Source organism: Hibiscus syriacus, unplaced genomic scaffold, assembly GCF_006381635.1.
Source record: "Hibiscus syriacus cultivar Baekdansim isolate YM2019G1 unplaced genomic scaffold, ASM638163v2 tig00110461_pilon, whole genome shotgun sequence".
NCBI classification, from domain to species: Eukaryota; Viridiplantae; Streptophyta; class Magnoliopsida; order Malvales; family Malvaceae; genus Hibiscus; species Hibiscus syriacus.
In genome coordinates this window covers 630,134-702,222 of record NW_024062746.1, presented here as the reverse complement: position 1 = coordinate 702,222, position 72,089 = coordinate 630,134, and the positions used below count along the sequence as shown (strand labels likewise).

Here is a 72,089-nt window from a genome sequence, read left to right as displayed (position 1 = left end):
TGTCTTGTAGACCACAGTACAGCAGGAGATTGGCCGAAAGTCTTTGGCATCACTTGGATTTGAAACTTTAGGAACCAGTGCAATAACCGTAGAGTTAAAGGCTGGATTAATGTAATTGTTGTAAAAGAAGTATTTAACAGCATCTATGACATCATCTCCTACTATAGACCATGATTTCTTGAAGAATAAGGGAGTGAATCCTTTGTTGAATTTTTATGCCAATGTTTTAGCTTCTTTTTCAGTGAAAAGTGACGGTGACAAACGATAGCAATAATTAAAGGTGTTGAGGAATGAAACAAAATTCTAAGTGGGTTTAATTTTTGACATCAAATTCTTACCATTTCAGTCCCACCAACATTAATGTACACAAAATTCTAAACCGACCTTTAAAGGACAATGTGGAAGATTGAAGTTGAACAAAGGATGAAGAAGAAGTTACTCAAGAATGTTAATGATGGCTAAAATAATAAGTCTTTGCTTGGTTAGAAAAAGAAAAGGAATGATGGAAAGGAAAGAGTGAAATAATGAAAAGAAAATAAATTTAAACGTTATTGATGGGTAAAAAAGTGAAATCTATCTATACTTGAATTAAAAAGTATCAGAAATTGTTTAGCCAATTGAAATGAATGAATTAGCAGTACATAAAAATCGAATATATAGGCAGAGATTAAAGAATTTTAAGGAGAAAAAGTTAAGAAGAGATTGAAAAAAAATTGAAAATAAAATAAAATAAAATGGGTTAAAAAGGAATCATTTTTTTAAATAATTATAATAAATTTTATAATTTTAGTTTATTTCACCCAAAAAAGATTGTATAAATCTTTGGATTTCTTAGAATAAGTATAAATTGATAGATGTGTAAAGGTAAAGGTTAAATTTATTTTGTTAATTTTATAATTCTTATGTCATTTTATAGGTGATCAAAGAAACAATTTTGATTAATTGAGTGATTCACTTATAATTTTGCATATTTGAGTGATCAAAAATGAAATCTATCTATACTTGAATGATCACACAAGTGTAATTTATCTTTTATTTATTTATTTTCACTTGAATTAAAATAACTATTAACTACTGATATTAAGTGCAAAATAGTATTTCAAAATTATTTCATCCAATATATTTTTCATGGTCTATGTAGTACTTTTTTTAATTTGTAACTTTTTTTTACAATTGAGTTTATGTTAATTTAATTAAAAAAAGGTAAAGTTCATGACAAGGTCAAGTAGCTGCTCCAAATATACTACCATGTCATGATGCCTTTCGAGTTGCGTGCATGTAGAATTTTCTTCTAAAACTATAATCCAATACAATTCAACTGTAAAATTTCCAAAACATGTAAAAAACTCCAATTCGTTCACGATATATCAGTCACATAATCAACATGAACTTATTAAAAAGAATACGAGCTCACAGGATGCCGAAATCCACGGGTCGGATCAATACAATTCCCAATAAACTAGTACCAGCAATCTCTCGGATTGAGTCTGACCATTTCACTATGTCGATACTCACAACCAATTCCCTGATTTAAAGAAAAATCAAACAAAAAGACAAAAAAAAATTAGCCTAGGACCCTCTTTCACTTCTATTCTGATGGATTGAATATATTTCATAAGGAGTACTAAAAGTTTTGATTAATAAGAAATAAAGAAAATTATATGGTTTTGGTTCAAAACTAACACTGAATATCCAGATCATTGACATTCAGTTCGAGAAACATAAAAATTTCAACAAAAAACACACAATGCGAGTTGAAAATGGGAAAGTGCGAAAAAGGAAAAGCTTACTTTTAGATAACCCAAAAGAGAAAATAAATATCTTCTTGCAAGTGAGGGGAAAGGCTAAGAAATAAACGCAATCGGTGTTGCGTTCCAGCAATTCTTCCTCCATTTTTGCTTTGTAAATAAAAAGCTGAAAGACAGAGCATTGCTTTGGTTTACAATTTTACATGGCGGAAAATTGAAGAACAAAAACCAAACGAGAGTGCTTGTGAGCGAAAGAGACTGAGAGGTTTATGTGTTTTTTGAGATTTCATTATATTTGATCATCTGTTTGAAAATCTTTAACAACAAGGATTAAACGAAGTATACAAAATAATTCCAGCTTTGTTGGTGACTTTAAACAATGATATTTAGTTCATCTTAGTAGTATTTGTCAACTATGCATTGCTAACCCCATTTTTTTCTCATAAGCATTTCATCGAACATCTATGCTTCACTTGAGATGACCTATATCTAACATTATACATTGAATCGTTGATGATCCCGATAGTCTTTTGGTCGGGTCTTCTCTCAATGAATCCTTATTCAAGTCAACACCTCCATATAATTCAAAGTTAGATTAGAATTTCCCATGCATCCCCGACTGAAAAGTTACGATGGAAATGAGAAGAGAGAAGTGAAAAAAGAAATTCGAGATCGAAAAAGAATTTGGGGTTTAGAATAAAATTGAAGATTGTGTTGCAAGTTTTAAAAGTTGGGGGACCTAAATGAAAGCACCTGAAAAGTTTAGTGACCATATTGCAATCGTACTAACGGAAGTGTAACGGCGTCAAAAGGCCGGTTATGTCGGGGATCATATTACAAACAGACTAAATGTTGAAGGACTGTATTGCAAGTTTTAAAAGTTGGGAGACCTAAATGAAAGATTTAGAAAAGTTTAGTGATCATTACTATACTTTACCCTAAAAATGAATCTATATGTTAAATAGAATAATATCTATTTAGGACAATTGATGACAGAAATAAAAATTATGTATTCCCCATGTAATTATCACGTCATATTTAAATATATGTTCATTATAAAAATTATAGAAAAATAGATAATCACGTGACAAAAAATGGAATAATAATTAGTAGGACTAAAAATCTGAAACTAGTTTATAAGTGGAATCATTCGTGATTAGTTATGGGATTTCGCAAATCTATTGATATCATTCAACCTCTTCAATGTGAGTTGTGGGCATTCTTTATCGGCTTGCAACTCGCTTGAAAAAATGGAATCCCTAGTTTGTAATTATAATCTGATTGTAAGGAGGCTTTGAAACTCATTCAAGATCCAATAGCATATTTAAGTTCGATATCTTTTATTCATGCTATCGACAATTTATTAAAAAAAAAACCTTGACCAATAAACGTTAAATAGACGCGCAAAGCTAATAAACGAACTAATTTTCTCGCTAAACTTACAAATCCTACAAAGAATGTCACAGTGTCGTGCTTAATGATTCCTTTGCTGGAGAGAAATGTACTTGGACCACCTTATTATAAGCCTAAACTTTAATTAGGATAGTCTCTTTTTTTTCATTAAAAAAAAACTGAAACTAGCACGTAGGCATAAGACTTTGGAAAGAGGCGAACCCAACTAAAGGATCGGCCCACTGTAAAATATTGGGCTATCAGTAGCAGATGGATAAAGGGTTTTTACACAGTGGGCATATGCCCTATCCCTCACTAATGCTCGTCAATTGTCATGCTTTCCGTCCTTTGTAATTAAAAATATTATTATTATTATTCTTAAAATTTTGATTTCGAACACTACATATATATGGATGTACACATGTTTAACATCAAATGATTAAAAATATTTAAATAAATATTATTTTGTATTAAACTCAGACTAATAAAAAAAACTCCAAATCATTTTTATGAATAATCAAGATTGTGGATATTAAATGAATAAATAATTTTTAATAAAAAAGTCCACTTTGATAGCGTGATTAAAAAATCTCACCTGATCCATTGTTGTTATATATTTAATTTTATATATTTTAACTACATCATGCAACACTTTTAAAACTAGCTTTCTAAAAACTTAATTAAGAGAGAATAAATATTTTTTTCATTTATTATTTATGACAGGTAGGATAATTTTACAAAAAAATATCCTTGAGTTCAATTTTCATGCAATTAGCCCAGAGCAGGGCTCAAGTTTGTCCATAAATACGAGCCCCCTGCGCTGCAATTCTTCCCTTTTCTCCTCCCTTCCTCCCCCATTTCATATTTTTAGAAGCTTTTGGTATATTTTCTTTTTTTTTTCTGTCATAGTAATTGGCTGATTGCCAAGTCCTGTTAAAGCCATGCTGTTCGCTCATCCGACAACGTTTTGCTCCCATCCGATGGTCGAAAGTAATCCATTTCCGCCTCTTGAAACCGGATGGGATTGCTCCCAACTTTTTTCCACTACCCAATTAGTAGGACTGCCGGGTCGGGTTCCAGTTCAAGTGAAGCAAACCAAAACCAAACCCAAACCCACTCCAATTTCAATTCGGGCTTGGATGAATCAAACCAAACTGTTTCCATCATCGACGAGCGAAAGCGCAGACGTATGGTATCGAACCGGGAATCAGCCAGGAGGTCACGGATGAGTAAGCAAAGGCACCTAGAAAACCTAAGGAACCAAGCGAACCAGCTTAGAATCGAGAACCAACAACTGTCCAACCGTTTGAGGTTCCTTTTGTACCACAGCCACCGTGTGAGGACCGAAAACGACCGCCTCCGATCCGAATACAGTGTACTCCGACAAAAATTGTCGGACATACATCAAATATTGCTTTTCAAGCAACTGCAGCAGTTTCCATCATCTGCCATGCAATAACGTTACTGTCATGTCCGAACAAACTACACCATTAATCGTCTAAACAGAGATACCTATATTAAACTTTACAGTAACTTCATCAAAATTCCCTCCGGAAAATAAAAGCTAGCTAATCTCTATTCTCTCTTTCTGTAAATTAAAACTGGTGCTAGAGCAAGAAAATTGGTGGGTTTTTCCTCTCTTTTTCTCTTTTCCTTTTTTGAGGATGAAGAAACAATAGTGTTGTACAGTTGTAGTGCATAAAAAAAAAAGTTAGTGTTTTGGTTTTTGTTGCTTTCTTGCTTATTGCTAGCATCGTTATTCTTATTATGAAAATTTGATTTGGCATTTTTGGGACATTAAAGTGTTATCGTGGAACAACGTTTAAAGATTGAATGTAACCCCCTCAGACCGATGCGAGTAGCCCGATCCGATTCGGGAAGTCACATTAGGGCCACCGGAGCGACCCACCGTAAAAATAGTGGAAATTTTAAAACTTTTTATCAGAACATGTAAACTTATAAAATCATTTATCACTATTTAAAAATAAAACAGATTTCCAAACTCGTATATAAATCAAAATACAATTACATGCCCCCTAATCACAAGTACCATACTCTGCAACCACGCCGGAAGAACTCCCTTACTGAAGTCGATAGATGCACTGGTACAATTGTTTTAACCTGAAAAGGTGAGTAATAGAGTGAGCTTTGGAAAGCTCAGTAATACAGAACTACAAGATGATGCTACATGACATGTAGATAAATGGAAAGCCATATAATTTCCTTATTGAATCATATGTATACCAGATTGCAGAATAATTTGGGGTTTCCTTAGAAGTTCATCGAGTAGAAGCCATGAATCTCAGTTCATAAGAAACCTTTCAAAGTATGACATTTTCAGGAGATCGAATAGGATGTCTAGTGTGTTCCAACAGTATAATAAAATCATAATAGGTACAAATCATAGTCCAGTAAATCTCACAATTTCGTAAAAGAGTTTAACTTTTGAAAATCATAGTTTAAACCCTTTTCTGGTACACCATCAGTAGTTCCCAAAAATTATTTTCCATATAGCTTACTTTATGCACATAGCAAAAAGAAAGCCAACTTAAGGATAGGCTATGAAGCTTGTATCCTTAAGCCCAAATCAATAAGTCCATATAGCTTACCCTAAGCACACAGCAAATGAAACATCTTGGGGCCCTCAAGAGTCACATTAGGCCCATTTAGCTTGATCAGAGCTATTCCATCGTAATTCAATTCCAAAATTCAATTTCACCGTGACATAAATTCCATAAATCCAAAAACATGGTAATCATATACCATTTCAAAACAAAAATTAGATAGCAGCCATATTCCATAAATTGTCACATTAAATTGGTGCATCCATAAAACAATAACCAATGAATTCGGTGTACCACATATTAAAACCAATAAAACAGTTCAGTAATAAGTAGGGAACACACTAGAGAATCCAAGTATTTCCAGAGGCCATTGTAGTTATCATTTTGGATAACATGAAACTTATGAAATTTGAACGAATTCCTGGAACAAGGTCCTATTGAGGAGAATCGATTACTAACCGATCTAGCTAGACATTTAATGTTGATACATTAGAATCCCACTATATTTTCGTGTGCTTTAGGAAAACGTTCAGGAACCTTTATACATAATAATTCTAAATTCAGATTTACTGCGAGTGATTCCATTACCCAAACAATCAGGGGTATTCAGGAATATACTTTAAATTCATAGGATTTCAGCCCAATTGAACCAAATGAGATATTCATAATCTTTTCCATCTGCGTTACTTGTTTTTTTTTTTCAAACATGACCGAAGTGATTTTAGATGAAATATAGAATCGAAGATTCAAGTCATTTGCAATCTACGACTATCGATCATATTATCAAACAACTCGAGTTACACAACTCTCAAACTGATGCATGTCAACAAGTCAATTCATTATCCTTCCAGTGTATTCACTCTTTAATACCATAGTGCAGATCCATAGATCATCCCCATAATCATCACTGAATAAATCTTCCAACGGTCTTTATTTCATTTCCACGTTTCAACAATATCAGGAAATACTGACGTACTTGATCCATGGCTCATAACCCATAATAACAATTCATCATGTAAGTTCAACAGTGTTTCCAAACTCATCAAATCACATATTTAATCCTTAGTCATTGATGTTACTTAGTTCGTTTGGTAAGCAAGTCTATCCCGATTACTTTAAAGTTTTCCAGAATAATTTAGACGTTTCTGAATTTCAAATACGCGTTGTACTTCATTTCATTTCAATTTATTCATATAATAAAGTCATTCTGGTATTTGTGGTTGATTTGACTAACGACTACCCACTTATTAGTACTGTATACGCTCTAGAGTTGAGTTGCGCCAAGTACTTCCAGAATTATCATCGATCCAAATTTGAGAAGATGAACAAACATTCAAGTGATACTTATATCATTCAGGTAATGATATAGTACTAACGTTGGTTAATCACTTAAGTTGCGTTCCACAACTTTTACTGGTAGCACAACATCCATGTTTATTTGGATTTCTTAATTAATCCAAGACATTTACTTATTCTAGGTCATAAGGGCATTTTGGTCATTTTGGTGCTTAACATTTTTTTTATTCATTTCAAAGCTTGAGTATATCCATTCATTCTTGAGCTTGGTGACATTCTTGAGTCATTTCCATTCCAGGGGTAATTTGGTCATTTTATAATTCTAGAAAATTTCAATCATTTCCTTCCATCCGGTCTTATTATTTAATTCAATCTTATCATTTACTTCAGTCCTTTCGAACAATTCTGTCAGCAGAATACCTCCGATAAATTACTCTTCAAGTATTTACTCCTTATTCGAATATTTTCGGGTCAAGTGTCTTCTCAGATTTTACAAACGGAATATTATAAATTTTTATGTACAAAGACATGATCTTAACAATTAAATTCGTACTTAATCGAGTTAAGCACAAATCCTCAAAGTACTATCTCATTCAGGGTCAATTCAAACTATTTTATCTCTCAAGGGCATTTTCGTAATTTCTTAACCAGATAATTTCAATATTAGCTCTTAACGAAAATAATTATACTTTAGAGATCCAATGGTTAATTGCTTTCCCGAACATTCTTTGATCTCGAAATGATTTCTTAACAGACTTCTCGTATCTTGCATAAACCTTATTGGGTTAAAACCCGGTTGTAGATGCTCGTTTTTATCCGAGTCTAGGTCGGAGCAGGCCCGAAGCAAACTAATTACAGGCCCCATTCAAGCCCAATGGATGACAGATATATACACAAGAAAAGAGCAGTTTGAGGGTCAGTTTTTAACAGTTTTTGTTTTTAGGAGATAACCACCCATCATCGGTTTTAATGGGATTAAACTAAAGGAAAGGGGGAGATCAGTTTGAGAAGAAAAAAATGACACGATCAGTGAGGGGCGGTTTTTGGGACAGAACAGGGGAATTAGAGAGAAGAGGATCATCCGGCAGAAATCACACAGTGAGGGGGAGCAATTAACCGAGAGCAACAAAACAAAAAGAACCTCCATTGTTTCTTTTTACAGAAGATAGATAGCAAAACAAAAACATTATACTGTATTTTTTTTTCCTTCAATTTGAAAATCAAAGGAACGAGAGAGTTCGCTCGTTTCAATGAATCAAAGCAATACAAATTGGAATTCAATTCCTACAAGTGATCCCAAGCCTTCGTCGGGAGTGGAAACTTGTTAGACGAGCGATAGGGGCCGCAGTGGTTGTTTTCCCTCGGTTGTGGCCTGTGTTGAATGGAGAGGAGGGAACCACGGTTTACTGTCTTGTAATGGGGGTATTCTGAAACAGAAATGAAGGAGAAGGTTTCCAACAATTGCAAAAGGAGGTATTCTAAAACCTACGAAAACAAGGTGTAATAGGGGTCATTCCCTGTTTTTTTTTTCAAAAGCAATAGCAAGTATTGAAGGCAATTTTCCTGCTCATTTTCCTTTTAGTGTGATATAGGGTGTGTTCATGGTTTGAAACAAAAAATAAACAAAGGTATGGATTTCCTTCAACAATTGCATGCAACCATATTTCCTTTTCCATTTATTACTTTCAAATCAAAGTAAAAGAGTAAATAGATTTGGATTTTTCGAGTTACCTTGTCAGTGGGTGTCAATACCGGAGCAAGCTTTGGGGTCTGAGGTTGAGGAGTCTCGTCGGCCGTAGAACTTAGGGGTCGTTGCTTGTAGGTTCCGGGGTCGATTCTTGGGTTGTAAGGGATGAGAGTGAGACGATAGGAATGGAGGAGTATGGGCAGTATGCGAAGAAGATTGAAAAATGGAGCTTGAGCGGCAGAGTGTTCATGCGCATGATTTACTTAGGATTAGATTTAGTTTAGGTTATATATTAATTTGTTTTGGGTAAATTAACTTTTAGCCACCGAATCCTTAGGGTGAAAATGTCGTTTAATCCCTCTAGTTTTTGTGTTTATTTTTATTTTGGTCCCCAAACTGAATGTTTTCCTGTTTCCAATTTTGTCTCTTTATTTTACCTGCATTTAATTTTAGTCTTAAGTGTTGTTGTATTTAATCTTTGTCGTTTCAGACATTGAACTGTTAATTTTCTTTATGTTTCGTTTTTGTCCCTATGTCGTAGTTTTTATGTTTTTAATTATGTTCCTATAGCTTTCGTGCATTTCATTTCGGTCCCCAGTCTTATGTTTTTTAAATTTTGCTATTTTTGACTTTTGACTTTCATTGTTTTGCATGTCACGTTTGAGTCACTAAATCACATTTTCCAAATTTATAATTTTTTCTTCAGGTTTGTAAGTGTTTCTTTCTTGGTCACCTGTTTATGTTTTTTATTATTGTTTACGCATTTGGCACGTAATTTTGGTTAATTGGCATTTTCGTCTTTAAATCTAATCTGTATGTTTTTAATTTGATCTTTGCATTTCATGCGCATTTAATTTTGGTCATAAATGTTGGTTATTTCGTTTTTTTGTGATCTAGACATTAGGGCTCCAAGTTTTACATGTTACGTTTTAGTTCATGTTTAAGTTTCTTATGTGTATGCATATGTGATTAGTTAGAATCCGTTTAGGATGTATACTTATCCTTGGTTTGAACGATGATGATATGTGTGCATATGCTATTACGTGGTTCATAAGCATGGATTTAGATGTAACATATATTTTTATTTAATTAATCTTTGCGTGACATCCTTTTGCATAATTTGCATGTTAGCCTCATGTGCATATCTCGACCATATGACATAATTGGATTAAGGGTAATACCCTTTTAATTTAAATTGTCTTGAATGACCTGTCTTAACTGATTAGAGGGTCGTTTTGACGATTTTAAATTAAAAGTGTATCCCAAAAGTGAAACAAAAAAAATTGATTCGTCACTTTAAAATTTGGGAATGGAAAGAAAAGAAATATTCGACTATTTAAATTTATCGAGAAAAGGTAGTTATAACTGATTTAAGATCTGGTCTCGATATATTTAAATAATCGAATATTCTTTATCTTTCTAATGGTTGGGTAATTTTAATCTAATTTGTTTTGGTGTTTACAAATGATGTAAATATATATATTATTGTTTTGTCGGGGATCATAAATCAAATTAAATTCGAATTTGTAAACTTCATTGCAAAGACGTTAATTAATCGACTAGGTACCGTTTTAGGGCGTTGTGGGGGTGCTAATCCTTCCCTGCACGTAACCGACTCCCGAACTCGGATTTTTGTAACGCAGACCTTAATTTGTTGTTTTAATAAAAATTAATTTTTATTTAAAATAACAAACAATTTTGGGTGCCCAATCACACCCTAATCAAAGATTGGTGGCGACTCTTTGAACTGTATTTTTTTTCTATCGTAAAGGAAATCCAAAATTTTTCGAAACGAGAGGTTTTTAAATCGCATTTGTTTTTAAATTAAAAATCAGTTGAAAGAGGTAAATTAAAAATTAATGTGGTTTTTAAAATCTCACCTTTTCACCTTTAAGAAAAATCGTTTCGACAGCTTGGCGACTCTGCTGGGGACTTTTTTTAGAGAGTCAGGCCGATAGTCGATTAATTAATTGTCTTTCCAATTGAAAATTACAAATTCGTTTTAATTTGGTTTTTGATCCATTGTTTGGGTTTTTAATAAGTTTTGTTTGTATTTTGATTTCTTTAATTTAATTCGATTGACAATTAAATAGTTGTACTAATCTGTTTGCTAATGGTTTCAGAATAATTGTTTGTTTTAGGAATTGATTTTGAGTATTTTTATTGTTTGTTTTTTCGCTTTTCCTCACACACTGCACAGTTGCATTATCATGACATGAGCTAAAACCCCGCTCCGTCATATTTAAGTAGGAGTGAGAGACTATGCCCTCGTGTGGTTTTCACCTCCGTATGGGATAGTGGATCGCTCCTGGAGCTCACGTCTTATGGTCCTCGTGATGGTAATCACCTCCGCACGGACATAAGGAGGTGTGTTCCCTCGAAATTGAACTCGATCCCCTAAAGCCTGTGATGGGCCAGGATTGAGGGTTCGGCAGCCCAAGGGGGCACCGACAAGGACAATTCGAGAACCTATTACTTTAGAACCGAACCCAGCATATAGTGAACATAGAGCCTGAATTTAGGTCGAGTCTAACCCAAACCTTAAGAGTCTCGTGAGGAGGGTACACAAGGAAAAGCTTTTTGAGTCATTTATTTTCACTTTTCGAATAAATACATGCGAACTAGAAATCATGCGGTTAGGTTTATTTGTCAAGCGAGCATGCGAATTAGATATCATGCAGTTAGGGTTTTAATGTTCAAACAAAGCTTGGGGTTAGATATCATGTTGGGTAGGATCTACTAAAACATAATTAGGTTTTATTTAATGATTATGATATTTATTATCTTGTTGTTGATATTATGTGTATTAACTCATTTTTTTTTCTTCTCTATGTCTATTTTATTTTATTTTGATTTTATTGCATTCGCATCTTCATGTCATCACAAGGTGTTAATTCACAAGTGATTGACTAATAAGAAGGCTGGTCATACTGAAACAAGAAATTCTTAACCATGTAGTCAAAATCAGGAGGTTCAAAGATATTCAGATGATCCATGAAGAAGGACATCCGATGAATGAAGAAATCTGAAGCTGATTGAAGACTTCCTTTAAAGGAGTGAAGGCCAAGCTCAGAAGATAGATACAGTTATACCAAGGACAAGAAGACCCTTCACAAAGACATGAAGATCACTTTGTATTGAAAGTAAAAATGGAGACCTCAAGATTCAATTTAAAGACATCTGACGTCATCAAAGATGATAAAGTACGCCGATAACTTTGGGTGCAATATTAGATTCCATGAAGAGTACGGCTCAAGGAAATGAAGAAATGAAGAATCACATTTATATTTTGACTACATGGTGTACTGAATTCTTGTTGTCTAAATGAAGGTTGTTCTATAGTGGTCATTTTTAGGATTAACACCTTGTGCATTTGCATTTGCATTCTTATTAGCATTAATTTATTTATTTTGTTATTGTTGCTTTTTGTCATTTTGTTATCTCATTTGTACTAACTTGTTTCTATATTGTTTTTTTTCTCTTTGTTCGCATTGCATGATCATGACATATTCAAAAGGTGTTGATTTGTGAGTGGTCATCATAGTAAAAGGTTTTCATGACGGACAAAGGGTTTCGTGATCAAGCAGGCTATAACATAGTCAAGAAGTGGCATCCTATGAAAGCTTCGAGAATAGTGGAGGGTTGTGTACATAAAGATCATATGGCGCACAAAGAGCACAATGAGATAAGAGAGATAAAAGAGCAAATGTCCAAGATGATGGATAGAATAGATGTTTTGTCCAAAGGAAGAGAGACTTCTACAAAAGAAAAGAAAGAACTCAATGAAAACAATCTCGAGGTGTCAGATACGCAATGGACTACTTTAGAACCTGTTGATTCTAGTCAGTATCAGAAATCACGCACAATCAATGTTCGTATTAACAAGTTGTTTGGAAATGCCAAGGAAATAGTGGCAACTATAGAAGTTCAGAAGGATGAAAAGAAGCCATGCAGTCAAAACTCGTTGGTGTTTGATAGTTTACTTCCAACATCAAGGGAAATAAAAATGGAAACTCTAATTCAACCCAAGTTGAGAGGTGGCTCTCATTGTGATTCCATCCCAATATCATATAAGGAATTGTATGATGAACTGTTAGAAGCCCGAGAAGTGGCACCGCATTATGTAAAACCTTTGCAACCTCCATATCCAAGTTGGTATGACGTCAACGTTCGTTGTGAATATCATGCTGGAGTTCAAGGACATTCTATTGAGAATTGTTCTACCTTCAAACGTCGAGTCCAACTTCTTCTAGATCATGGAGTATTGGAGTTTGAATTGAAAGGACAACCCAGTTTGAAAACAGATTATCCTGTTGAGTTTGAACCAACAGTGACCAAAGGTAAGGGTATCAGTAAGAAAATCCAGGAAGAAAATTGTTTGCCAAAATACGAAGCTCTGATTCGTCATTTAAGAAGTGAAAATGATAAATTGAGCAGAGAGATGGAAGCCATGCGAGATGATTTTCAAAGGATCAATCAGGCTTTTAAATTTGCTGGTATGGGAAATGTACTAGATGAGTGGATAACAGGAGTCGCTAAACTGAGGAATGACGTTGAACAGTGGATAAGGAATTGTAAGGTACACGAGGGTCGAGCCGAGAAGTTTTCTCATGATTTACATATTACAGAAATAAGACGCAATATAGTTGTTGATAATTTGGGAAAATATCAAGCCGAAATTCAGACGTTGAACAGATCCATTGCCAATATGGAAATCTCATATCAGCGCCATAAGCGGGGAGAATGACGCTGAGCTAGAAGCCGTTAGAGCCAAGAACAAGAAGTTGATGAAGATTGTGGATGATTATAGTGATCTTATGCAAGAGCTTCATAACCACAATGACTTTCTTACAAGGAAGATTCAACAGCAGTGTCTACAGCTCTAAGAGTCAGCACTCAAGATAGAGAAAAGAGACAAAGTCATGAAAGAAGTTATGACCCAAGCAAGCAATGTGGCTCAGAAATGGGTTGATTTAGCTGGCTTTGCAAGAGAATTAAAGCAGATTGACAACTCAACCCCCGAGCATGAGTGGAAATTAAATTGGCTTTTGAAGGAGATAGAAAAGTTCAGAGTGAAAGTTGTCCGTTATATGTAAAGTTTTTTTGATGAACCGAAACCTTTGTGTTCAATGAAAGTTGTTTTAAGATGGTCACTCTGGAATGACACCTTTTTGTATTTGCATCTGGCATTTGCATTACATGTATTTATTTAAGCATTTTACATGCATTAATTATAAAAACACAGAAATAATTTATGGAATGTTATGTGACAGTAATAACAATATCATCCATTCATACTACTTCCTCATCGTCATGAATAAGCAAATGGAAATAATGGAGCAATCTCATAAGGGATCACAAGATCAGTTGCAAGAGCAGTTAGTCGGGTCACAACAAGATACGGGGAATCAAGCATCGGGTTCTTTGCAAGGCGTATCGAATCAAATGATCCAGGTACTGGTACCACAGGCTGCTAGTAAAGAGAAAATAGAGGATAAAGGAAATCAATCTCATCAGACTGGTACATCAAGAGTGATAATTTGTCCTGGAGCGTCTAACTCAGACCTAGGGACGAGCCTCATCAATTTTGAACAATTTGAAGACAAATTCAGGTGGTTGAATGAAGCCATTGAAGATATGAAGATTGTTAATGCCCCTCACAAGGAGTTAGAAGCTAGAGAACTTTGTTTGGTCCCTGATTTGGTCATCCCACATGAATTTAGGGTGCCTAATTTTGAGAAATATGATGGCACTAGTTGTCCCATAATTCATCTAAAGATGTTTTGTAGAAAGATGGAAGGGTACCTAAATAATGACAATATGTTGATTCATTACTTCCATGATAGTCTTGTTGGGCCAGCTATAGTATGGTATAACCGTTTGAACAAAGAACAGATCAAGACATGGGTCAACCTAGCTGATGCTTTTCTGGGACAATATCAATATGTTAAAGGCTTAGCCCCAAAACGTCCTGACCTTCAAAGGATAAGAATGAAAGCTACTGAGAGCTTTAAAGAATATGCCCTAAGATGGAGAGGAGTGGCAGCACAAGTTCAACCTCCTTTGTTAGAAGAAGAAATATCATATATGTTTCACGATTCTCTTCTAGCTCCTTTCGTTGAGTTAATGTTGGGAAAGTCGACGAATAACTTCAAGGATCTTATGATAGTTGGAGAGTTAATTGAGGATGCAATCAGCAAAGGAAACTTGAAAGACACTTCTAAAAACCCAACCGATCAAAAGGAACAAACTGATGAGGTGAATGAATGTTACGTCAAGAGCTCTCAAAGCCGTAAAAGAAAATGGGTAGCGGGTTACTCGAGACTTCCAAAGAAAGTCCCAAGATCAAAAAATGCTTTGAAAGTGTTCCAAACTCCTATCTCATATCTATATCCCCATTTGATTGAAGGTCAATACCTCACACCGAGGCCAGTGAAAGTGCAACCAGACCCTTCTGCTCATAGCTATGATCAAGATAGTGTCTGTGATTTCCACTTGGGGGCATTGGGACATTCTACGGGAAACTGTAGGCCGCTGTTAAAAGAGATAGAGATGCTTGTGGCAAATGGGACATTAACAGAGGAATTGGTGGAACAGTGGATGACGAGCTCGAGTGGGGCATCAAAGAGCAATATGTAACATCCGTTTGAGTTAAGTGCCACGACATTAGATGGGTAATGAGGCCTCCTAGATAGGAAGAGATCATTTCATTCTATCATGAAGCTTTATTCCATTTGCAAAATCATGTTTGAACTTGTTTTTCATCATTTCTCAGTTTTTTTGTATAATGATATTTAAATAAATTCATGTTACTTTAAGGATGGTAAGCATTAAATCGAATTTGCTTGAAATTCTTTGAATATCAACTGAATTAAAAACTCTTTAAATGATTAGAGTTATAAATCTTTGACAAGATGACAAGGTTGAAACCTGATAAAACAAGGACCTTGACCTTATCCCCAGAAGATACAATCGAACACCATACCTTTTTATTGCAGGGACCGATATAGCCTTCTTCTATCATAATTGAATGAGCCATAGGCTTGGTATTCAGGTATGTATAGGAGCGGACAACGTGGGGCATCTTTTGTGTATGATGTCACGAAACTGAATAGACCACACTTTTGTTGATGACGTTCCGTGATGATTATGATCTTTACAGATGGAATAGTCGAGTAGGTGAATTTAGTTTAGGTCAGTTGCTTGGAAATTGAACTCTAACGATGAGATTTTCTGACTTTCAACAACACCTAGACTATGAAAGGTTCTTCTTGACAAGCTTAAGAAATTGGACCCGTATACCCAAATTATAATATTATATGTATACAATAAAGCTTGAGCTGTCCCTCTAGAGCAATTGGTTAAACGCCCCGGCTTTATGGACATAATTTAGCTAGCCTAATAAAGGTGATGATATTACAATAAAGCTAAGCTATTCCGCTAAAGCAATTGGTTATAGAGGAAACTCGAAAGCCCTGGATTTATGAATAGATTATATTCAAACCATGACCTTGATTGGGTACCTGGCAATTTGGTGTATGCTCCACTGTGATTGTCAAGTCAAAGACTTTGTGATGAGATGAACCCTTCAGCTAGCCCGATAGAGGCAAATTACAATAAAGCTGATTTCAGCTAGCCAGACAATGGCAAATTAAATCAAGTTTTTCTAAATAAGGAGTTTCGGTAAAGATTGACTAAGGGAGTTAAGGAAAACCTGTTATAGTCAACTTCACACGAGCACTCGGGAATTTCATTTTTAGATCGATATTTCTGCACTGCCTTTGTTAGAGGAGTCTACGAGGCTTGAACAAATGGAAGATTTCAGAGAACTGAAATAGAAGTGTTCTATAAAGTCTAGTAATTGATTATGCAAGTTGCGTCATTTTGTCCGTATCCGATTAAAATACCAAGCCAGAAGAAGGGGCATGTTGTGATGTTCACGAAGACCGAGAAAGAAATATAAGTTTGTTGGCCGAAACCTTAAAAAATAGGAAGCCAACCTCAAGCCAACCCATCAATTTTGACACTTGTCAAAGAGTTATAACTCTGAAAAATTAAATAGTTATTGATTCTTTTGATATTCTTTGAACTCATGTTTATGATTTGATTTGATTGTGAGCCTGAATTAAGGGGCAATATTTTATAAAATTCTTTCATTCTTTGATCCCTATAATAAGAGAAAAGGGAAAAACATTTTCAAACATGACAGTTTCAAGTGTGAAAGGTCCTTGAAGCTTGTGAGACTCATTATGCCTCTATTGGAGAAAAGGAATAAGCAATGCCAGAACATGAAGTATTCCACGATCTTGAAGTAGATGGTCCAAGAGAACAGAATGAATGAAGAATGAAACTTATAAAATTTCCTTGTGACGTTGTCAATTACCCATCAAGAAGAAGATGATCTCATTATTCAGAAGGGGCACATATTACAACTTGTATAAAATGCAAGACATTTTGTTAGAAAAATTAGGCACTTAAGTGTTTATGACAATGTGAAGAGACGCCTTCAAACTACTTGACAACACTACTATGTAGTGACACGAGAATGAGAACATTCAAGTTATGATATGTTGGGCACAAAGAGATCCAAGAGTACCCACTTTGGGGCATGACCAGAAACCCATATCATGTTGGGATGACAAGATTCAGATCAAGCAGATATTGAGAATGAGCCTCACAACTTGAAGTGTTAGGGGCAGACCGTGAATTTGAGCAGAGCTTACCTTGTAAAGCAAATCAACTGAGCATTGATCAATGGCAGAGTCCTGGAAGAACAACTCTGAAAGTATAATTGAGCCAAGGACGGAAATGGGGCAACACAATCGTATTTCTTACTATAGCAAGATGTTGAGAGAGAAAACACTTTCTCCGAAATAAAGAAAGAAAACAAAGACGACAAGAAGAAGATCAGAGGGCTTGTCAAAGATGCAAGTTGGAAACCGTGAGTTGCTACTCGAGCATATGAAGTAGACCCTTGAAAGAATGATCAAATAGAAGAAGATCAAGCTCACCACTCTGGAGCCAAGTGAAAATTGATTCAACATTTATGCATTCATGAGAACATCATTTGTATAAAAGAAAATGCATTACACTGATACATTTAATTGCATTAGTGTTTCATGCATAAATACATGATTTTGACAGATCTTCCCGTGAAAAGAGAAGATTCATGATGTCAAAAGCCCAACAAGTTTGAAGGGAAAATTTCCAACCTCAAACGCAAGGAGTTACATTTAGAGAGGCATACCCTGAAGAATTGAGAGGTCTAATCCACAGAAGAAGCATTACTCTGAAGTGATGACCATCAGATATAGAAGAAAAACAAAGATTTTTGTGTATAAAGAAGGGAATCGATCGATTGGAAAGACTTGCACACATGAGATTGGAGCAAGTCAATCTTAAGCCTCTACCGAAGAGCAGTGAAGCAAACCATCCATAAGACCTTCGGGTAAGATGTTTTCAAAAGAATTTGAAAATAAAAAATGATGTTTTAAGAAGATGGAATTTTTGAAAACGAAGAATGCGATTTTCAAAATTTCACAATTTATAAGTCCTTCGGGCCATCAGTAAGTCTTTCGAGCATGATGCTTAAATCCTTCGGGTCATCTGTAAGCCTTTAGAGCAAGATGATGAGTCCTTCGGGCCATCTGTAAAACCTTCGGGTAAGATGTTTTCAAAAGAATTTGAAAATGAAAAACGATGTTTTGAGAAGATGAAATTTTTGAAAACAAATAATGCGATTTTCAAAATTTCACAATTTATAAGTCCTTCGGTCCATCAGTAAGTCTTTCGAGCATGATGATTAAATCCTTCGGGTAATTTGTAAGCCTTCACCGAAGAGTAGTGAAGTAAATTCATCAGTAAGTCTTTCGAGCATGATGATGAAATCCTTCGGGTCATTTGTAAGTCTTTCGAGTGAGATGATAAGTCCTTCGGGCCATTTTAAGCCTTTTCGGAATAGTGTTGGAGCAAACTATCAGGTCATCAGATGTGGGAAGAAAGCGAAGGTTCTCGAGTACAAAGAAGCAGATCAATTGATTAAAAGGAAATGCGCATCAGGAGTCATTAACTAATTCAAGGTCCTAGAAAGAGAGAGGTTCAGATGGCTGTCGAGTCCAAGAAGATTTTCATATCTAGTTGTTGCGAGACAAGCTCCCGCAAGAGAAATGGATTCTCAAAGATTCTCTTAAATTCTAATTTTTTCGAGTATAATGTTTTTCAAATTTTCAAGCATACATTAATGAGTGACAACGTTTGATTTTCAGGTTTAACCCTCGAAGTTGAGCCTTCATGGAAGAATAGTGAAGCAGAATCACACCAGAAGATTGTTCGAGTTCTACTCCCTGAAGCAAGAGGGAGCGAACCCGTAGACAAAAGATTGTTCGAGTTTTACTCCCTGAAGCAAGAGGGAGCGAACCCGTAGGCAGAAGATTATTCGAGTTCTACTCCCTGAAGCAAGAGGGAGCGAACCCGTAAGCAGAAGATTATTCAAATTCTACTCCCTGAACAAGAGGGAGCAGATCCGTCATTCGAAGATTTTTCAAGTCTCATTTATCCCGAAGTAACAGTGAGTGGTTTAATCTTTTGAAGTTCTCATAATCGAAAAAACTCGATCATCTTTTGATCTTTGCTCTATTCTCGTTATACGACAATGAGCAAAGAGGGGCAGCTGTAGATGCTCGTTTTTATCCGAGTCTAGGTCGGAGCAGGCCCGAAGCAAACTAATTACAGGCCCCATTCAAGCCCAATGGATGACAGATATATGCACAAGAAAAGAGCAGTTTGAGGGTCGGTTTTTAGCAGTTTTTTTTAGGAGATAACCACCCATCATCAGTTTTAATGGGATTAAACTAAAGGAAAGGGGGAGATCAGTTTGAGAAGAAAAAAATGACACGATCAGTGAGGGGCGGTTTTTGGGACAGAACAGGGGAATTAGAGAGAAGAGGATCATCCGGCAGAAATCACACAGTGAGGGGGAGCAATTAACCGAGAGCAACAAAACAAAAAGAACCTCCATTGTTTCTTTTTACAGAAGATAGATAGCAAAACAAAAACATTATACTGTATTTTTTTCCTTCAATTTGAAAATCAAAGGAACGGAAGAGTTCGCTCGTTTCAACGAATCAAAGCAATACAAAGTGGAATTCAATTCCTACAAGTGATCCCAAGCCTTCGTCGGGAGTGGAAACTTGTTAGACGAGCGATAGGGGCCGCAGTGGTTGTTTTCCCTCGGTTGTGGCCTGTGTTGAATGGAGAGGAGGGAACCACGGTTTACTGTCTTGTAATGGGGGTATTCTGAAACAGAAATGAAGGAGAAGGTTTCCAACAATTGCAAAAGGAGGTATTCTAAAACCTACGAAAACAGGGTGTAATAGGGGTCATTCCCTGTTTTTTTTTTCAAAAGCAATAGCAAGTATTGAAGGCAATTTTCCTGCTCATTTTCCTTTTAGTGTGATATAGGGTGTGTTCATGGTTTGAAACAAAAAATAAACAAAGGTATGGATTTCCTTCAACAATTGCATGCAACCATATTTCCTTTTCCATTTATTACTTTCAAATCAAAGTAAAAGAGTAAATAGATTTGGATTTTTCGAGTTACCTTGTCAGTGGGTGTCAATACCGGAGCAAGCTTTGGGGTCTGAGGTTGAGGAGTCTCGTCGGCCGTAGAACTTAGGGGTCGTTGCTTGTAGGTTCCGGGGTCGATTCTTGGGTTGTAAGGGATGAGAGTGAGACGATAGGAATGGAGGAGTATGGGCAGTATGCGAAGAAGATTGAAAAATGGAGCTTGAGCGGCAGAGTGTTCCTGCGCATGATTTACTTAGGATTAGATTTAGTTTAGGTTTTGTAGTTTAGGTTATATATTAATTTGTTTTGGGTAAATTAACTTTTAGCCACCGAATCCTTAGGGTGAAAATGTCGTTTAATCCCTCTAGTTTTTGTGTTTATTTTTATTTTGGTCCCCAAACTGAATGTTTTCCTGTTTCCAATTTTGTCTCTTTATTTTACCCGCATTTAATTTTAGTCTTAAGTGTTGTTGTATTTAATCTTTGCCGTTTCAGACATTGAACTGTTAATTTTCTTTATGTTTCGTTTTTGTCCCTATGTCGTCGTTTTTATGTTTTTAATTATGTTCCTATAGCTTTCGTGCATTTCATTTCGGTCCCCAGTCTTATGTTTTTTAAATTTTGCTATTTTTGACTTTTGACTTTCATTGTTTTGCATGTCACGTTTGAGTCACTAAATCACATTTTCCAAATTTATAATTTTTTCTTCAGGTTTGTAAGTGTTTCTTTCTTGGTCACCTGTTTATGTTTTTTATTATTGTTTACGCATTTGGCACGTAATTTTGGTTAATTGGCATTTTCGTCTTTAAATCTAATCTGTTATGTTTTTAATTTGATCTTTGCATTTCATGCGCATTTAATTTTGGTCATAAATGTTGGTTATTTCGTTTTTTTTTTGTGATCTAGACATTAGGGCTCCAAGTTTTACATGTTACGTTTTAGTTCATGTTTAAGTTTCTTATGTGTATGCATATGTGATTAGTTAGAATCCGTTTAGGATGTATACTTATCCTTGGTTTGAACGATGATGATATGTGTGCATATGCTATTACGTGGTTCATAAGCATGGATTTAGATGTAACATATATTTTTATTTAATTAATCTTTGCGTGACATCCTTTTGCATAATTTGCATGTTAGCCTCATGTGTATATCTCGACCATACGACATAATTGGATTAAGGGTAATACCCTTTTAATTTAAATTGTCTTGAATGACCTGTCTTAACTGATTAGAGGGTCGTTTTGACGATTTTAAATTAAAAGTGTATCCCAAAAGTGAAACAAAAAAAATTGATTCGTCACTTTAAAATTTGGGAATGGAAAGAAAAGAAATATTCGGCTATTTAAATTTATCGAGAAAAGGTAGTTATAACTGATTTAAGATCTGGTCTCGATATATTTAAATAATCGAATATTCTTTATCTTTCTAATGGTTGAGTAATTTTAATCTAATTTGTTTTGGTGTTTACAAATGATGTAAATATGTATATTATTGTTTTGTCGGGGATCATAAATCAAATTAAATTCAAATTTGTAAAGTTCATTGCAAAGACGTTAATTAATCGACTAGGTACCGTTTTAGGGCGTTGTGGGGGTGCTAATCCTTCCCTGCACGTAACCGACTCCCGAACTCGGATTTTGATAACGCAGACCTTAATTTGTTGTTTTAATAAAAATTAATTTTTATTTAAAATAACAAACAATTTTGGGTGCCCAATCACACCCTAATCAAAGATTGGTGGCGACTCTTTAAACTGTATTTTTTTTCTATCGTAAAGGAAATCCAAAATTTTTCGAAACGAGAGGTTTTTAAATCGCATTTGTTTTTAAATTAAAAATCAGTTGAAAGAGGTAAATTAAAAATTAATGTGGTTTTTAAAATCTCACCTTTTCACCTTTAAGAAAAATCGTTTCGACACCGGTTATCCAAATTTTCTAAGCAAACTAGTATTTCTTATGCACATCTTTAGTTTCTCAGATCAATATATCCTTTCAGAGTTATCAGTCATCTTCTAGGGATAATTCTTGTCATCTTACAATATAAGGGTATTTCTATAATTTTACCCTACCAGAATATTCTCATAATTTCCCATCCAAGTACCTTTCATGAAATAATTTATATGTTACATATCCAAGATGATTCTTTTATCACTAACCACAGAACTTGTAATTTTAATTCTAACAATCCATCAATTTCTTATAAAAGTCATCTGAACCATAATCAGTTACCGAATTTTTATCGTATTCTGATCGAGTGTAGAAATTACTTAACTACATGTATGAGACCAATTTTATCATATTCATGCATTTACCAATATTCACATGTTCCATAAAGCATAAAGAGGTAGTAAAGTATTACCTCGATTTTCCGTGCCATACTGGTCGACCATTTAAATTCCATTTGAACGCCCTCGATCTTTAATTCAACTTCCAATATTTTCCTAACGATCCAGGCCATTAAAATTACTAACTCGTATCCAAATAATTTCTCTTGCCCTAAAAAAAATAACTTATTAGAATCTAAATAATAATTTGAGGACTCAATTGATAAAATTGAAAATTGATGTTGCCATCAGAATAGCTAATTACTTAAATTAGTGACTAAATTGATCTTGAAAAAAAAACTATTATGTCATAACTATAATCACTTGGAACTAAGAGACAAGGTAAAGATCTCACCAAACTTGGGTGACTTACCTTGTGATTTACCACTTTATTTTCCTAGACATCTCCCACGTGATTTTTCATATTGGAATCATAACCGCATTCATAAACTTATCTCTTTCATCAAAGGGTATTGAAACACTTATCACCAAGAATAAGTTTGACACTAGCTCAAGCTTTGCGGCCGAAACCATGGCCGTTGTGCATCAACGAACCCACGGACATCTCTGATTGTATGATGGTAATTGAAGCGTGAGACCATGAGCGTACCCTCCCAAAACCTTATCTGAATAGAGGTTGTTGGCAACGTTGAATCCATAACAAGCCCCATAGATGGGGGTGGTGCAGTGGTAATACTACTGGCAGCAACAGTTGGCTTAGAAGGAGTAGAGCTTGAGTTGTTACTTCCAAGAGTTCTTCCAACACCATGAAACGCACTTTGGGGCTTATTCGGTTCAAAATAGTTTTCATCCCGTCTAAGGAGATGAAGTTCCACTTTTGTTCTCGGATCAGCTGGTTGAAACTCTTTTGGACATTGAGACTGCATCACACTTTTGGTGTGATCCCATAACCGAGAACCAATTGGTTATGTGTTGAGACATGAGCAACTCTCAATCTCCCTCCAACCTCGCTGGCGACCACCTCGTGCTCCCACTGTCAAGGTAAATTTTGATACTTGATTTTTTTGTTCCATCAGAAGGCAGTTTGGTCAGGGGTGTTTGTAAGAAATGAATGAGGTCATATTAAGTTCAATTCAAAATGAGACCAAGATGTTGAATTTTGTAGAGAGATACCAACCTGAGGAAACACCTTTCATGGCCAAAAAGGAGGCAACAGACTCATTCTTTTGTGCGTAAAGATGAAATAATAGTGAGGGACGATGATAAAGCAAACTCTTGTTGGACTTGAAAGATAGAACCGAAAGAGTGAGGTCTGAGTGATTTAAGGTGGAGGTGGCGTGTGCTATCATCAATGAGAATAAAGGTGCGGTGCATGTAGCCATTATTACAAGTTCATGATGTGTCTATAAGTTATAGCTTCTTTTCTAACGTTTTTTTTTAATAAAAACCAAACTGCCCTCACTTAAAACAAATATCTCTTATCTTATTGAGTGGTACTCAATTTCTTTAATAGAATAACAGTATGATTGAACCATTATTTGCCAACTACTTCATATCATTTCACAATAATGCACTAACGTATTTTATAATTCTCTTAAATTTATAATAAACAAGGGAGGAAAATTATAACTAATGTCCGTGAATTTTCTCCATAATTCTTTTGAACATAATACTTTATAAATCTAAAACTTTTAGCCCCTAAATTAGGATGTGACATTGAATGAGCATTTTGTTACAAATTAAAAATGTTAATGGTGGTTTTATAACTTTTTGAATTTCAATGGTGAAAAAATACACTTACTCAAACGTTTGTAATAAATGATGTAGTTTATCCTAAAATTAATTAGATTTTTTTAACAATTCCTTCCTAGGGGAGAGGGAAGAGAAATTCTACTCCTAATAAATATTGAACCCACAACCTAAAAGGAGGAAAAATGTCAGCTGGGAGGTTTTTAACCACATACTCTTAAGATTGTTGACAATTGGATTTTGATTAACAACATATAAGGTGAAAACTTTTTATTATGTTAATGATGTTTAACACTTTTATTTAAGTTTATATTTTGTATGTTGAGCTCTAGTTAATAACTAATTTGTAAAAAAATATAATTATATATTTATATATATATATATATATCATTATTTCTTATAAATTATTCATATATATATTTATTCTTCAAAAAAGGTGATAGCTTGCACTATAGCAATTCAAAAAAGTTGATAGCTTGCACTATAGCAATCACATTATCTAAGAAAATAATTTCCTACACTTTAAATGATAATTTTTTCCATCAATTATCTAATCAAATTTACCAAAAATAATTACAATAATAAACAATAATTTTATTTATAGAACAGAAATTGACACGGGATTTTTATTTGAAGAAAGAAAGTATTATTAAATATGTTTTGTTTTCTTTATGAATAAACATTTTAATTCTTGATGTTTGTATTCATTGGATTATTAATTTATTATTCTAGTCTTCAAAATAAAATTTTGAATTTTTTTATATCAACTTTCACTCAAATTAATTTTTTAGGGTTTAATATTAAGTTAGGGTAATTGTAAATTTATCTTTAATGCAAAAGCACAATACTAAAAATCAATCAAAATAAGGTAAAATGATAAATTTCGATCTTCAACTCAAGTATAGTGACAAATTTGTCCGTTAACATTTTTTACGTTATTTAATTTCAAGCTATACATGAGATAAGATAAAACATAATATGTTATTGCATTAAATAATGAATATTCCTCGCATATTATTATAGTAAAACATACGGATTTTTTATGAATTCTAAATTTAATCTTAGTCTTACTTAGAAGTGAGGAGAATGAAAGACATTAGGAGAAAAAATGAGAGTAGTTAGAGTGGGTCCATAACCTATAATCTAAGGGTTTGGAAGGGAATAAAGATAAACAATTTGACCAACTGATCAAATGTGTTTACTCTAAAAATCTGTATGATATCTAAAACATACATATTTTTTAATTAATATTAATATATTATTGACATCAAAATAATTTTAATTTTTAAAAAAATTGGGCCGTTAACTTATGTTTGGTATGACAATATTGATTAGGTGGTTAATTTGTTATGTTATAACCGATATTAGGTATATGTTTTTTTATATATATAGTAATAGATTTTAGGGTTTTAGCTATAATTTAATTTACTTAGAGCACAAAATATTGGAAAGTTGAATCTTAATAAGTGGATCCCCGAGTTCGATTTAGGTTGTCTGTTTTCCTATTATGTTTTATAATTTTTTTTTAAAACGTATTTTTCCCTTTACATTTCAAACTATTATTATAAGACAACTAGTATAAATACGATGCATAAAAACAATTAATATATAACATGATAAAAATTAATGTAAAGACATGAGCAATTTTCAAATATACCATGTGATTTTATGAAAATATAATTATTATTGTAATAATTACATGTGAATGTAATTATAAAAGTTTTTAATTATTTCAATACAATTGCTTATAAATATCTTGTCATATTTATACAAATTGTAATTATAAAGTTATATAAATTTGATTTTTAAATAATATTAATTATAAGATTAAATGTTATAATTATATATATGAAGAAATCAGTTTTCATCTCTAAAAATATAATTAGGAATCTCTAATTATATTCAAATTCAATTATTATATGAGATTTATTTTTAAAAAAAAGGAACATGCGTAGGGCATCAAGCTGGAACTTCTCTGTCTCTTCGTTTCTTCACTTGCAAGTTATTATGACCCTTAACTTGGCTTTTCCATGCCAAAATAGATATTAGCCACATTTATTAATTATAAAAAGCTATTGGTTTTGATGTCCACCTCTACAATTATAAAAAGCTGCTTCATTAACTAACCTAATTAATTGCATAAAACGAAATGTGAATTTTTTGCTGGCTAGGTCTTGTTTGTGATAGATTTTTCAAAGATTTGGCGTACTCTACCTTTTTGTTAAAGCAACGGTTGAAGTTGTGAATTATAAAAAAATTGCTTTTTAAAAGACAAATTGATGGTCCAAAAGTTTCGGCATGGTTTAAAATATATTATAATAATTTGCATGAACCAAGTAACATTTTGTTTTTGATGAATTTGAATTTATTACCCAAGAGCAGAACCTACTCAAATTTACATAGTTCTTAGATCATCAGGACAATTACACACAAAAGAATCAGAATCAAACAATGTCCCAATGCTTACAAAGATTACAATTAACACTGTCAACGGTATTTAAATTTCTGCCTCTGAGTTGGATACCAACTATGTACTTAATGACTTGAAGCAGTTCATGTGCACTTCTGGAACGTCCTTGAAACAATTTCTTGTTTATTTCTTCCCAAATAATGTAAATCATGGCATTAAGAGCAGCTTTCATTATGAAAGTAAGCAAAGATTTTCCTTTCCAAGTAGCGGAAGCCCATGCCAGAAAAGAATCCCAAGAGCGATCTTTATAATGGAGACCAGAAAGGGAGAAGATAGAATTCCACAAGTAATCAGCCATAGGACAATGAAGAAATAAATGGTCTCTATTTTCCCAAGGATCACCACTGAACATGCATTGGCAATCATTGATAAGCCTCATACGAAGTAGTCTATCCTTGGTAGGAAGTCGATCAAGTAAAACCATCCATGAAATCAAGCTATGTTTTGGTATATGAAGGGGAAATCAAACAAGTTTCTGCCAAAAAAACAAGGGGTCTCTTTACCCGAATATTATCTTATATACTCCTTATTGTCGTTGAAGCAGTGGACAGAATGAAGTACGCTTCAGGCCTTAGATTAAAAATTTTCCTTAAACTCCAGCTGGTACAAGGTCGGATTTCTGCATTCCAAAAGTCGTTATCTTTAAGAACATAACTGTTAATCCAGGCCACCCAGAGTGAGCCTTCTCCTGCAAGGATTATTTTGATAAGAAATATCATACAAGCTCAGTTCCATGTCTTAAGGTCTTTAATACCGAGTCCTCCCTCAACTTTAAGGCAACAGACATTTTGCCAGCTTACACGAGCTCCAGTTATTGTTCTGTCAGCTCCTTTCCAGAAAAAGCGGGAACATAACTGTTCAATCTTTTTAAGAGCAGAGTGAGGGAGGAATAATTGCCTACACCAGTAATTAGTGATGCTAAATAAAACTGCTCTTATTAATTCCAATCTGCCTACATAGGAAAGAGATTTAGTAGACCAGTGGATTAACTGAGCTTTAATGTTATCAATGAGGACCAAACAGTCCTTGTCTGATAATTTCCTTGTAACTAAATGAATACCTAGGTATCTCACCGGGAAGGACCCAATTTTAAAATCAGTTAGCAAATGGATTTCCTTAAGAACAGAGAGGGACATACCAGCAACAAAAAGTTCACATTTAGAGGCATTAAGTTTAAGGCCAGACATTTCATAGAACATGTCTAAAACACTTGTAACCCCAAGAACAGAATCAATAGACCCTTTTCAGAAAATAATGAGGTCATCAGCAAAGGAAAGATGAGTAAGACCAATTCTTTTCCACTTTGGATGGTAATCAAATATACTTTTAGCAGCTGCTAAGTTTAAGAGTTTAGAAAGAACATTCATGGAGAGAATAAATAACAAAAGAGATAGAGGGTCACCTTGTCTTATACCTTTAGCCCCTTTAAAATAACCAATTAAACTCCCATTGAAAGCAACAAAATATCTAGCAGAAGAGAAACATAGTTCAATCCAGGTTATAAAGGTGCTAGGAAGACCAATGGCTTTCAAAGTGGCAGAAATGAAATCCCAATGCAGGGAATCAAAGGCTTTGTGAAGATCAATTTTAAGGGAGCATCTAGGAGATATGTTCTTCCTGTTATAGCCTCTAACCAGTTCTTGAGTGATGAGGGTATTGTCTACAATACTCCTACCTTTAATAAAAGCAATTTGGTTAAGAGTGACTAGCTCAGGAATAAGATTGGTCAGTCTACAAACCAGGATCTTAGTGATGGCTTTGTAGAAAACAGAGCAACAAGAGATAGGCTTAAAATCTTTAACTTTACCAGGGTTAGGAATTTTGGGCACAAGAGTAATAATTGTTGCATTGAAGGCTGGAAGGAGAAAAGAATCTTGAAAGAATTGTTTCATGGCAGCATTAACATCATTGCTAATGATAGACCATGACTTTTTGAAAAATAAAGGGGTATAGCCATCAAGGCCATGGAATTTGTCATTTTCTTGACTGAAGAAAGCTTCTTTGATTTCCTCATTGGAGATTTCCTTAACAAGATCTTCGAGTTTTTCAGCAGGTAAAGCGAGTTGAAGAATGTCTTTTAACAAGTTAGAATCAGAAGCTTTCACCTCGGGATCACTGGTACCCAGAAGATTGGAGAAATAGTTAGTCACCTCATGCGACATTGAGTCAAAAGATTCTAGCCTATTACCTTAATCATCAATCAAGATTCTAATATTTTCTCTTTCATGCTTGAGGCCAATAGCAGAGTGAAAAAATTTAGTACATTTATCCCCCTCTTTTAGCCATAAAATCTTGGCCTTTTACTTTAAAAACATAAATTCTGCATCCTCAAGGTTCTTAAGATCAGTTTGGAGTTTAATTACCTTGTCGATGACATCCTCACTATTTAAGGATTTGATTTGCTGGAGTTCCAACTCAGTTTTCTTTTGGTTGACTCTTGTAGTAAAATTGATGTAATAAGACTGATTGAGGGTCCTGAGGTTAATTTTCAGAACTTAGAGAAAGGAATCTACATTGGATTACCATGGATTGGAATTTTCCAAGACTGGTTGACCACACTTAAGAAGTTAGGATGTTGAGTCCAGAAGTTAAAGAACTTGAAAGGCTTTGGTCTGTTGTTTTAAGTTTCTTTTGAAAGCCAGACCAATGCCATACAGTGATCTGAGACACCAGGAGCGAGAAATTCGACATGAGAGGACTTAAAGGAATTAACCCAATTATTATTGACAATGACTCTATCCAGTTTTCTAGCGAGGAAAGAGTTCTGCTGTTTGTTACTCCTAGTGAACTGGGGACCGTGAATGCTAAAGGTGTAAGCATTTAATGTCAAATTGTAACGAGTTATTTTTAAACATATATTACTTTGTATTATCCTAATTAATAAAAATAATAATAACTTTCTTTTTTATTTTTATATTAAATTTAATGTTCATGAATCTTTTAAAAAGGAACCAAAGTATTTAAAAGATAACATTTTTTTATTAAATTTGAGAATTATCTTTGATGAAAAATATTTGTTTCATACCAAAAAAATAAAATAAAACAGAAAAATGAAAAATGAAGAGAGAAAAAATGTGTTGTAAAGAAAGAATATTCTTTTAGAAATGATTGAAGTTATGTTGAGGAAGAAGTTCATCAGAAGCCGGAACTTAATTTTTTTCCAGTCAAATGATGAATCAATCTCTCTGCCAGCCTACCCCTAAAAGTTTAACCTATATATCTCAAATTTGAAATTAATTTTCCTTTTAAAAAATTGCATTATATTATCCTTATTTCTTCTACATTTATAAATTTAAAAGGGATGTTTTATCTGATAGAGAATAAAAAAATTAACCAGATTTCCCCAAATAATTTTTTTAATTAACCCTACTTTAATCAGATCTTCACTCAATCCCGATCCAATAACTTTATATTTGTTGATTAAATTTGGTTGTGGTTATGATGTGATCACTACTTAGATCGGTCGAGCAAATGAAAGGCATAAAATATATCCCCACTTGATTCTTGCACCTTCTATTTAATATTTCCACTAGTGTTGATTGCGTTTGCCACACATCAAAGATGGTACTGGGAGAAGTTTAATATAATTCAAATTATAACCCTAGCCGCCTATGGAAAACATTACTCATCCCCGTGGAGATTTTGTTAACCAATCGCAGTTTATACATGCTGTATCGACATCTCCCTCTCTCGGTGGTAGTTTTGCTGGGATCACTCATGAGATTGAAGTTTTGACAACTCCGACTCTGGAGAGACCGAGTTCACCCTTTCTGGATGAGGACCAACGTGTCACTAAGAAAGTGAGGAAGTTAGGCAACAAGAGAAGTAATCCTATGCTAATGCAGTAATCGGTCAAGCGATGAATACAGTAGATATTGTTTCACTCCAGGCTATGGATGAGGTGGTCGTTCTTGATGGTGAATTCATTTTGGATAACAATGGTCTGTATCATGTGATCCAATTTGTGGATCAAGTTCACGATAGAATCGACCATAGCATGCGACGCTCGGTGATAATTTGGCCTCTTGGAAGAGCCATCGATTACAAAATGTTGTTGAATCGTATTGGATTATTATGGAAGTTACAAGGACAATACCAAGTGATCGATTTGGAGAATGAGTATTTTCTGGTGAAATTTGAGTGTGAGCAGGACTATATCCATGTATTAACGGAAGGACCGTGGACTATCTTCGGAAGTTATCTAACGGTTCAACCATGGAGTCGTACTTTTTCCACAATGGAAAAGCATCTATAGCAAGTTATTGTTTGGGTTAGATTATCGGGCCTCCCATATCGATATTACTCCAAAGCAATTTTTCGCCGAATCGCTTCGGTTATCGGACAGGTCGTGAAGATTGATTATAGCACAAATTCTGGGGAAAGAGGTCGCTTTGCTCGTTTGGCAGTGTTAGTAAATTTAAATAAGCCATTAGTTTCCTGTCTCAAGATAGATGGTTTATGGCAAAAGATTGAATATGAAGGCTTGCAATAAATATGCTTCTAATATGGGGTTTATGGGCATTCGAAGGAAAGTTGTGGAGTGGTAGAAGTGAATACAAGCAAGGTTGGAGCAGAAAGTGGTACTAGTATGGAACGGGATCAAGTCTTAGGTGATGAGGAAGTGGGTTTTGGGCCATGGATGATTGCTGAAACGCACTGTAGGAGAATGAGGAAAAATCCTGCAACAATTAATAAAGTAAGCAGCGCTGATGCGAAAGGCTCTCGATTTGCTGTCTTAGGTGTTGAAAATAATAATTTTGAAAGAAATTCTACAACAATCACGGAGGAAGCCGTAGCTGAAACACATAGGAAAAGTCCACAAGTTACTACAACAGAAACTCGTCGAGGAAGCAGTTCTCAGACAGATACTCATGCAAAAGGGAACAAATTACAAAGTCGTGGTGAAACGGAGGTGGGTGCTAGTAGTCTGGGACATCCAATTGGGTTGGTGAATGCTGGAAACAATCAAACATTTCAACAGGTCAACGTGGTAGCCATGGAGGATGGAGAGATTCCCCAAGTCAATGCACATCACAATGCATTCACATGAGGAAACCATGCGGCGATATCATTTCAGAGGATGGTCGAAACAAAGGTGTAAATCAGAATAATCGTACTAAGGTTAATAGAAGAGAGGTGGGGGACAATATCAAGGGGCTGAAGGTTAAAAAAAGAACAAAGATTTCAAGTTCTCCCCAGTAATTCTGACAGATTGGTTACGGAATGCGATGTTGAATCCTCAACGTGATTGCAGAACGCAACAAGGATGATGTTCCTCTAATGTGCATGAAAAAGGAATGGATGAAGGAATCCCGCCAGCAGTGGAGCAGTCGGTGATGTTAATGGAAGAAGTCTCACTCCCAGATAGTGAGAATGCTAACCCGAATATTCCTCAGTAATGGTGTACTCTCGGTTTTTCTTATTTCTTTAATGGTTAAGTTTCTATTTTAGAATTGTCAAGGAGCTTGAAGCTCTAACTTTAGATGCTACTTTCATGAACATTCTCGGACAAGTCGACCTGGAGTTGTTGTATTGTTGGAAACTCGTATTAGTGGAATGACTGCAGATAAAGATATTCGGGCATTCGGTTTTCAAAATTCATTTAGAGTTGAAGCGCATGGGTTTAGTGGTGGAATTTGGATTCTTTGGAAAGTCGAGATTGATGTTGAAATTCTAACAATTTCGCATCAATTTATTCATGATAGATGTTGGTCGGCTGAAGTATTTAGATGGTTATATTTTACGGCAGTTTATGCGAGTCCTCAAGTGGAGAAACGACGCTTAGTATGGAGACATCTTATGAACCTTGCTCCCGGCGAAAATGAAGTTTGGATCATGAACAGTGATTTTAATTCCATCATTCACCTTGATGAGAGGGAGGGAGGCTCTAGTCGTGGATCAGGAGTAAATAATTCTTTTACAGATTTTATTTTTGATATGGGATTAATCGAAGTGGACTATAGGGGATCTCCGTTTACGTGAAGGAGAGGAAATCTTGGTAAACAGTTAGATCGTTGTCTTATGAGTAGTTGTTGGGCTGAAGCATTCTCGGGTACTATGGTGTTGCACCTTGACAGAGTGGGTTTGGATCATTGTCCTCTCCTTCTGTAAATACAGTATATCTCGAGAATACATGGAATCAGGCTGTTTCGCTTTATTGCCGCTTGACAGATCATCCTCAATTCAAGAGCCTCATTTCGGAAGCTTGGAATAAGGATGTAGATGTATTAACCAATATCAATTCATTTAAGAGCAAAGCTACCGAATGGAACTTAGAGGTGTTTGGGCATATTGGGAGGAAGAACAATGAATTACTGGCACGATTACGAGGTATTGATAAGGCCCTAAACTCGATTTATTATCGACGATTGGAGGAGTTGCATTCCAAGTTAAAAAGTGAGCTGGAATAAGTCCTTTAAAATGAGAAAAGTTTGTGGTTTCAGAAGTCTAAAAATCAATGGATTATCCAGGGGGATAAAATCACAAAATTTTTCCATGCATGCACGATGATGAGACGTCGGTATAATTATATTGGTGCGCTCAAAACATCAGATGGTAATTGGGTGTCGGATCAACAAGCGCTTTGTTCGATGGTGGTTAATTTTTACAAGGAGTTATTCACTAGTACCAATGATTATGAGATTGGGTACTTGGTCCAGGGGTGTTTTCCGGTAATTTCTGATTGTAAGTTGAGCAACCTTATGAGACCTTTATTCTCGGAAGAAATTCGTGACGTCTTATTTAGCATGAGTCCGCTAAAGGCGCCTGGAGTTGATAGGCTACATGCTTTTTTCTACCAAAGGAATTGGGATATTGTAAGTTTCAGCGTGTGTAGATTGATCCATAATATTTTTGCAGCAGGGGAGTTTGATAATGAATTCAACCGCACCCTTTTGGCGTTAATACCAAAAGTTAAAGCACCTGAATCTTTTAACCAATTTTGCCCTATTAGTCTATGCTCAGTATTATATAAGTTGGTTACAAAGATTATTGTGCATCGGTTGAAGTCTCTGATGAGCCACTGGATATCAGAGACCCAGACGAGTTTTGTTTCGGATAGGTCAATCACAGATAATATTATTGTTGCGCAAGAGGTAGTGCACTCCATGAGATTAAAAAAAGGAAGGACCGGCTACATGGCCATAAAATCGATCTAGAGAAAGCTTACGACCGACTGGAATGGCCTTTCATCGAAGAAACATTAGAGAGCTTCACATATCGGAGAGCCTAATACTGCTTATTATGCATTGTGTAACTTCTGTCTCGACCCAGGTACTTTGGAACGATGCTATGTCGGATTCCTTTTCTCCCACAAGAGGGCTGCGTCAAGGGGATCCGCTTTCACCTTATTTGTTCGTGATGTGCATGGAGAGGTTGTCACATGCGATATCGAGAGCATTCAATAATGGGGAATAGAAGCCTATTTGTCTATGTCGTTATGGGTCTGCTCACTCTCATCTTTTCTTTGCGGATGATTTGGTACTTTTTACGGATGTGTCAATGGAGCAATGTAACGTTATTCAGAATATCTTGGACCTATTTTGCAAGTTTTCGGGTCAAAAAATAAACATTCAGAAATCTACCATCTATTACTCGAAGAATGTGGCATCGAATTTAAGAAATTCCATCAACTCAGCTTTCGGGTTCGAAGAAGTTCAAAATTTGGGGAAGTATCTTGGAGTACCTCTATTGCATTCTCGGATTACGAGGGCATCGTATAGTTATATTGTTTCGAGAGTTCGGGATAAACTCATAGGGTGGAAGGCAAAATTGTTGTCTTTGGCAGGAATGATCACATTGGCAAAAGCAGTACTATCGTCGATTCCCTTTTATTTCATGCAATCTACTAAGCTTCCGAAAGGGATTTGTGATGAGATCGAAAGATTAATTCGGGGTTTTATTTGGGGTCGTACTGAATTCGGAGGAGGAGTATCTCTTGTTAAGTGGGAGACTATTTGCAATCCAATAATCAATGGTGGTCTTGGCATGAAGAAATTAAGCACTCAAAATGATGCATTTCTTATGAAGATAGCTTATAAATTAGTAGTTAATCCCGACCAATTGTGGGCTAGAGTGCTAAGAAATAAGTATAAATGGGTGGATTTGATCCCCGAATCCATTAATCGTCCAAGTAGCTCGCATCTTTGGAGGGGCATCGCTCACGTATGGCAAGATGTTCGACAAAGTTTGGCTTGGAATATTGGCAATGGGCATATTGTTAATTTTTGGTGGGATGATTGGCTTAGAGATGTGGAGCCTTTGGAAAAATATATTGTAAATCAAGCTGAGAGAGCCAATCTTCCGAATAGTTCGGTAGAAGAGATACGCTGGGTTGGAAATGGAGTGTTGATCAACACTTCTCAATTAAATCAGTTTACGAGCTGAAGCATGAATGTCAAGATGACGCTACGCATAAGGTATGGGCAGTAATAGCGAAGTATCGAGGGTTATAGAGGATAAAGATCTTTTTATGGCTACTAGCGAATGATCGATTACTTACGAATACGGAAAGAGTAAGACTTCATATGGCATCTCATTCATACTGTGGAATTTGCGGGAGTTCAGGTGAAACAACGGATCATCTATTTCACCAATGTCAAGCTTCCATGGTAATTTGGGCATCTTTAATTAAAGCTGGAAAATTAGATGATTTTTTCACAAGAGATCTTAGAGAATGGTTATAGATTAATATCGTTTTCCCGGGGTTTTATGCGAGAGAAGAAGGGGATTGGGATTTATTGTTTGGATCGAATTTGTGGTTAATTTGGAAAGACCAGAATAGGAGGATTTTTGACCCGGAGTACATTGAGAATGATTCTGTGCTAGTGTGTGGTAGGCGACTAAGCCGTGAAGCTAGTAGTGCATTAGATTCAGCCTTATCATTAGCTCAATCTTCTCGTCTTTTGTTGAATACGTTTGATCCTTGGATTCCGCCTCCTCTCAATTGGTGTAAGGTTAATATTGATGGTTCATGAAAAATAGGTGACGGATTTGCTACATGTGGGGGTGTCATTAGATCCTCGAATGGTGGTTGGATGATTGGTTTCTCTAAAGCGATCGGTATTTGTTCTATTGTTGAAGCAGAATTGTGGGGTATCCATTAAGGACTTTCTCATGTTTGGAATCTTGTGGAGAGGCAAGTAATGGTAGAAACCGATTGTTTGGAGGCTGTTCGAATGTTGCAGGAAAGTTATAGAAGAGCTTCAATCATCACGCTTCTTGATTGTGTTAAGGAGTTGATACACCGGGATTGGAATGTGGTTTTGAAGCATATTCACCAGGATGCAAACAAGGTGGCTGATACTTTAGCGAAGTTAGCTACAGCGAGGGGCGAAGTCCATATGGTTTTCACTACTCCGCCAATGGAGGTCGTCGATTTTGTACAACAAGAAGCTGTTGGCTGTGTTTTGACACCAGCGTTTTAATTCGTGTATTTTATTCCTCTTGTTTCATAAAAAAATGGTACTGGGAGCAGGAAATAAAGTTACACCTATTTCACTAAATTATACGAATGGTATTTATCCCTCAGTTTCCTTCATATTTAGCTATCAGTTTTAAAAATATTATGTTTCAGTCGCTTATATTATTATTATTTTTGAATAAAAGGAGGGTGAAACTATTACATTAAGATCTTACAAGAAGGTAAAGAAGACCATAAGTATCTCTATAGGAGATATCCGACAGTTAAACCAAAAAAAGAATAAAAAATAATCACTAAAGTATCTAGGGGAGCATCCATTTTTGTGATGAACTCTGTTGTTTTATTTGCTTCGTGATAGGTCTTCTTGAAATTGATGAACCAAACCTTGTTGTATAGATCTACAATGAATCTTACTAGCGCGAAAGGATTATCCACGGACGGAAGAGATAGCCGGCAAGGTGCTTCATTATTGTCGGTTTACACAACAAAGAGCTCAAAACCATTTCACCTTGTGATATTAACACCTTCAAAGATACCCCAAAATTCCATCTCTAACACTGACGTGTGGCCAATATACACACAAAAAGCAAATAAACAGTTTCCAATGAGCTCAAAAAATAGTCCATCAGTTAATTGCAACTTCCAAGAGGGCACCATCTCTGTTTAGGCGCAGTCATCCGATATCAAGCGATGGTCATTGTATTTGCTGCATCTCCTAAGAAATTAAGCCATTGTGTTATACGGTGGAATTAGCATATTATTTACTCCATGATATACCAATTTGAAAAGACATCTTTGGGTTAAAATATGTCATAAAGACATTAAAAAAAGCGTGTCATAAAATTAGAATAAAACGTTCTATAAAAATAAAATTATTAAAAATAAAGAAAACAAAAAAAACAAAGATATACTTTATTAAGAAAAAATAATGAATATCGGTGACCGGTGACCAGCACAAAGTCTGATGTTGTTGTCGATTATAAATATAAAAAAAAAGAGTAACGACGACTAAAAAAAGAGAAAAATAAGATAAACCCTAATTTAAGTTTGTTTATGATTTTAATCCATTGTGTATATATTAATTTAATTTAATAATTTTAATTAGACCATAATTCATCATTTTTTTTTCAAATATTCATTAGATATATTTTAACTCGTACAGATAAATATCAATTAACCGAAGGGTAGGGAGATATTATACAGATGGGTATTGACTTGCTACTTGCAATGCTTAAAGGCCCAAAAAGATGTGTCCCTCTAAGCTGACGTCCACAGAAGAAAACGAAAGTCGGTAAGGTTGTTGCACGTATTTTACTCTTAAAGGCCCACATCCATTTAGTCTGCCTCAAATTTACTTTTAAGTAATATTAATTTTTCATCTTTATAATTTAATTTAAATAGTAGCTTTTAGCACGATCTAATTGACCTTAGTTGAGAGTCCATGGATTTGGGCACTAGATGATGTGTGAGCATTCATTGTCAATTAATTGAGAGTCTTTGAACATATACTATTTTGTATCTACCCCATATATGTCAAAAAAATAAGAACTTTTAAAATACTCATCAGATTTATATCATACACGAGTACCGTTTAGTAATGACATTCAACAATGAAATACGTGGGCAATCAATCACTACATTTTCATCATGGTCGTGTTAAATTGTTTTAACATAAATTGACTTTGTACTCCATATCTCTCGTGTAAAAATATTTTTGAAAGTTACATAGAAAAGTTTAATTATAATTTAATTTAATATAATTTTTCACCACAAGAGGCTATTTCCTCCATAATTTTTGGGTTATATGAATTGTCTAAATTGATAAATATTTTTTTTATGTGTGAGCGAAGAGATGAAGAATCAAGAGAGAAATAAAGGGGGAGAAAGAGAAGGCCGCTACAAATGGAGGAAGATGAGAAATTTGAGGATTGGTCCAAATATTTGATGAGTTATTTTTGAATTAAAATCTAATTGATATAATTCATAAATTTTTTGACTAAATTTGTCATTCTACCAATATATGTCATCATTTATGTTAATTTTTTAATGGAGGTTTACCAAAATAGAAACGTAACGTTAATTATGATTTTGAAAAGAAAATAATTAAGTGATCAAAATAAAAATATAAGAACAAATTAATGATCAAATAAGTAATTTTTCCAGCATAGTAAACAAGTTAGTCGTAGATATCTTTAATTTTACAAAACATATGGAATTGGCCCATTAAGGAGAAGTGAAATAATAGGAGAATTAATCAAATAATAATAATAACAATAGAGGAAGTAGGAACCAAGCGATCTTAGCGGTTAAGAGATTTGTTGTTATTATTTGAGGTCTTCGATTCGAGTATCACATATGTTAAGAGTATGAACGTTTATTGTTAAATGATTTAAAAAAAAAGGAAAATAATAGAAACACAAATGGTGTAGAATATTGAAGAAATCCATATGTTATTCATCCCCTTTGCAATTTTAGAGTGAAATATGTCCAAGAAACTAGGCATTTTTACCAGCCTTTCAACATTTGACAACCTTCTTCTAAAAATCAAACAACAAGGTGCATGCTTTTTGATACATGAACCAGAAACTCCTTGCTATGAATTCAACACCTTTTTACTGTTATTTCTACGACATCCATGTTCAAGCAAAACCATAAATTGTGAAATTCTTCATCAAAGCAATGCTCTATTTCAGCATGGTTCTTAGTGGATAAATAAACTCCCGTTAACGACGAATTCCATCTTTGGGAAGAGGTGGGAGATTGGATAATCTCACCAACTTCTCATCTCTTGCATCAGATGATTCCCTGCACGAAAGACTATTCTTCCTTATTCTTCCTTATTTCACTTGACAGCTTGCCATCCCCCCCACTTTTGGTTCATTCTTTGTAAGCAAAAAGAAAAGGGTCTTGCGCCCACCACCTCAACCCTTCCACCGAATCGCTCCTCTTGAGGAACGGCTGTTTCGAGAACGGAGGCTGAGGAGGAACTTTCTCCTCATCAACCAAAATCTTGGGCGTAAGGGCATACGACCCTACACCAATAGGGCAGTAGTTGACCTTGGACGACATGGAAACCCCTGGCTTGTCCTCCCAAGAAAAGGATACATTTCCTTGTGAATGAAAACTCATATTTTTCCAACACCGATCAATGAATAATTTGCTGACGTTGCTTATATATCAACTTTAGGATTAATTGTTCGTCACACAATCCATTCGGTCAAACAACATATATGTATATCTGAAGAGGATGCAAATGAAACGTGAAGATTAAGCACAAATTTGCTTTCAAATGAATTTAAACAAGGAAACTATGAAAGTAAAGAAAAAGGGCAGAAAAGATAAAAAGCTTTGTTTGTTAGTTTAACAGCGTTGACTTGACAATCCCTTCCGGTGGTTCGAATTTAGGGTGGGTAAGTTGATCATTTTCATTTCAATTAATTAAAATATAATTAAAGAGAAATTAGGTTTTATAGTTAAGGCTTTGTAATCACGGCATAATGGTTGAAGCTGGTGCCATTCCGAAACTGGTGAAGATTTTTGCTGAATGGGGGCGATTGTTTTCTAATCAAATATAACTTCATTGTGCTCTTGTTACTTGCTGAATTGGCACATGAAATATGATGACTTACTGTAACTGAAACAACTTTTGAATGGTACCAATGAAACATTCGTATTTCAAATGCAGATGAAGCTCCTGAAATGCTTTATTGAAACTTGTTAAGGACCAATATTATATAGTAATTCTATCATAGAGGAAGGTCTGGTTCCTGTGCGTATGGGTTTATGATGTGACTCCATTAGTTTAGATACTTGACCTTAATGATGAGGTTGCCATATCAAGGGCAGTCGGGTTCATGTTCATTACTCACTCATCTATCAATGGACACAAGCGGATTTCATTCAAGGAAATTGAAGCCATAAGCATTTGATTTGGGTTTTGGATCCTAATGTGATAATTTTTATTAAAATTATATGATTTTTTAAAAAAAAAGTAACAAAAAAATAAGTTCATAATGTCTCAATTTTTAAAAAAAATGATGTCAAAAAAAATATCAAAATAATTTTGATATAACCCACTAGTTTTATTAAAAATAAAAAATTAAAATTACAATGTTTATAATAAACAGTTAATTTGTACTAAAATGATATGAATAATAAGTGATGTCAGTTAGTATTACACGTGGAGTAATCTGGTTTGATAAGTAGTTGAGTGGTTAGCAGATTGGTTAGTTTGCTACGTTAGTTGCATGGCTTAGAGTTTGCTTTATAAACAGTAGTTAGAGAACAATCGTAATTAGTTTTTTGATCAGTAAAGAAACCTTTCATTGCTCTTTCTATTATCTCAATAAAACATAATAAGGATATGTGTGAATAAGCCACTTAAGATCACACAGTGACCACACAATGACTATATAAGAAAAATATTTAAAAAAAATTAACTAAATAAAATCGAATAAAAGTTAAATACGAATATATCTGACCGTATTGACAAACGAATCACAAAAGATGACTAAGCTATCGAAAGACCATCAAGAAATTATAAATCAGAGTCGAGCGACGTGAAAAAAGTATTAACAAACGCAAATCGTGTATTCAAATCCAATTCGAGAGTCTAAAGTAGAGAAAATCAGCATGATAACAAATAAACAACATCTTGATCAATCGTGAAGATGTCAAATCCAACCCTAAGAAAAAAGATAAACAAAAAAAAAACAAATGACTGAAAATATGCCATAAAGGTAGAGTTATTAAAAATTTAAAAACAAGGAAAAAAGCAAAGATACACTATAATAAAATAAAACAAAAGCAATGAGTATCGATGATCGGTGATCAACATCAAGGTTAGTGTAATTGTCGGTCACAAATATGAAGAAAAAAAGAGATCAGTGGTGACCAAGGGAAAAGAGAAGAAGAAAAAACTACTAAAAACCCAAATTTTTGAATCAAAATAATTAAAATTAAATTATTAAAAATTAAAAAAATATTAATCATTAAACTTTATTATAGGTTAGATGGATGATGAAAGTCTAAGTAAAAAAATATTAAGGATTTTAGTAAATTTGCATGATTTACAAGAAAAATTCAACAAAATTAAAAACTTTAAAATAAATTATGAATTTTCATATATATATATATATATATATATATATATATATATTGTTTTATTGAAATTATTACTTAGAATACTAGAAAAGTGAAAAAATGTTAGTTATGTAACACCCTTAACCCGCATTCGTACCCGAATACAAGTTAAGAATGCTACGCTTTTCATATAACATTTACTATTTGAAAACAGTAAAAATTTTGTTTCTTTAAAATTTCCAAATTTAATCATTTAGACTCATACTATTTAACCATATAAAATCATAATGTAATATTTTAATTTCCATTTTACATTTGTTCTCGCATAGTATCTAGGAAATTTAATATTATTTCATATCATAATCTAAACTATCTAATTTAAAACTTAACCGATTAATCTTTATAATACAATATTTTACTACCATTTAATATATTATTATTATATTTTCTCCTTTCTTTATTACAATTCTTATACTATATCATTTCTCGTTTAAGCACAACTTTTAGAATTTTCTTTTTACAACACTATACATAAAATATTTGTAACATCTATAATCAGATTTATTCTAAAACATGTTTCTTTGGTTGTTGTCTACCGCCACATGATCTCCCACTGACAACAACTTTTATTATATTATCTTCATTACACAGATATACATATCATTCGTATGTAAATTCAACCCAATATAATTCATAGTCTATAACCATTCAATGTAATTTACACTATGTTTATAACATTTTACTGTAAAATGTAATAATTAAACTTGAACCGTTCCATATCATATAATTAAACTTGTACCGTTCCACATCATATACTTACTCTTTTTCTTGTATCAATCCTTTCAATATATTATTCTTTTTCCTCTATTGTTCCTTTCACTGCACTATTCCATTTTCTATACTGATTTCTTTACTATATCATTTCTTTTTATTACACTATTTCTCTTATTGTATCTTTTATTGTTTTGTATCTGATGTTGTATTGTTTCACATAATATATCGTGTATTGTACTATTACTTTAATTTAATTTTATAGCCCAATACATAATCATGAGAATGTATGATACTCGAGTCTCATTGAGTGATAGTTGCAGTATTCAATTATCACTCCACTTCATGCACCACAAAGATACATAAGTCATATGAGTGATTTGTATTGTATTCAACTATCACTCCACCCCATGCACCACAAAGGTACATGAGTCATATGAGTGATCTATATTGTATTCAATTATCACTTCATCCCACGCACCACAAAGGTATATAAGTCATATGAGTGAGTTGTACTTGTTCACTCTACATTTTGCATCATTGACTCTTATGTCTTATACACTGAGCTTTTATTTATGTCTTATATATTTATTAATATAAAACATTTAAAGAATAATTATCAGCTTCATACATTATTTTAATATATATTAATATTTTAGTTAACTTAACAATTCATGTTTATATAAATGTTTTAAAAATATTATTAACGGATATTTGATACTAATTTATTTTACAAAATCTATACTAACATTATTTTTTCCAATCATTCACTTGACTTTTCAACATTTTACATTTAATACTGATAAACTTTTCTTTCAATTATAAATCCAATATTTAGTATATATGCAAATTAGTTCCTTAATATTCAATTTAAATCCATATCAATTATTTTCACATTATATTAAAAGTAATACATTAACTTTATCCAATTGTCTTTTTACCACAAACTTTCCTAAAACTTACGAATTTGATCTCTATCTTATACAACTTTTCACATTAAACCAAATCTCAATTTAACTATTCAAGTCCTTCTAATAATTATTTAGACATTACACATTATCTCATACTCAATTTCTACTTTAATCCCTATTTATAATTTAGTTCTTTAGCTTATATATTCTTCCAAATTTGATTCTAAACCCATAATATCATAATTTCAACCAGAAGTTAAATTCTGTTAAATTTTCAATTCAACATTTCTATTTTGTTTAATATAGTCATTCTTGTCATTTAATCCTAAATTCACAAATATTCCAATTCACCACCTAGACATCAAATTTAGCACTCCAACTTTTAATCTCATCCTAATACTTCAATTATTAAATAATTACATGTTAATCCTCATTTTTCTCAATTTATGCGATTAGATCCCTATACTTTCACCATTTTCCAAATTGGCCCAAGTCATATTCTAATCATATAGAATCACTCATTCATAATTTCTAAACCTTGTAAAATTTTACCACAATTTTTCCTTATTTCTTACCTTTGGCTAAATACTTTTAAGTTTTCATAACATAGTTTCTATTTGATTCAAACATAAATTCATCCTCTAAGCAAGATTTCCATGAAATTATCATAATTGTGTCATATGATAAATGTCATAGTTTTCATGCTAAGATAGATAATAGAGTTGACTCATTTCGACCAATTAAAATAGTATATAACATAAAAATATCACAAAATGCATAATTTAACCCCATTTCAAATACTGACAATTTGTATTACCCTCAAAGAAGTATTTTTTTGTATTAATATATACACTTAAAATTTATTATGTTTGTACCATTAAAAACTATGCTCTAATAATAATCTAACCATATAAGGAACATCTTCTAATCCAACTTGTAAATTTTATGGCAAAATTTTCAATCTAGGTTACAGAATTTGTTTGGAGCAGAATCTGCTACCCAAGTTTCTGACCTATCACCGATTAAAAATTTATATCTTTTTGTATACAACTCTAAATTAGTATATGATTGTTTTAAAAAAAATTAGACTTATTTACAAATCCAAAGGTATAAAAATCATCTTTTATTAATTCTTGTATAATTTATAGTGATTTTCTAAACTTACTACCCAAATTATCAATTTAAACGATTTCACTAATTTACATTTTTAACTTATTCACTCACTTTTATTAGCTTATCAAATGAACACAAATGAATCAATTGAAGATCCTAATATCATCAACACACTCACCTTCAGCACAATACAATAACTTCCAACAATTACATAATTATGCTTTAATATCTTAAGTCATGAAAATTAGGCTCCTAATACTCTCCCAACATGTTTAAAGCTTGATTCATCAAGTAAAACTCATTTCCAATCAATTCTAATCATTCTAAATCAAATTCAAAGAAAAACAAATCAAATTCAACCAAGTTCCTCACATATCCATCAATGTCCAAATCACTAGATCAATACCTCCAACAATTTTTATTCAACTTTCATGCTTAATTATAACCCTACAACATTCCTAATCTAAAAAATAACCATATAATTTTTACAATCCAAATCTACCTTCCTGCAATTTTTTAGAAACTTCCAATTCGAGCCGGTTATCCGAATAATATATCGAACTTTATCATTTAATAGACTTTTATGCAAACTCCGGATAAAAAATATGAAACTCACTAAAAATAATTGTCTTGGGATGAATTACTAATTTACAAATCTAAAATATAACTTTTGAAAATTTACATTGTTAGTCACTATACTTTTACAACTTTATACTTTAGTCCCCAAACTTTCAAAATTTATACTTCAATCGCTAATCAAATTTTTGGGGTATTACAAGTTAAGTTGAGGTTCAAAGGAAATATTACCTATTAATTTAATATACCAAATCATCTATTAACAATGGTGAACGATAACTAATGACGTCGTACTTATTTTATGACATAATCAAATATTTGATGTCCACTTTATAACTTTTGAAAGTTCAATTTTCAAAATATCAGTTTTAAATAATTTAATGATCATTTGTAAACTTTCATTTTAAATAATTAAGATATAACAATAAAATAACCCTCAACATTTGCTTTTTTCTGCCCTCAATGTTATTATATCATGTTTATAAAATGTTTACCTTTAATTGACTATTTAGAAAGATCTTATAGAAAAGAATTGAAACTTTAGGATTTATCTTTTAGAAAATAAAAAACCATTAAAGGTATAATTGAATAAATTGACAAATATTGAGGGCTTTGTTTTCATTATGCCATTGTTTAAGGTGGGGAAACTACAATTACTGTAACAAAGCTGGATTGGTTGTCAATCAGGCTAGAATATTTATTGGGCCTTGGCTTTTTCCAAAACCCAGAAAACACTTAGATTTAGGGTTTCACGCTTATAAAATGCAAATCAACTCTTCAATTCTCGGCTGCATCTCTTCCTTGTGATATTCTCTTCTCTCCTCTCCTTTACTTTGGAAATTTTTAGAAATTTGGTTTATTGGGTAGGTTTTGTTGAAGTTATGGCATTGATGACAGATTTGCGTTTCTCGATTCTGAATCGATTTTCTATCTCTTAAATTTTTAATTTCAGAACCAAAGAGCTCTCTGATGACACCGTTTGTGCGTGTCTGAGCCTTTTGTGTGTGTGTGTTAAATCTGCTAAAGCTGAGGGAATATGGAGATGGCGATGATTATTAAAATAATTCCTCGTTCTGATATTTGCTCAAATTGGGCATGACAGATTTCTTATTACACCCATAGAATCTGAGCTCTCCTCCCTCTTTTTATTTTTCAGTTTTTATTTCTATTAATATTATTTTACTTGATCAATGTACGTTTTAAATTATCTAATCTTATAATTTTGTCGATTAATTCGGTTTTGTTTGTTAATTTTGTCTAATTAAAATAATATTATTACTTAACAATGAACTCGGTTCATGGTATGAAGGATATATTTTGTTATTGAAATGGTACAATATTTCGGAGGTAATAGGATTGGTGTCGTATCTTTGATGACAATTGAATACGTTCCAAGCGTAGTTGAAGATAGGGAACCGAGTTAAACTTAACTAATACTGTAGATTGGGATTTGAATAGAGTTGGCAAGCATGTTATTTGGATCGGGTCGAGTCGGGTCATTTTGGATTTGATTTTAATTTTGGTCAATGGTAAGTTGGGTTTGGTTAATATCGGATCAGTTGGTTTTCGGGTTAGATCAATATAGAACAGTTGATTTTCGGGTCGGGTTAATATCATATTGGTTGATTTCGGGTTTGGTTAATATCGGATCGATCGATTTTTGGGATGGGTCAATATTTAAATTTTCGAGTCAATTTAGGTTGAGTTAAGTATAAGTTCAATCGAGTATATATAAACTTATTGATATATTCTTATAAGAAAAAATATATTTTTGCGTGTCAAACTTATCATTTAGGTTCAAGTTCAACTTTAAACCTACAATGTTTCAAATAACACTATCATTTATGGATGATAATTTGACCCGAACTTATAAGACAGAGAAGATTTTAAGACTTGAATTTCATATTGATCTAACCTTATTAAAAGTTTGTGGTGTAACCTATTTGGTGAATAATTAAATTTTGAATTATAAATTTTCTTCTCAATTAAAATTTTTAATTAGATGTTTGTTGTTTAATTATAAATATAATATTTATTGGATTTTAAAAAATAATATAATAATTATATTTGAAGGAATATTTATATAAGTATTTTTTAAATAATTTAAAAATTATTGGATTTGATACAAGGAGGATCTTTTAAATGAGGAAATATTATATTGAACCATTCAAATATTACTAAAGGTGATAGACTAATGGTATAAGAATAAAATATGCATCATTTTACTATTTATAAAATTATTAAAAATATAATAATAATAATAATAATAATAATAAATTATTCAATTCATTTACTTAGACTCGATTATTAGGTTAAAATCGGGTCAAAATTCAGTTCGGATAAGATATGGGTAAATTAAATTCGGGTTGTTTTCGATTTGGGTTGTTTTTGATTCAGGTTACTTTCGGTTTGGGTTGTTTTTGGTTCAACTATAATTCGGGTCGGTTTCGTTTCGATTCAGTTTATTTCGGGTTTCAAATCAATTTTGAGTCATCATATTTGGGTCTATATCAGGTCTCTGATCGGGTAAATCGGTTAGGGTAATCGGGGTACAGGTAAACTTTTTCATATCTAACTTTGAATGGAGCATACTTATAAATAGAGGTGGCAAATGGGTCATTCAGGTCAGGTTCGGGTCGGATTGAGTTATGTATGAGTCCAATCTAATTATATATAAAATTATTGATATATTCTTATAAGGAAAAACATATTTTTATTTGCCAATCTTATCATTTAGGTTCAAGTTTAACTTTCAAACATTTAATGCTTCAAATTACACTATCATTTATGGATGATAATTTGACCCGAGATTATAAGACATTAGATTTGTATACTTGAATTTCATATTTATCTAACTTGAATTTCATATTTATCTAACTTGAAAAGTTTGTGGTGCAACCTATTTGGTGAAGAATTAAATTATAAATTATAAATTTTATTCTCAATTAAATTTTTAATTAGACGATTGATGTCTAATTGTAAATATAATATTTATTGAATTTTAAAAAATAATATAATAATTATTTTTGAATGAATATTGATATAAATCATTTAAAATTTATTGGATCATATATAGAGATGATCTTTTAAATGAGGAAATGTTATATTGAACCATCTAGCTATTATTAAAGGAGATAGACTAATGATTAGCTAGTAGTATAATATAAAATGAGAATAAATATGCATTTACTATTTATCAAATTATTAAAAATAGATAATAATAATAATAATAATAATAATAAATTATTTATTTACTTAGACTCAATTATTTGGTTAAAATCGGGTTGAAGTTCGATTCAGATAAGATATGGGTAAATTAAATTCAGGTTGCTTTCAAATCCGGTTGTTTCTGGTTTGGATTGCTTTAGGTTCAGGTTGCTTTCAATTCAACTAAAATACGGGTCGGTTTCGGTTTGATTGAAATTATTTCGGGTTTCGAGTCAATCTTGGGTCATTATATTCAGATCTATATCGGATCGGATCTCTGATCAGATAAATGGGTTTATGGGGTACGAGTCAAATTTGCGAGGTCTACTTATAAAATATTATATGAAGAAAAAAATAAATTATCAATATAAAATATTAAAAAGTTTAATTATATAAAAATTTAATTTTTTTTAAAAGAATGATAATTATCGTTTTATTACCAACTCATGATTTTAGATCCTCTTGAATATCTCTATTCAAAGAGTTAATTATATTATATGTCCTCAAACTACAACTCTCATTTTAAATGAGTTTTTAAACTTTTGAATATTTTAATTTCATCTGTAAACTATGACTTATTTTAAATCAGTCCTTGAACTTTTGAATATTATAATTTTATCCCTAAACTATATCCATCTTTCTAAGTTGGTCTATAAACTTTTGAATCTTTTAATTTCATCCCCAATTTCAACCAAATATGTTATTAGTTTCAACCTTAGTTTAACCTAAATTTTGTTTTTTTTTCAGACATAAAATAATATAACTTTGCCTAGCGCTTTTATTAATAATGGATGTGAATAGTATATACATATAGCTTGGGATAAAGTTAGAATTTTCAAAAAGTTTAGAGACTAATTTAGAATGAAGATCATAGTTTGGGGATGAATTGAAATGTTTAAAAGTTTGAGGAGTAATTTAGAATGATAATCATAGTTTATGGATGAAATTGAAACCTTTAAAAATTTATGGACTAATTAAAAATAAAAATCATACTTTGAGGATATGTGATGCAATTAACTCCTATTGAAATTGTAATTTTTATTTTATCTTAATATCTTATTTCACTTGAACATTTTATATGAATCACATTTTATATGTGATGCAATTATCTCTTAATTATATCTTATAAACTAGTTTTCTCTCATTGGTAAGTCGTTCATCTCTTTTTCTTTTTATCATTATTGATATGCAGCGGCATCAACTTTAATGTTAGTTGCCGGCCGTTGGTATTCTTTACTATCCTTTTATTTTCTTATATTAAATCTTTATTTTCTTTTGTTTTTTTTCTTCAATAAGTCTACATGTATGACATGTTTTCATTTACCTTTATTACATGTTTTCTTCTGCCTTTTGGCACGTTTTTCGGTCATTTGACTGTTGTGTTCACTTATCTTTTTTTCTAAGGGTTGATTAAACATCGCCACGATTAATCAAGATGGCGCTTTGGACCCTCGGATTGGATTTGGATACCTGTTATGCGTTCGTGGATAGCTTTTTACGTCGCTCGAGTCTGATTTACGGTTTGTCGGTGGTCTTTCAGTAGCTTGATTCCATTTTGTGATTTGTTTGCCGATGCTATCAGATATATTTATATATATCTTTATTATAGTTTTCTTGGTTAGATTTTAATTTTTACTCGTATAGTCCTTATGTGATATTAAGTTGCTAGTTTTGTTTCAATGTTTATAGGAAATTGTCCTAGTTATGTGTTTAATTTACGATTATGAATCTTTATTGTAATTTAAGATATTTTCTATTTTAAATAAAATTAGTGATTTCTATCTAAAATGAAGGTTTAAATGCATTATTACTTTCTAGATTATGTACTTTGTATCTAGTTATTCCCTAATTTTTTTTACACATTTTGTCCCTGAAATTTAAATTGTTATCTCATTTACCTCAAGCAACTCCCTTAAAAACACAAGGATAAATTATATATTTAGTCACTTCACTATTCACGTGGTTTCATTTTGGTTATCATTTTCTTTCAAATTCATCCCTAAACTTAAATTTTTGTTCCATTTTAGTAAGCCAAATCAATTTTATTTATTTTTTAAAATTTGTAATATATAAGAATTTATTTCTACCACATATTCTTTTACTCAACACGGAAGTTTAAATTATAATAATAAATAATGTTATAACGTAAATAAAAATCGACTTTGACCTTGTGTTCATATATTTTTAGCTGCTGCACTGAAAGCTTCTCTGTGTGGAATCTTAGGATTTGTTGCTTTAATGCATTGTATCTCCTCCCTTTCAATATAAAAATTTGTAATATGTATATACATACATACACGTAGAAAACAACGGTACTTCATAAACCGATTGTAAGCAGATGGGGAGTCTGTGTTTCTTCTCAAGATGTGCAAAAGATTGATTAAAAGGAAGAACTTTGAATAGCATAAAGTATAGGGTAAGTTAAGGTTTATGTACGTTTTATAACAAATGGCGTTTTGGGAAATGATGACTCGCTCGATGTTGATGAATACTAGTACCCTTCATGAAATCACCACAGAAACTCTACTTTCCCCTCAACATGTTGTCTACATACAAGTTAATCTCATTGATAATCATACTTATACCCGAACTTTAATTCGATTAATTTGTTCATGCAATTACACTTCTAAACGTACTTGGAGAGTGAGGGTGATTTGGGGATCGAGACATTCACCTTGCAATGGAGGTCTGGTGCTGAAAAAGGAGAGGTTGCTGCAATGATCGCATTCAGTGTCACCATGTACAGCAACCTTTTGCATGGGATCCTAAACTATACTTATATCAAATAGTTTAAACATAGCCAAAATGAATTCATCATCATCATAAGTAACCTAAGCTATATATGGTGAATTAAACCAGTACTGTCAAAGCACCGTTGCAGAAGTTGCATACAAGAGCGGAACCAGGAATTTATTAAGTAGAGGGTTAAAGCATTTTCTTTTTATTTTTCATAAATATAATTTTTTTAATTGAAGGGAGCAGGGTAAATTTTTCTTTCTTTATTTTAAAAATATATATATATTTTTCAATATTAATTAATACTTTAAACAAAAATGACAGGGGCCAAGGCTCCTCTTGCCCCGTAAAGTTCCTCCCACGCGGACATAGCAGAGATGCTCAGGTTGTGGACCCAAGTGCTCCAAGTCCATTTCAGCTTTCTCTTCAAGGTTTATGCTATGAAAACACAAAAGAGACTATGGTGCTATATATATATATATATAGTTAGCGAGCTAATTACTCTAGGGTGTGGGTGTTTACAAAAGATTACGAGGTACAAGAGATAAAATATTTCGAAAAATACTTTAAAGGATAACTCGATACTAAATATTTAGTTTAGAGGCAATGATGTATTTAAACTTAAAATGAAAGTGATGATCTAATTGGTCAATTGCAAACCAAATCGAAATAAGCAATCGGACTACCAATCCAGCAGCCCGAAATTCCACACTCGACAAATTTCACTAAAAAATTGATGGTGATCGGTGCGACCTCTATGTTTTTCTTCATTAATCTATTCTCTTAAATTCCTATCTCAAGTTCCTTCATTAAAGTTCCCCATTTTTCTCCTATAAAACTTAAGCCAACCAAGCTTTTTGCAAGAAACAACTCTCGGCTGCTGGGTTGGGGATGATAGCACTTTCACTGCTGCTGGTCAACCTGTCCTAAAAGACCTTTGAGACCAAAACCAAGTAAAATTTACTTCACTGTAATTACTAAAAAAAACTTTGGACACCACATTTAGAATTGGGAGGTTTGAAAAAAAATTGTTAACAGCAATCGACAACAGTATGTACTCCATAGATGTGACTATAGATGATGATTTTAGCGTTTCTAAAATTAAATTATCACTCTCTCAAAATCTGATTTGTCCCAACTAAAACTCACTTTTTAGAAAGAAAGGGAAAAAAAAACTCAACCCTTCAGGATCAAGTTGGTCGATATTTGTTGAGTTCGAATCGCATGCCCGTTCTTAATAATATGTTCTAAATTAAATTATTGTCATTGGTTATTTTATATTAATTCAGTTGAGAAAATATAAAGTATTTTTTAAAATGGTAACAAATGTTATTAGATGGTACTTTTGTCTTTTATTTTTTTAAATATAATGTCTAGATTATTCAAATATAAATTTATCTATAATTCGAAGGATAATACCTGTCAAACACGTCCTTTTAAATTGTACAACAACAATTTTGTAAATTAGTTAATATTCAATGAACAATAATTTTACATATTTTTACATAAAACAATTGAAAACCCATACATCCAAAGATTTTATCAAATAATCTTTTTATGAATATGGAGAAGAATCTATTTGCGTTGACGTAAGACTAATGCAATTTTAGGCTTGTGATTTTAGTCGGTTTATGTGTAAGTCAGATTCAGAATAATCAACAATACACTAAAATTATGTTTGGTTTGCTTGTCGTGAAAGAGGAATGTTGTGTTAAATATTACTTCTCTCAAAATGAGAGATGAATGAAGAAAAAAAATTGTCAATGCATCTTTGGACGTAGAAACTTGTGACATCAATCGTCCCTTTTTTCCTTGTGTTTGCTGTATTTTTTTTATTTCATATAGTTTATTGGATTTGATATAAAAGTAAATCTAGATATTTCATTAAATTAGAAAATAAGCAAATGTCATCACATATTATTAGATTTCATCAAACTAATTTTGAATTCAATCATCGTCTTTACTAAAATTTCATAAAAAATTATAAATACAAAAATTAAATATATTTTTAATATTTTACTACAATACACATAATTTGTCGCATTATATTTATGACACATTACACAATCCACAGAATTTAAAACCTTTTTGTTTTTAAAAAAGATTAGTTCATGTAATAATTAAGGTTTTTCTTATTTTATTATTTATATATCGAACGTAGCATATATGTACTAAAAGTATTAATAGCCCGCTGTTATGAAAATGATAAATACTTAAAAACAATTAAAAACGAACGTTACTTCCAAATTTCTAAAGTAATTAGCTAATGTTAAACTAATTAAGCAATTAATTCTACAGAACAAAAGTGTTAAATATTATAGAAAGAAATATAAATAATATAAAATTTGTAAAGTAAGGATAAAAAATTAATAAATAATAGTTTTTATCCTTGACTAATAACCAATCCTACTCCTCCTATAAATATAAACCATGCAACAAAAAGAGGAACAATTCAAATTGATATCTGAATTTTTAACACATATAAACTACAATTTAATATATAATTTCATCTTATATATATATAGCTTTCACAATTAAATCTCTCAAATTTTATCTATAACTAATTTTGAAAATCTCAAGTTTTCTCTATAATTGTTTTCAAAGTCTCAAATTTTCTCCACAACAGTTTTTCATCATGACGTTTACCAACCCTAAACTGTTCATTAAGGGGATTTCTACAAAAACAACATTGAAAGAACACTTCAATAAGTATGGTGAAGTTAAAGATGTTCTTATTATTATTCTCAAAAACATGGATTTCGTTACTTTTTCTAATCCTTCCATGGCTCAAGATGCCCTTCAACATGAACATATTATTCTTGGTCAAAAGGTAAGTCTAATTTCTTTATTCCTTTCTCTTTTCTACTTGTTAATGTTGGATACTGTGGTTTAAGGCTTCGTTATTCTTTGTTATGATTTTATTATTATTTTTCGTAATTGACAATAAACTTTTAGGGTTTTATTATTTATTTAATAAGCAACAAGTTTAAACAATTAAAGGCAATTTAATAAATCATATACATATCTGATTTGATAATGTGATTTTCTTAAATCAGGTTGTAGTGTAACCAGCAAAACCTAAAAATAACAATCAGCGATAAGAAAGATATCCATAGGAGGGTTACCCCCATGCTATAACCCAAGAAACTTTCACACAATATTTTGAAGCATTTAGTACCATCATCGATGCGGTCATAGTGCCCACTAGCCAGACCAAAATAAGCAGGAGGTTTGAATTCGTGACTTATGATTCGGAGGAAGCGGCGAAGCGAGTTTTGCAAAATAGGTTCCACCAATTGCAAGATAAGAGGGTTGAAGTGAAAAAGGCCGTGCCCAAACAACATATGCGCAACCAGCATGGTTAGATTTATTTATGCTCCTAATTATGGCTCTCTTTATAATGTGAATTCTCAGCCATATTGGTATGTTTTCTACGATGGCTGCGATTGGCGCTCATATTACATACGAGTTGCTTTAGTTTATGTTATCTATTATCGTATTATATGTAAATTGGTATAATATCAAAATTAGCCACCAACATTTATTAAATATTTATTTTGACTCTTTTTTTTTAATAATTTAACTTTCAACGTTTTATTTTGAGACAAAATTTTTTTATGTGGATAGAAACTGTTAGTTAACAAAGAAAACATTTCAAAATATATGCATTTTTCCCCTAAAACGAAATATTAGGAGTCAAAATGTTATAAGGGTTAAAGTGACTATCATCGGACGTTTGATACCTTTTTGCCCTAAAATAAAAATTTGAGGACTAAAATATTCTTAAAAAATAGGATCGAAATAACCAGTTTAATAAACGTCAAGATTAATTGTGACACTATACCTTGTAAATTCATCTTCATAATCTACTAATATATAATAGTTAATTTCAATTTTTCTATCATCGTTATTTATTGTAAATTAAATCATGGATTAAAACCAAAAGAATGGAAATTGAGTAGGATAATTGTGATTTTGAATTCATTATAGTGACGACAAAGTAAAAGTGGAAAACAACAAATAAATCCAGATTTCCGGGGCCTTATAGCAGACATTGCACCCAAAGAGTTTACGGATTGTTGAATGAAAGCAACCCCACCAAACGACCCTTACTAGACATTTGTGCATATCCATTATTTATTCTCCACGATAACTTTCTCTGTTTGCACTCTCTTTCAGACATATAGGGTGTCCTAGGAATGTGGGTATTTTGGTGATGGGGGCTTTATCAACGAGAGAACAGTTGCTTTGCTTTGCTTTCGTTGTATACAACTAGAGGGGCTTTCCCTATTTATGATAGCAATATCTTGTAGGGTCTTCTCTCCTTGACAGGCCTACAATGCCCTCTAGAGATTAGGTTAGTCCCAGGCTTTTAACACATCTTGATTTCCAGAAACAATACTAATAAATTTGACAATGAAAGGAAAAAGATTCTTGAAATAACCCAAATTACTAGTCCAAAAAAATATGCCTACTTACTAATGTTTGCAGACTTGCAATGACCAAAGCAGCTGTAGAAAAAGAATCAGATGTGTGAATGTGACAACACCAATTGGCCTTTCTCCATCACATCCGAAAGAAGATAAAGCAAAGTTGAAAATAGAGTATTAGAGTCTTGTCTAGCACATTATCTTAATTAATCTGAATTTAATTCATTGTTTGGAAAAAGGAAAAGAGGTGGTTACTCTCAGTCTCAGATTTGTTGCTGTCCAGTACATGCTATTTCTGTTGACTTTGGATTACATGGTAGTCATTTTTGGATTTTGTGGATCTTCAATTCCCATGTGAATTACCCAATTAATCCCCCTTCCCTTCATTAATTTCACAAATAGAGGATTAAGTAACAATCAGCGTTGGTGTTTATCTCTAATCACATTTTTCTTAGTTAACAATCAGACCAGACCAGACCAGACCAGCCTGCCTGCCTTTTTTTCCTCCTTTTTTGCTATGCCTTTAATTTGATGTCTTGCTTTGTGATCAACATGCTCTCTTTTTTACCCCTTTAAATGCCTAATTGCTCCTGTTGAACCTTCCCAGCACAAAATTTTTCAATGTCAAAGCTCCTTAATCCCCAACATTTTGTTTGCTTTTACGGTTCTGGATGAAAAACATGTTTTGTCAAATAGAGATTTGTCTTCACCGTTTCTAAAGCTCAATTGTGGTTTCAGACCAAGCAGTTCTTTATTGCTTTTTTCCCCTTCTTCTTTAATGGGGACCGAATATGCTCTGTTTGCCTTTTCTTTTTCTTCGAAAGATTGGTATTGAATTTCTTCTACCGTGTAAAGCAGGTTATCTATACAATTAAGCCTTCCATTACCTATTAATTATTCATAAAATTAGGATTGATATTGAACCAGTATTTCCTTAGACTCCAAACGGATATTCAAAGCTTGGGAAATCAACACGTTGCGTCAGGTATGACTATGATTGAATGGTCCAACAATGTGCCTCACTTGGGTTTGTTGTTGTGGTCCATGACATGAACAAAACTTTGGTTGCTGAAATAATATAATTAATATGATCAAATTATGATTGGGAAGTTTTTAATGATTTCAGATAACAAAACAGAAGGTATTTTGGTCTCATGACAGGTCATGGTCTCCACTTTGGGTTAGATGGAGATCTGTTTTTTTATGTACCGCTTTTAACCAAAACAAGATGGTTCAAGGAATTATAGATGATATATCAGCCTAATCATGTCTTAGCCGCTGACTCCATTTTTTTTTATAAGGTTGCTCTTTTTTTTTATTGATTTCGTTGATTTTTTATGAAAAAATGATTTTAGAAAATAAAATATACATATTCAACCTTCATTATCGGCGTTGAATGGTTGGATTTAACCTTTGTTGATGGCGACAATACATTGGATTACAGTTTTTTATATTTTCGGATTGAATCATATGAGATCAGTTATTTAAATATCTTTTAGGTCGAATTTAATTTAATATTATATCGAGGTTGATATTGTTTCTTTGGATATAATAATACTGCATTTATCCCAAAAAAATATTAGATCAAGGTTGAATCTAGGAGTGAACATGCCGAGTGAGGATTGATATGACTAAAAACACGTCTCGTGTCTATCTCTATCCGTGGATCATGTCTTAAGAGTATAAATTGAAGTTGTTTTCTTTAGGTATACAAGTCTCACAAGATTTCACAGTATACATATGAGTTTATAAATGCGTCGATAAATGAATTTATAAATTAGTCAATAAACGAACTTATTTATGAACATAACCGAAAACTCTTTATTCTTGTTTGTCCGTTCATTAAATGAATAAAAAAAATTATTCATACTCGTTTATTTAACTTAATAAATAAATATAATGACAAAAATTATGAGATCAGTGTGGGTCAAAAAAGACAATTCTGAATTATGGTCTCACAGATCAAGTCTTGTATGTCGAGTAAAGTCTGGATGCAAGCACTAGACCTTATTTTGGGCAGGTCTAAACCTGTGTTTTTGATATAGTTGGATGGGGTATAATAGAACTCATAATGTACTCCTTTGATAATGAAATTAAAGTAATTGCAGTACAGCTAATTAAGTATCAAGTTAAGGTTGTTAAACTAAAAAGATGGTGCCTATTTGAAGCAGAGAATGAAGAAAGGCAAAGCTATAAGCCCTTCTCCAATCAGCATCATCTTCCCCAACAAAAGGAAAGAAAAAATTGGTGATTGCAGTAGCACAAAGGTTTTCCATTCCCATGCACTATTTCTAGTAAACACTTATTGGTCTCCCTGGTCTCTAGTGCTTTGTTTTGGTGGACTTCCTCATCATTGCTAATTGCTACAACTACAGAAAATAAAAGATGGAGGGGTACCCCTCAAACTCTCCCTCTCAATACTCTCTTTTGAAACCAAATCATTCTCTCTGGAAATTCTGTCTCCATGAATTTTGCCTATTTACTCATGCAAAATCATATATTACTTTTTTCATACTTTTACGATTTAAACTTCCCTATCTATTTTAACATATCCACGCACGCACACACATACATGTATGTATATATCGATTCTTTTATATTAGAATTATTGTACATATTCATGTATTAAGACATCTGAAGAACATATTTACAGTTGAAATCTCGGAAAAACATGTCATCCAGAACCTTACACCCATCGAAAAGTCATGAACCTTTAAAATGATTTATGGTAAGTATGTTGTGATTTGTCATATCAATTAGCAGTTGACTACATCATTTGAGTTTATATATTCTGTCAACGTGCAAATAATTATCGTAATCCTATGTTTGACGAGCATTAAGGTTCACTATAAAACCTTTTGATTAAGAGAGAAACATCTTGTAGAATCCATTCCTCTTCCTCCTCATGAAAATAGAAGATTCAAACATCGACCAACGATCATTTGATCATCGATTGCGTCTATCAGCCCAAACTAAGAAAACTATTTATTTCCATTAATAATTAAATCAATAAATAGAAAATACCTCCTATAAAAAAAGAACATGTTGAGATACACCCAAAGACAAAATAACCAATAACAAAGACTCTATCCTAAATAAATTTAATTTGATTCTTGAATCTTACGCTACAAATCTTTTCTATGAATTTTGTTTCAGATGAATCTCGTAGCAAATAATAATAAATTTAATTTTATATTTAGATGATTGAATCGAATTTACATACCATCTAAATTGAGTAGGATTAAAATGCAGCTATAAATTGATAAAAAGCACTAGAAGGATGGACGCATTTAATGCAGCAATTGAAGAGAAAAGAAAAAAGAAATGCCAAAGGGTAAGTTCAAGTATGTATAGAATAAAAAAGTAATTAAATAACTATGCAAATATTCTGTGTCTTAAAAAAGGCTTTTATTCAGACAATCGGATATAAAGTATGTTCTTTTAAGGGCCCCTTCACTCATCATTTGCACAATATCAAACTTTGACACAAGTTATGCTATCTTTACATTTTTATTTTTCCACAAAGTATTAATTTTACATCATAATATGCCCTTTGATGTTTAGTAACTATCAAATTTTCAATTAATTTAAAATTGGCGTCGATCAGATCTTGTTTTGGATATTAATTTTATTAAATATAAATTTAAACTTAAAATATAATTTAAATCCAACAAAAATTTATAGAAGGTATTTATTTGTATTCAACATTTATAATTAAATCGTATTAATATATAAAATATATAAATTTTATTTTCATAAAAAGAATTTTAATAATTTTAAATTTTGATGTTATGAACAACATAAATTAAATAAAAAGATATTAATATAATAAGTTCTAATAACATTTTATTTAAAATAATGAATAAATCAGATATTAATAATTAATAAAAATATATATAGCCTTAATTGATATTCATTTCCAAATAATATAAGTCCCTTGTAAAGCATGTTGTCAATTTCTAGTACTTATCTCTTTATTTGTAAACTACCCATTAACTAAATAAAACCAAATATTTGATATTTTTATTTTAATCTTAACTTTTTTTTTAAAAAAAAAGAGAGTACTTTGTAAAAACAAATCGCAATTTCCCCTTAATTCTCTAAATTGATAAAGGATGGGTGTAGTCCAATTTTAACTTATCACGATGACCCGCCTCTCACTTTTTTGTTTTATTCTATTTTTTTAATCTAAAAGCAAAAGTTAAAAGCAAAAATAAATAAATAAAAGACCATCGTCTATTGTATCATGCAACATTAATAGTTCTGAAATTTCAATTTTAATTCTGATAGCTCGACCTGGAATTGGACATTTGATTTCATTGGGCCACACTTCTCTTTAGTCAATCATAAAGCAAAGTTAAATGCACCGTTTTATTATTTTTATCAAATCCTATTATATATGGGCCAAAATGCCGATATATTATTGTAGGAAAAAAAATTCTCGAGATAAGGTACATCATAGATTATTTCTCAATCTAAGGTTAAATCTATAATAACAACTCAAAGATTCCATGACTTTTTGACGTCTTTAGGCTAAACGTAAAGACTTCATGAGTGCACGACGTCTTCAGACCAATGAATAAGACTCCAGGAGTACACAACATCTTCAGGCCAAACGTATAGACTTCAAGAGTGCACGGCCTCTTCAGGCCATGCAAAAACAAGAAGGTTGTCTCTCCCCGACCTAAATACGCCATGCACTCATTAAGTCTTTAAGTTTGATATTTTCCTATTATATATTTATGGGTATTATCTTTTATTTTATTACCATGGACTGTGCAACAAAAAGTACATGCATATTAATTCATTGTGCTAAAGTTTTGATATTGCACATAAGGTTGATATTTAAAACTACCCAAAAAGGAGAAAGATGCAGGCAGGAAAAGACAACTTGGGGGTTGATTTTATTTTCCTTTTAATATTCTCAAACTAATATCATCAATGCTATCTTATTGAATCAAATTAATTGTAATTAAGATGCTAAATTACAGTTTAACCCATTCATTTCCTAAAATTTGAACCGAAAAAAGTAGAGCCAGCGAAAGAAGCAGTGCAGTGATAGGTGAGCAGAGACCAGACAGGATTGTCTTCTTTTTCAGGCTGTGATAAAAAATATCTAGGGTAAACTATATGTTTAATATCTTAACTATTAGTTTTAGTTGGCTTTAGTACCTAAACTTTCATTTGTTTCAAAACCATACCTAACACTGATTTTTGCTTCATTTTTTATGGTAAATTACATTATTCATCATTTAACTATCCCCTCACTCCAATTTTGGTCACTAAAGTTTAAATTTTCAATTTAACTACAAAACTTTCAAATTAATAAAATTTTCAAATTACTAATGTTTTAATCACACTAATTTATTTTATTAATAATTTGTGTGACATTAATTTTATTATTATTTTATTAATATATAATTAAAAATAAAAAATTGAAAGTTAAAATGATTAAAATAAGAGTGAGAAGATAGTTTGGCAATGAATTATGCAATTTACCCATAAAAAAGTGACATGATGTAACAATTCCGCTAAGATTTTAAGGATGAGGTATCAAAATGAAATAAAAAGTAAATGTTAAGTATTTTTTTTTTGAAAGAAATGAAATTTTAGATACTAAAATAAAATTGATATTTTAGATATTAAACGTGTAGTTTACTTTTTTTATTGATCTTCCTTCCTGCTATTGCTTCAACTATTAAAGCCACCACTGTACACTGATTTTTGCCTTTAATTTTACCCACCATTGCTCTATTAATGTGTTGCTCCTGCATTTTGCTTACTTAACTTGGGCCTGCTACGTTCCAAATTCATTATTTAAAATAAAATCTAATATACTGAAATAATAATTCTAATATACATATGTAGTTTCTTGCCTCGTGCTGTAACCTTTAAAAAAAATATTAATGTTAAAAAATAATAAATATTGTCGGCTACTATAGAAAAAGTTGAATTAAATTTCCAAAAGTTACACGTATTTTGGTTTTGCTACTGGAAAAATAATAGATGATTACTGTCAAGGCTTACGTCCAAATCCCTGCAAGTATTTAAGTTGGAAATTAAACAGACAAGAATGAGAGAGGATTTTGTTTAAAACACATTTAGGGTATCCAGCAGGGATCTTGTCTTTTGGCTGCCAGTAGTTTCAGGATGGGGATGGCAAATATACTTCTTTTTTTAAAAACATAAAAAAAAAATCTTTGGATATTTCTAATGTGTTTTTGGGGTCTTTAAAAGGAAAAGAGGAATACAAAAGGGGAAATGAAAGAAGGAGCGTAGGGTAAAGCTAAAGAAGAGGTATTTCTCATACACAGATCCCAATGAAATGCAGGAAGGATGCCCAGCATTAGCTTGCTGGAACACTTTCTTTTTTGTTTAGTTTAAAGGAGCTTGCTTTGTTCCTCTTTAGAAATGTTTTCAGTGGGAGATAAAAAAGAAACATTGAGATAGAGAGAGAGATTCTCATGCATATAGAAAAAATTCAGTAGCAGGAGCCTTGGATTTGTTTTAGATGAGTTCTTAGATTTGGTCCATTTACTTCTGCTGCTAGGAAACAAAAATTCCCCAGTTTTCTTCATTTCTTTGGCTCTTTTTCTTTTTGTTCTAAAAACTGGAGTGAAGCAAGGAAATGGCTGTTTTTTTTATGATAATGTTATTTGTTTCCCAATGATTGAGATGCCCTTGCATTAGGAACTCTCCAACTTTCCTAGAATCATTGCTGGGTTTTGAAAGCAACATCATAGTAAGAAAATGAAGTCCATGAGTAATGATGATAACAATAACAACACGAACTGGTTAGGTTTTTCTCTCTCTCCAAACATGAAAATGGAGGTTAGCAATCAAGAAGCTCACAACTATACACAGTCTGCTTCAGCTTCAGTTGCTGCTGCTGCTGGGGTTACCACAGCAGTTCCGTCAAGCTTTTTCCAATCTCCATCTCATCTTAATTATGGACTTTATTATGGAGTTGAAGGAGAAAACGGTGGCTTGTATTCTCACTTCCCTGTCATGCCACTCAAGTCTGATGGGTCTCTTTGTTTGATGGAAGCTCTTGGCAGGTCACAACAACCGCAAGGTATGGCTCAATATTGCTTGTTTATCATTTTTGGATTTTGGTTTATGTATTTTCTTAAACTTCTCCGGCCTGTTCTGTCTTTGACTTTTGGTGTGAAGCAATGGTTTCTTCTTCAACTCCAAAACTGGAGGATTTCTTTGGGGGTGCAACAATGGGGACCCATCACTACGAAAGCGGTGGCAGAGAAACTATGGCTCTAAGTTTGGACAGTATGTACTACAATCAAAATCTAGGTCAAGAGCACAACAACCAGAATTGCTTAGATCACCTGCAACTGTCCTCCAGGCAGCTGCACCACCAACAGCAGCTTGAGGCCCAACAGTACCAATATTACTCGGGATATAGGAACCAAGAAATGTTACTAGGAGAGGAAGCTAAAGAAACCCATGTTACAGATTGCAATCTCCAGGCCCCAACAATGACAGATGATGGTGCACCGGGCATGAAGCTCTGGGTTTCAAGGAACTACTCTGAGAATGCCATGCATCAAAAGATGATCGGTTGCATGGGTGATAATGGGGATGAATCTGGCTCTATCGGTGCAATAGCATATGGGGATTTACAGTCTTTAAGCTTGTCTATGAGCCCTGGCTCACAATCAAGCTGTGTTACTGGTTCACAGCAAATCTCGCCTTCTGCAACTGACTATGCAGCCGCCTTGGAAACCAAGAAAAGAGGGCCTGAGAAAGTAATTCTGAAGCAAATCGTCCATAGGAAATCCATTGATACATTTGGTCAAAGAACCTCTCAATATAGAGGTGTCACAAGGTTATTGTTTATCTTTTTAATCCTGTTTAATATTCTTCTGTCTTATATGCTTTTCTCAAAACTAGTTTCTCTTTAATCAATCTTTACATTTTAACTAAAAAAAGCTTTTCTTTTTTAGTAACCAAAGTTATTTTTATCAGAAAAAAACTACATTTTATTACTATTCTTTGTTTTTGTTGTGTTAATGTCACTCAGACATAGATGGACTGGAAGATATGAAGCCCATCTATGGGATAACAGTTGCAAGAAAGAAGGGCAGAGCAGGAAAGGAAGACAAGGTTAGATTCCTACAATAATATCATCTATTTTCATTTTTTTTGTTCTTCACCTGATTTTTTTTGTTTTTGTTTTTTTGGACTGGGGTTTTGATTATGATGAAATGATGACATTCACAGTTTATTTAGGTAAGCTCTTTTGACATTAATTAATAATTATCAAAGTATATTAAAATTGAATCAGTCATGTGCTGAATAGAAAGTGATTCCATAATCTTAAATTTTAGGGGGTTATGATATGGAAGAGAAAGCTGCAAGAGCTTATGATCTAGCTGCACTCAAGTATTGGGGACCCTCCACTCACATCAACTTCCCGGTAATTTATCTAATTCTCACATTTTCAAATTTAATGGTTCCTTTCTTTGGAACTTTTTTAGTTTTCTTTTTATGGTACTGAAATGATAATTATGGGTTTTTTCTGGGGCAGGTGGAGAATTACCAAAAAGAACTTGATGAAATGAAGAACATGACAAGACAGGAGTACGTTGCTCACTTGCGAAGGTACAATCTTTTCCCCTTTGTAGTGCATGGATCAATAGTTCATGATGATTTTTTTTATCAATGTTCATAATTAAACTATGCAGGAAAAGCAGTGGATTCTCAAGGGGAGCTTCAATGTACAGAGGAGTCACAAGGTATTGTAATCTAACTTCAGTTGAACAGTAAAAGTCCATCATTTCAGCTCATTTCTCATCGTTTTATGTATAATTTAAGCAGACATCATCAACATGGAAGATGGCAAGCTCGTATAGGAAGAGTTGCAGGGAACAAAGATCTTTATCTTGGAACCTTTAGTGAGTTTTCTTTGGGTATTTTATTCAATCATGTGTGTGTTTTTATTGACTTATGAAAGGCCAATCTTTAGCTCTTTCGGCTCTTTTTAAGCCACTACTCATGCTTCCCATAAGTGATGTGAGCTTTTTTCCAAAAAGAAAATACAAACAAAAAAGCAAAGTGATAAAGAAACAACAGTTTCCGTAAGGCTGTTTGTCCATAAACATGCACAAAAAGGAATGTGAATGAGAGTTTACGTTGTTTAATTTCAGGCACGCAAGAGGAAGCAGCCGAGGCTTATGACATAGCTGCCATCAAGTTCCGTGGGGTGAACGCAGTGACTAACTTCGACATCGCAAGGTATGATGTCGAAAGAATCATGGCTAGCAATACCCTTCTCGCCGGAGAACTCGCAAGGCGAAACAAAGATATCGGACCCGGTAATGAGACCGTCAATCACAACCTTTTAACTGATGGCACCATTGGTGAAACCAATAACATATCGCCAAAGAACAATGGAGGTCAACCGAACTGTAAAATGGTCCAGCAACTTGAGATGAAACAGCCGAATATTATCGACAACTACAAGGCTCAGGCTTTCTCATTGGCACCAGAAACCATGATCGGGGTTGACACAATCAGTTCAAGCCACAGAGAGGTGGATGATTCGAGCAAGATGGGGACTCACTTGTCCAATGCTTCTTCGTTGGTGACTAGTTTGAGCAGCTCAATAGAAGGTAGCCCGGATAGAAGCAGTTTACCTATGGCGTTCCCCATGCCTCCTCCAGCGTTGTTCGCCAGTTCAGCAAACACTGTGAATTCTTGGATTCCTTCAGCTCAGCTGAGGCCTGCAATTTCCATGCCGGTTTTTGCGGCCTGGACAGATGCATAGATTAGACATTTTATCTTTCGCATGGTATTAAAAAAATCAGGAAAAAAGCTTGGGTTTAATCTTTTGTTATGAAAATTTCGTTTTGAGTTGTTAATGGAGGGGGCTACGTGAGACCTGTAATGAAGAACTTAAACTGGTATCCTTTTGAACATCTCATATGAAGATCTTGAATATAAAAAATTGGTAGGGAAGCTCTAAAAGACAATATGATTGCAGTCTATGAAATGATATTGGAAATATTCATAATTGGATTCGCTTTTTGATTGGTCCTCTTAAAGTACAGAAACAGCTCAGTATGTGTCCCAATAATGCAAAAGCTGGTCTTCCAACTCTTGGGCCTTTGACCACAATATCTCTGATCTCAAACACCCTTTAGTGTACTCCATATCCATAACACCATCATTACCGTCTCAGCTTTCTCCAAAGGTGAAAACAAAAGAAAAGGGACATTCCTTCACATAGTTCAAAGAAGGGGCCCAAGTGTAATGGATGGATTCCATCTCGTATGAGAAATGAAGGTGCTTTTATTGTTCTATCGATTCAAGGGGCTTAATGATGAGTTGCCCACTTCCAGTTGTGGAGGGGATTCTTCAATGACCAGTCAATTAGGTTTGATTGATCGACCATCATTTGTTTTTCACTCGTTTGGGTAATCATTATTTCTTCCTTTTCATGGCTTCATGCACATGTGCGGACTCAATGCATTCATACGAAGATTGCAACATGATGACCGAGTTTGACAGATAATTGAGCAACAGGCAGCTGTTGCTAGATATTAGGAACGGTTGGTCATGGATGTGTTAATACTTTTTATGGATATATTCTGGTTTTTAGTTTAACTGATGCAGTGGATTCTACGTTTCTTCATATAATCTGCAGTGATGTTTACTAAAAAACTCAAGTCAACAGCATGAAACATGGAGATTTAAAGAAAAGGAATAGTTGAAAACTCTTGATCATGTTGTTTTATAAGTTGGCAGAGATCATGTAATTACATAGTGGATTCTTTGGTTTTATTGCTAAAAGCTTACTTTTTATTCATTAAGCGCACTTTCTACATAAGACAATTAAGCATAATTTGAATTCTAAGTAGGGTTTTTCTTTTAACATTACAGCTACTCTTATTATCATTCTCGGGTAACGACCCACACCCATTTGAATGAGTCGATTTTTATTGTTTTGATTTTGATCTAAAAATTAAAGTTTTTCGTTTAATTTTAATTTATTTTGATATTGGAAGACTATAAATTTATCTTAAATTTTGGGTAAGAATTTGTTCTAAATCGATTTAACTCGGACTCAATTTTTTTTATTTTATAAAATATAAAGATAATTGAAAAATTATATATAGAAATAATATTATAATAATTTCATTTACTATTAACTGTTTTTTTATACAAAATTTATATCTGTATCATGAAAATTTTAAAGATGGTAACAAACCAAATGGGGCACATCAATTTTGACAAATAAAACACCTTTTTCGTTTTGTTAGACAAGTAATAGATCGGTCGAACAATACTTTGACTAATTGGCCATGGCATTATCTGCTTCAAAAAATAATTTTGTGATTCCTTTAAGATATTTAGACAAATTTCAATACAGTCTCTTTCTTTAGACAGCCATATCTTTTCAGATTCATGGTTGAAGCCACAGAATGTCAACACCTTTCATTTTTAGCCCAAAACGTCAGGCATGATCTGAAAGGTCTTTTTTATGATTAAAAATGGATTTTGATAATTAAAAGCATCTTATTAATGATATTATTTTTATTTTTCGAAAAGCATTATATTTTTATAAATTTTAAAGAAAGAGAATCAAAGCTAAATTGGGACATTGATATAATCTTAAACTTAGTTATACTGAACGGTTACAATTTATTCGTGTTGTTTTATTCAGCATAATATATTACTGATGTCGTTTTCTTGCCTTATTCTATCATGAAGAGTATTCTCTGTCTTCGTTTCTTTTGGAAGGGGGTTGACTCCTCGACTGCAAGACTAAAGTTAGTTGGCTGCATATTTGTTCACCTTTGTCTGAAGATGGACTCGGATTGGGGGCGTTAGCTTGGATCCATTCATATGTCTTGAAGGGTGTTAGCTTGTGACAAGCTGACATCAAAAATCATTTCAGTTGGTGTGCGAGGAAGATACTCAAAGTGGGGAATGAGGTTTTTTTCTTTACTTGGGCAGTTGTGCTTGTGACAGATTGGAGCCTAATCACTACATCTTGGATTTGGTCTGAGATGCGTGTTAATTGTGTTGTGGTTCCTTGGCATAGATTGATTTGATTCCCCCTTCATGTACCTAAATATGCCATTATTGCTTGACTTGTTATTTTGGGGAGACTCTTCATTAGGGATTGACTGTTGCATTGGGTTATGGTGGTGGATAGTCATTGTGTTTTATGTGGTCATCCTGAAGCTAGGGACCAGATATTCTTGATGGACCAAGGGGTGCGATGGCATCCTCTAAAAATTTTAAATTCCTTTATATTTTGTATTTTCCTTATATTTCTATGTATTATATGATTTCGCACTCCCTGAGATTTTATAATTTCGCACTTCCTCAATTTTTAATATAATTTCTTAAATTCGTACCCACTGACATAAATTCCTTCGTCGCCCATATGTTCTTCTCTTGCTCTTTCTCAAAGGCAGTCTGGAGGGTGTTTTGCGGTTGTGTAATGTGTCTCGTCAGGTCATGAATTAGTATCAAGAATTACTTTTGGCTTTATCTTTGCTCAAAGACAAATCTTTGATTTCTTGCATTCTGAAGGTGGCTTGGAGTGCCCATCTATATTTTGTGTGGTCTGAACATAATTACAAAATCTTTCAAAATTGTGCTCATTCTACTGATGTTATCTTGGGTTTAATTAAGGAAGTTGTTGGTATTCAATTTAGTAAGAAAATTTATTGATAGGCTTGATTATGTAAACTCTCAGATGTGTGTTGCATGGGTATTTTTTCGTAGACAGTAAAGAGGTTTTCTTGTGCTCTGTTATTTTTTTCTGCTCTCTTTTGAGTAATGGAAATCAAATTAAAAAAGGGAATTATAACAGACCCATCATCCAAATTGATTGATTGAAAGAAAGACATAACCCGACCAAAGTCCAATTGAGAAAAGGCAAAGGGTGTTAATTTTGAAAGCTTGTCATCAACATGAACATAAACACGAGTTGTCTGCTGTCCCGCCAATGTGTTGGGGGCTCATTGTACCTCGGTTGGGCTTTCCCCACGGGGTGAAGTTGACACCAATAGGCCACAACAATATTTATTGGCTCACACCAAACCACACTCCTTGCAAATAATGCATTGCCCTAAGTAGGAAAATATAATTTGAAAAGAGTAATATACGAGGTCAATGAAAGTGGTATGTCACATTAAAATGTGCACCTGATCCTCTCAAATAGATTCACCATATATTTATTTGTCCTGGTAAGTAGCTACAAAGTTTAAAGATTGAAGGTGACAAGAGTTTAGTTTTGCTGAGGAGATATTTTATGTTGGACTGCTTGTTGAGGAGATCAAAATTAAGGCTTTCAAGACCCAGGAAAAGAAATCATGAATGGGTCTTTCACTTTCATTTGGCCAGGAGAAGAAACCCTCTTTAGGAGTGCAAGAATTGAACCTTCCAACAGTGTGTTGGTTTGAAAGCATTCACTTGGGACCATTGAGGCCCAACTAAACTGTACATCTTAAAATCTTTTGAAACCCAAAATTCTTATACTTTAAAGTTTTAAAGACAAACCGTACACTAAGAGTGCATTAATGGTTTAACCATGCGCGTGTATAATAACAATAAACAAGGGAAATAAATGGTGTAGCCCTAAGCTCCATTTGCACAACGCAAAATATTACATGTAGCTAATAACAAAAGAATGTGTCACATTAATCACCAACGAGATAATTTGGTGATGTCAATTCATCATGTTTTTTCTTCTTTTTCCTCAATAAGTTTGTAGCTAATAAAATAATAAATTATATGTATTAACACAATCACGAAAATAATTATTCACTGGTACTCTATTTATCACAGTACATTACTACTTAAACCCTATTTATTTCTTTATCTTCAAGTGGATTACATGTTTATATATATTTACGAGCATATTCAGAGTTAAATTATTTAATAAAAGACAAAACTTTCCTATTTCCCCCCCATTATTTGGTTAATGCTATTTGGCGATTAAGGGTAGAGGTGTGATTAGGAAGCACCCATATATGTAGATATTAATTTATACTGTTTGCTGGTCCACATGTTCTCCTAAAATGGATACGTGTTAATAAGCCAGCATTGACCCAAAAAGGGCTGATGAGTATGAGTCAATGTGAGAAAGGCAAGCACCCATTTCTAATAGATAATAATATTGCCAATTGACCATCAAAAAGAGGGTCGGTTTTTCATTGCGTTTAGCCATGGAAATGAAGCCATTTTCAAAGGACACTGATGTGTAAATTCCCATTTTCACCATCCAAAATAAACAAGTCAACGGAAAAAGCTAATCCTTCAGTGTTTTTTATTTTTTATTTTGCGATTTAAAATTAATGGTTTGGAAATAAACAAATCAATTTGTTTTTGTTCGGTTAAATTATCTTATTGCAGTTGAAACAGGGCTCTTGGGACACTAAGTGTGACTTGAAGCTTGCTTGGGACTTGCTGAATCTCAGCACATTGGACACTTTATTTAGACATCTCTATGAGCAGGAATTGATAGAAGAAAAGCGTTGTCTCTTTGAAAATTTTTAATATATTTTAAATATCTCTTTATATTTTTTATTAAAAATTTATTTTGTCATCTTAAAATTTTATAAGTATATTTTATTTTAAAATTTTATAAATTCATCTTTTAGTATTAAAATTATGTGTTCATCTCTATCAACCGGGTTGACTACTTGTTTAGTTTGTGGGCACACAGAGAAAGATATTTTACATGCCTTTCGTAATAGTTGTTTTGAGCGTACATTATGAACTCGGTTGGTTCCCGAAAGATTTTTGTGTTTTCTTTACTATGCCTTTGTGGATTCAGGCAAACCTTAATAATTCATGGAAATTTGATTTGAGAAAAGTCAAATGGTCGAATGTACTATTTTGAATATTTTCAAAACTATGAGATTGTTTAATATTAGGCCATTCTCTATCATTGATTAGACTAAAATTTTTATATATGTTTCCTAAAATAAATATTTAATTTTTATGCATATTTAAAAATTAGTAAAATGTTAAGAATTAATTTTATTATGAATCTATCAAATGGTTTCAACGATTAAAAGAAATATTGTTCTTTTAGAAATTTTGAGTTCAATTAGTTACGTCTGCAGTGTGTATACGTTCTCAAATGGTTAATTTTTTTAAACATATATTAACTTATAATCACTTCATATTATTCAAAAAAATATCACATAATTTCTCTATTGATCTATTATTGAAACATCAAATTTCATGAAAATAAATAAAATAATTGATGATGAAATACTTTATATATGAATTGAGAAAAAATAATTATTTCTTTATAGGATAAGCTACTTGTTTAATTCTAAATTATTGTTTTTGTTTTGTTTTAGTATCTATTTTTTAAAATCATACATAACATTTAGTTTAAGTTTCATTTTAGTACACTATCGTTAAAAAACTTAACAGAACTGTCGACGTGACATTACCTTGTAATGACATATCAGTATAAGTGTTAAAATTTTAACGACATGGTATCAAAATAAAACATAAACTAAACGTTAGGTATTATTTAAAAAAATAAAGTTTAAGTACTAAATATTTAATTTACCCTTCTTTTATCTTTTTAAAAAAGTGTTAAATATAATACTATTATATCGTTAAAATTATTTAAAAATAATTATAAATCTGAAAAGTGTGCCTTCAAACATATTAGACGAAATTGATAAGAGTATATTTGGGCACATCTCCTCTCTAATGGGGTGAATTCACGAGATAATGTTCTCGATTTTTTTTTTCACGATATGGTGCACATCCCAGATTAATTGCTGGAATGGGGTGAATTATACAGTGGTCTTGGAGGTCGCCATGGCATCCGGGCGACCTTGGAGGTCGCCATGGCATCCGGGCGACCTTGAAGGTCGCCATGGAATCCGGGCGACCTGTGTGTATTACAAAGGAATAGGTCGCCATGCAATCAACATGGGACGTGGGAATGCATGGGGGAGGGGATGCATGGGACGTGGGAATGCATGGGGGAGGGGATGGTGCATTGGACGTGGGAACTGTGCATGGATATGCACGGCGAACGGTGTAGGTGACGGTGGTAGGTAGGTCGCCATGGAGTCTCAGCGACCAAGGTCCTGTAGCTGTAGCTGCATGCATGCGTTGCATCATAGCTCATAGCTCAGAGATTCCTGCACCCGTAGCTCTGTATGTGTTGCATCTATAATTACGTTATTGCAGCGTTAATTTAGCTGTGAGCCTTTCAATGCTCAATAGTTAACGCTCAGTTGCTTTATATAAAGGATATGGGGTATAGGGTAGAAGCACAAGCAGAACCAGCACATATAAATTTTGCCGAGAGAAATAAAAGGAAGAAGAATAAAAGAAGATAAAGGCTCAAACATAGTTGAGGTAATTTTTTTATTGTTTAATTTAGTTTATTATATGAAATTATTAGTTTGTTAGTTTCGGGTTTAGCTTAAAACTAAAATCTAGTTAATTAGTTTGTTAGTATAAATTATTAGTTTGTTAGTTTAAGTTATATTATATTAGTTTATTAGTTTAAGTTATATATTATATTTATATAAAAAATTAGTTAATTAGTTTCTTAGTTGAAGTTATTAAATATAAAAAATATTAATTAATTTGTTAGTGTCTTTAAACGTATATTAGGTTGTTCGTTGAAGTTGAAGTTATATTATAAAAAAATTAATTAGTGCTTAATTAGTTTGTTATTTTAACTAAGTTATATTATAATAAAGAAATAGTTTATTAGTTTAAGGTATATTATAATATATTAGATTATATAAAATTAATTTGTGGGAGCTATTGTTGTTTAAATAAATATTTTGTTTACACATACATGACATTATTTTACAATATTTGCCCACGTACAGATTGATTCGAATAAAGAAACAAGGCAGGAAAAGAAAGTAAAGGAAGAAGGCATAAAGACGTGAGTAATTTATTATTTTTTGTTGTCCATTTTTTGTTGTTGTGTATGTGTAAATTAGTTAGTTAGTAAGTTTATATTAGATTATATAAACTAATTTGTGCGAGATAATTTCCGTTTTAAAAAATATTGTGTTTAAAAATATTTAGTGTTGTTTTAAAAATATTTTGTTT

General features: G+C 32.8%; 4 protein-coding genes and 2 non-coding genes across 6 annotated transcripts; 4 read left to right on the top strand and 2 right to left on the bottom strand.

Annotated features, from left to right (window-relative positions):
• Nucleotides 1–23,083: 23,083 nt before the first annotated feature.
• Nucleotides 23,084–23,464, bottom strand: LOC120126660 (plant UBX domain-containing protein 5-like). Its single transcript, XM_039144791.1, has one exon. It carries the CDS (start codon nucleotides 23,462–23,464, stop codon nucleotides 23,084–23,086), a length of 381 nt encoding a protein of 126 aa, XP_039000722.1.
• Nucleotides 23,465–26,731: 3,267 nt separating this feature from the next.
• Nucleotides 26,732–27,181, bottom strand: LOC120126659. The gene has a single exon (XM_039144790.1). The coding sequence runs from the start codon at nucleotides 27,179–27,181 to the stop codon at nucleotides 26,732–26,734; it is 450 nt and encodes a 149-aa protein (XP_039000721.1).
• A 4,873-nt stretch (nucleotides 27,182–32,054) lies between these two features.
• LOC120126657 lies at nucleotides 32,055–33,167 on the top strand. The gene is made up of 3 exons (XM_039144789.1): nucleotides 32,055–32,152; nucleotides 32,271–32,661; nucleotides 32,835–33,167. Exons 1-3 carry the CDS (start codon nucleotides 32,055–32,057, stop codon nucleotides 33,165–33,167), a joined length of 822 nt encoding a protein of 273 aa, XP_039000720.1.
• Nucleotides 33,168–45,513: 12,346 nt separating this feature from the next.
• On the top strand, nucleotides 45,514–45,629 carry LOC120126747. The gene has a single exon (XR_005516485.1). It is a non-coding gene; the product is annotated as a small nucleolar RNA snoR126 (small nucleolar RNA).
• Nucleotides 45,630–45,670: 41 nt separating this feature from the next.
• Nucleotides 45,671–45,766, top strand: LOC120126745. The gene has a single exon (XR_005516484.1). It is a non-coding gene; the product is annotated as a small nucleolar RNA snoR8a (small nucleolar RNA).
• A 15,554-nt stretch (nucleotides 45,767–61,320) lies between these two features.
• Nucleotides 61,321–64,944, top strand: LOC120126740 (AP2-like ethylene-responsive transcription factor ANT). The gene is made up of 9 exons (XM_039144842.1): nucleotides 61,321–62,079; nucleotides 62,178–62,847; nucleotides 63,043–63,125; nucleotides 63,243–63,251; nucleotides 63,350–63,438; nucleotides 63,550–63,623; nucleotides 63,707–63,757; nucleotides 63,840–63,916; nucleotides 64,169–64,944. The coding sequence occupies exons 1-9, from the start codon at nucleotides 61,755–61,757 to the stop codon at nucleotides 64,786–64,788; spliced, it is 1,998 nt and encodes a 665-aa protein (XP_039000773.1). The 5' UTR covers nucleotides 61,321–61,754; the 3' UTR covers nucleotides 64,789–64,944.
• Nucleotides 64,945–72,089: the final 7,145 nt, after the last annotated feature.

Excerpts from the sequence above, each read along its gene's own strand:
- LOC120126660 (XM_039144791.1), bottom strand. The coding sequence starts at position 23,464 with ATGCAGTCTCAATGTCCAAAAGAGTTTCAACCAGCTGATCCGAGAACA.
- LOC120126659 (XM_039144790.1), bottom strand. The coding sequence starts at position 27,181 with ATGGTTTTACTTGATCGACTTCCTACCAAGGATAGACTACTTCGTATG.
- LOC120126740 (XM_039144842.1), top strand. The coding sequence starts at position 61,755 with ATGAAGTCCATGAGTAATGATGATAACAATAACAACACGAACTGGTTA. Across the intron at positions 62,848-63,042 it reads CAATATAGAGGTGTCACAAG|ACATAGATGGACTGGAAGAT; the intron begins GTTATTGTTTAT and ends AATGTCACTCAG. Across the intron at positions 63,758-63,839 it reads ATGTACAGAGGAGTCACAAG|ACATCATCAACATGGAAGAT; the intron begins GTATTGTAATCT and ends TAATTTAAGCAG.
- LOC120126657 (XM_039144789.1), top strand. The coding sequence starts at position 32,055 with ATGGATGAAGGAATCCCGCCAGCAGTGGAGCAGTCGGTGATGTTAATG. Across the intron at positions 32,153-32,270 it reads GCTAACCCGAATATTCCTCA|TCGACCTGGAGTTGTTGTAT; the intron begins GTAATGGTGTAC and ends TTCTCGGACAAG. Across the intron at positions 32,662-32,834 it reads GCTCTAGTCGTGGATCAGGA|AGTGGGTTTGGATCATTGTC; the intron begins GTAAATAATTCT and ends GCACCTTGACAG.